At 38.2% G+C, this 72,089-nt stretch overlaps 5 protein-coding genes across 10 annotated transcripts in view; 4 read left to right on the top strand and 1 right to left on the bottom strand.

Annotated features, from left to right (window-relative positions):
- The window catches only part of LOC100342568 (olfactory receptor 4K13), a 99,711-nt gene extending 89,316 nt beyond the window's left edge, over positions 1–10,395 (bottom strand). For all 6 annotated transcript variants that reach the window (XR_007910461.2, XM_051822578.2, XM_051822576.2 and 3 more), the window contains exons 1-2: positions 10,325–10,395; positions 2,333–2,459 (exon numbers count right to left, since the gene is read on the bottom strand). The gene's annotated coding sequence lies outside the window, so the exon portion shown is untranslated. The remainder of the gene's footprint in view (positions 1–2,332; positions 2,460–10,324) is intronic.
- A 10,816-nt stretch (positions 10,396–21,211) lies between these two features.
- On the top strand, positions 21,212–22,159 carry LOC100346907 (olfactory receptor 4K17). Its single transcript, XM_002718025.2, has one exon. The coding sequence runs from the start codon at positions 21,212–21,214 to the stop codon at positions 22,157–22,159; it is 948 nt and encodes a 315-aa protein (XP_002718071.1).
- A 6,463-nt stretch (positions 22,160–28,622) lies between these two features.
- LOC100341550 (olfactory receptor 4K14-like) lies at positions 28,623–29,600 on the top strand. Its single transcript, XM_008269591.4, has one exon. It carries the CDS (start codon positions 28,626–28,628, stop codon positions 29,598–29,600), a length of 975 nt encoding a protein of 324 aa, XP_008267813.3. The 5' UTR covers positions 28,623–28,625.
- Positions 29,601–52,431: 22,831 nt separating this feature from the next.
- LOC100341290 (olfactory receptor 4N5) lies at positions 52,432–53,509 on the top strand. The gene has a single exon (XM_008269273.3). The coding sequence runs from the start codon at positions 52,432–52,434 to the stop codon at positions 53,356–53,358; it is 927 nt and encodes a 308-aa protein (XP_008267495.1). The 3' UTR covers positions 53,359–53,509.
- Positions 53,510–68,757: 15,248 nt separating this feature from the next.
- On the top strand, positions 68,758–69,693 carry LOC100341034 (olfactory receptor 4K13-like). The gene has a single exon (XM_002717833.5). It carries the CDS (start codon positions 68,758–68,760, stop codon positions 69,691–69,693), a length of 936 nt encoding a protein of 311 aa, XP_002717879.3.
- The last annotated feature ends 2,396 nt before the right edge of the window (positions 69,694–72,089 follow it).

A 72,089-nucleotide genomic window follows, 5' to 3' on the forward strand; every position in this document is an offset into this window, starting at 1 on the left:
ATAAATAAGAGTGTAAATTGTTAAATCAACAACGGGAGTCACTGGGTTCATGCTCCCCACGTAGGATCTCTGTCCTTAATGTGTTTAACTATGAAACTCAAAAACAACACTACTAGTCAAACAATACCCTATACCTGGTTCGGTTGTGTGAGTGCAGCCTGTTGAAATCCCTGCTTAGTATATACTAAGTTGATCTTCAGTATATGAAGGCAATTGAAAATGAAACGTGATGAAGGGCGGAATGGGAGAGGGAGTGGGAGAGGGGAGGGCCATGGGAGGGAGGGAGGTTGGGGGGGAAGCCACAACAATACAAAAGTTGCATTTTATATTCTACTTAAAACTATTGGTTGAACTCTGTAATTAATACACAATTACTCTTAGGTGCTTAATTAATGCTATAACTAGTACTCAAATAGTACTTTACACGTTTGTGTTTCTGTGTGGGAGCAAAATGTGGAAATCTTTACTTAATATACGCTAAATTGATCTTCTGTATATAAAGATAATTGAAAATTAATCTTGACATTGAAAGGAGCCAAGAGCCGCCATAAAAAATGGCCTTAATAAAACAGTCCTGGGAAATGGGGAGTAAACTAAGTTCACAGAGAAATCAGATAGCTACTACCCAGAGATAAGGGCGACAGAACATCCTGGTATGCACATAAGCCCCCTCCCCTGTGCTTGTTCAAGCTTAACAAAAAACCGCGAGGCACGTAGGGCACGTAGCCACCCCTTTCTGCTCTTCACTGACCCCCTCCCCATATCCAAGCTTAGACACGTAGGGCACGTAGCCCCCTGTTTCTCCTCCTCCTCGACGACCTCCTCCCCTTGTAGTTGCCCAATAAACTTACGCCACCCTATAGTATGTTAATTTTGTGGTTTTGCCCTTTAAAAACTGTGTAAAATGATTGTTCAGGGCTCCTCTCTCTTTCTCGCTGCTTGCGGCAGCAGAGGGCCCATTTGCACAAATGAAATAAAATTGCCTCCTGTTCTTTTGCATCATCTGGTCTGGAGTCTGTGTTTCTGGGGTCATCACAAAAGGACACCGCTTTTGGGGTCCTACAACATGAAGGGAAGGGGAGAGGGAGTGGGAAAGGAGAGGGTTGTGGGTGGGAGGGAAGTTACGGGGGGGAAGAAGCTATTGTAATCCATAAGCTGTACTTTGGAAATTTATGCTCATTAAATAAAAAAAAAGAGTTATTAATTATCAGGGACTTTTAAACTAGAGATTCAGGTTGAGGCAAAGCTAGTGGAATAGTTTGTTTCATTTTCTTGTCCTACAATTAGAATTTTTTTCATTTCTAAAGTTACTTTTTTATCTTCATGTACATTTAGCATGTCTATTAATAAATTTCAAGTTTGGGGAAGATTCTCAGTGGTGTTGGAAATTAGGATTTGTGAAATAAACTTTTTTTAACTCAGTAACCTCAATGGGCTAATCATCCTTAAATAGCACACATTTTATTTATAAAAATAAACATTCCAAATATTTACATTTCTTTGGATAGACAAAGTATGGTATATAGACACAACAGAATGCAATTCAGCTTAAGAGTGAATTCCTGGGGCCAGCTTGAAGCACAAAGGGTTAATCCACCTCCTGCAGCTCTGGCATCTCACAGGGCTGGATGCCTGTTCCTGTACCAGCCGCCCCACTTCAGATTCAGTTCCCTTTACAATGAGTCTTTTCTAAAAGCAGATACAAAACCAGAAATCACACTAAAATCTACCATGCCATTTCCTGCTATAATTCTTTTGATTTAAAGAATAACACACCTTGAAAAAGCAAACTTACACATGTTCCCTCCTTCTCCTCTTCTTCCTTCTTCAATACTATGATTCCATTAAATTTGGTTCTAGACCACGCCTTTTAAAAATGCTGGCTTTATTCTGGAAAATTCTGTGTACACCATGCTTATCAGTTGGCATGGAATTTCAAATATGAGTTCCAATTTGTGAAATACTTATTTAATTTCTTTTTAATTTAAGAAACTTTTCTTTCTCACAAACACCTCCTCATAATAATGGCACATTCTGTGGCATAAGTATCTTATGCAAAAAAATGTTTAAAGACTGCTTTTCATGGTAATTCTGATTGATTGCTAATGGCTGATTAGAGCCATTAGACAAATTTGCAAAACAAAACACTTAGATACTGAGAAACATGTATGTAAAGCCAGAAAATTCTAATGAGTGGATGGCAATATGAATACATAACAGACTCCAGCTGGCCAGTTTATACCTTCAGGAACAAATAAAATCACTAGTCTAACTTTTGAGAATGAAAAGGAGGAAAATATAGTAGAACTTATAGGCTAAATCTGCCACTCACATGTGAGGTCTGGGTTGTTTCTGGCTCTCTGTGTTAACTTGTCCCAGTCTCAGCCATTGCAAACTTTTGTGGAGGGAATCAGCAGATGGGAGGTTTTGCGCTCTCTCTCTCTCCCCTCTCTCCTTCCCTAATAAATAAATAAACAGAAAATATAGTCATATTTATCTATGTTTTATGTGTTGGATTTTATATATATATATGTAATACATCTCTTATGAAAAGCTATTTTGTTTTCTATTGTTTTATAACCTCAAATACTTTTCCTTTCTCAGATTTATTTACTCCAAATAGAAATTTAATTTCTTATTGGCATACAATAGGAATCTAACTTATTTTTAATATGCATGTAAGCACTCAAATATTTATTAAATAGCTTTTCCCCTCCTGCCTAGTCCACACAGACTCCTGAACATTTTTCAAGTAAAGGTTCAATATCATCTTGATAGAAATGTTCCCTCACCATCGAAATTTGATGGGATTCCTTTGTATTATAATTCCACAGAAGTCTACCCTAAATTGTGTAGTATCTGTCATGTTTAATTCAGATAATTAATTATTTATATCTGCCTGTATTTCCTGCTAAAACATAAAAATTCTTGAATTTTAGAATTATGTCTATCTTAATTTCTAAAATATTCCCCATTCATGTCTAATATAATGTGTGTACACAATAAAAACTACTTGATAGACTGGTTAGATTGTGACATCACTAGCTTGTCTAATCAGGTAAAGCTTATTCCATTATGGAAATTTTAGGAGAAAGTCTTGACCAACTATTGGGAAACACACTGATTAATTACTGGACTTAACCTAATTACTTGCGTCTTTATGCTATACTACAAGGAAAAGATTTAGAACACCATGTGGGTTCCACAAGTCTTTTCCTGTCTTGCCTTTTTTAGTGTAACACATATGAAGTTGAGATAAAAATGAGTGATACCTCAGTTTATTTTATATTATTTTCATATTTTTCCTAAATTATTCCTCATTCCAGTACTCTTTACATTGTCATTCATTCTAAATTCATTCTAGTATTTTTCCTTAAATATAAAATTTCTAATCATTTTATTGATGTCTGATATAATCAGCATAAATACCATTCTGTTTTCTTTTTCTTTGTATGCCATCAATAATTTTTTTTTTTTTTTTTGGCAGGCAGGCAGAGTTAGTGAGAGAGAGACAGAGAGAGAGAGAGAATTATAGACAGTGAGAGAGAGTCAGAGAGAAAGGTCTTCCTTCTGTTGGTTCACTCCCCTAATGGCAGCCACGGCTGGCGCTGTGCTGCCCAAAGCCAGGAGCCAGGTGCTTCCTCCTGGTCTCCCAGTGGGTGCAGGGACCCAAGCACTTGGGCATCCTCCACTGCACTCCCGGGCCACAGCAGAGAGCTGGACTGGAAGAGGAGCAACCGGGACTAGAACCCGGGGTGCCAGCGCTGCAGGTGGAGGATTAGCCAAGTGAGCCACAGCGCTGACCCAATCAATGCTATTTTATAGAGAGTTCAGTGCTTCAAAATATTCCTATTAATTCTACAGAATCCCAAGATGTCAATACTAGGGAGCTGTTATCAGGAACAGAGTAGAGCCAGCACTCAACTATGTGGGCATCCCAAGCAGTAACTAGTGTTATTTTGGAAAATAAATTGGCTGGCACCGTGGCTCAATAGGCTAATCCTCTGCCCGTTCTAGTCCTGGTCAGGCACCGGATTCTGTCCCGGTTGCCCCTCTTCCAGGCCAGCTCTCTGGTGTGGCCCGGGAAGGCAGTGGAGGATGGCCCAAGTGTTTGGGCCCTGCACCCACATGGGAGACCAGGAGAAGCACCTGGCTCCTGCCTTCGGATCAGCGCAGTGTGCTGGCCACGGTGGCCATTGGAGGGTGAACCAAGGGCAAAGGAAGACCTTTCTCTCTGTCTCTCTCTCTCACTGTCCACTCTGCCTTCCAAAAAAAAAAAAAAAGAAAGAAAGAAAGAAAGAAAAAAGAAAATAAGTTTTTGTGTATGTGTGTGTGCATATGCACACACACACCAAATATATGCATATTTGGTCCAAGATCAGAGTTGTATTTAATTGTCAGATGTCTTTAATCATCAAAAAAGTGTTTCCTTAACACTCATGACCTTGAATATAGTTCATTGGTAGAAACCACAGTGTTCACAGAATGTGTCATTTTGACTTTATCTAATGTTTCTCACGATTTGACCTTATAATACCACAGAAATGATGCAAATGATGATGTGCAACTTCAGAAACTCATATGAGGTGGTGAATAATGGTAATTGGTTCTATTTCTGGTAATAATAAGTTTAATAGCTTCAGTAAGGTGTTTTCTGCTTGACATATCCTTAAAATTATTATTTTTGTAACCCTAATGTTTTCTATGTGCTTTATAACTTTATGTATTACTGTTGAAAGTTTGACTACAATGTGTCATTGTGAAGATCTTTTCTGGTCAGGTCTATTAGGAGTTCTATGTGCTTCTTGTCCTTGGATGTCCATTTCTTTCTCCAAATTAGGGAAGTTTTCTGTTATTATTTCACTGAGTAGATCTTCCAATCCATGCTCTCTTTCCACACCTCCAGGAAATCCTAAAACCTGTATGAGGGTTGTTTTATAGTATCCCATAAATCTCCAACACTATTTCAAACTTTTCTAATTTATTTTTCTTCTTTGTTTTTTCTTGGTCTGAGAAAAGTTCCAAAGGTTTTTTTTCTTCTAGCTTGGATATTCTTTGTTCTGCCTCACCTAGTCTGGTGCTAAGACTTTCCACAGTATTTTTTATTTGACATATTGAATTCTCCATTTATAGTATTTCAATTTGATTTCTCTTCAAAATCTCAATCTCATGGGAAAAATTTTCATCTATGTCATTTATGGATTTCTTTACTTATGAATTTGCCTCTCATTACTTCTGAGTAATCCTATGACCATTCTTTTTGAATTTGTTTTCAGGTATTACATCAATCTCTTCATCTTCACATTCTTTTTTTTAAAGATTTATTTATTTATTTGAAAGGCAGAGCTACAGAGAGGCAGAGGCAGAGAGAGAGAGAGAAAAAAAATAGAGAGAGAGAGAGGGGTCTTTCATCTACTGGTTCACTCCCCAGATGGCTGCAATGGTCGGAGCTGAGCTGATCTGAAGCCGGGAGCCAGGAGCTTCCTCCAGGCCTCTTATGTGGGTGCAGGAGCCCAAGGACTCAGGCCATCTTCTACTGTTTTCCCATACCATAGCAAAGAGCTGGATCAGAAGTAGAGCACCCAGGACACGAAGCAGTGCCCATATGGGATGCTGCACTGCATTTGGTGGTTTACATGCTATGCCACAGTGCCAGCCCCCATCTTCACATTCTAACAGTGAAGTATTGTTGTGTTATTTTTGGGAGTCATATTGTCTTCCTTGTTCTTGTTTCTTGTATTTCATTTATTTTTAGACACTTGTTAAAAGACTTGTTGGTTTCTTCCAGTGACTGGTTTTATCTTTGAACTATACCTCTGTGGCTTAGTGGATTAGCTGTTCCTTCAGTGAATACCTAGAGGTGTGTGCTAGGAAGGGCTAAGGAACTCTGGTCGCTGTTCATGGGTGGGTGAGAATCCAAGGTGACATCCAAGTTGGTCATGGTATTGTCACCAAAAAGGAGGATATAATTGCATTTGCTTGTGTGATCACAACCTCACCTCCTTTCTTCCAAAGTGATCAGTGCCATCAGTTAGCCCACAGTGAGCACAACCTTCACACATGCTGTTGCATGAACCACACGAAGAATCTGTGCAGGCTTGTGTGAGCACAGAACCTTTAGCAATGACCCCCAACAAGCCGTCAGGGATCTCTGAACCTCTGACACCAGACACAGTGATTGTTCAGAGACCCAGTTACATCCCGCACCATAGCGTGCAATCACAGGATTCCCACCATCACAGCACTCACTTCTCCCACAGTCACAGTGTCCAGAGGATCCCCGCTCTGCCCCACAAGTTTGAATGGTCCATGGAGAGTACATAGCCTTTTCAGAGCCAACTGCCTGTGGGTACTCCGCCTTGGCACTTTGAGCCCTGGAGCCTGAGTTAGGTTGAGAGGATGGCGGCACCTCACAATCTCATGTGGGCACCCAGCCACCTGTCACCTCTTCCATCCAGAGTCAAAGACATTGGGAAGCTCAGATTTCTCCCTCTGCTAAAATCCCCTGGTGGCACCTGCAAGAGCCAAGGCAGGCTCTACTTGTGTCAATCTGGCTCCTCTCCCCTCTGCTTGCTGGGTGTCCTTGTAGGAGGATGGAGGGAAAGATGTTTTTCCCTCCCTGGATTACGGGGGACACTGCCCCCTGCTGGAGTCTGGGCTGAACTCACAGACTGTGGTCGACAAGGCTGTCCCTCATGCAACATCACCAGTGGCACCTGCAGCTGCGGTCGGCTCTCCTAGCATGCTCACTGCTGCATATCCTCATTTTCCACACTGCTCCACAGCATCATTTCATCTGATTCCTCATGTTAATGTGAAGAAACTCCAGGAAAGAAGGGCTTTGAGGATTCCACCGCTCATGAATCAGAGACTTCCACAGCAGCCATTCCCATTGCCTGGGAATTTACAGCTTTCATATGACTTATAATTGAGTTTATAGAAATACTTCTAGGTTGTATAATATTTTACTCCTTATTAAAATTTTATTCACTAATTTTAGTTGAAACTGATGATTCTTCTGAATCATTTATAAAATTATGATTTCCAAATGGCTGTTTTCTTTTTAACTTTTATTTAATGAATATAGATTTCCAAAGTACAGCTTATGGATTACATTGGCTTCTCCCCCCCCATGACTTCCCTACCACCCGCAACCCTCCCCTTTCCCGCTCTCTCTCCCCTTCCATTCTTATCAGGATTCATTTTCAATTTTCTTTATATACAGAAGATCAGTTTAGTATACATTAAGTAAAGATTTCAACAGTTTGCACCCACATAGAAACACAAAGTGAAAAATACTGTCTTGAGTACTCGTTATAGCATTAAATCTCAATGTACACAGCAGACCCATGGAAGGCAGATGTCCTAAACAGCACTCTGGCCTCAGAATCAGCCCAGGCATGCGGATCTGGCTGAAAAGCCCATGAGAGTATTACAGGCATGGAAAGCCAAAACACTCTGGCAAAAAAACAAAAACAAAAACAAAAACAAAAACAAAAACAAAACAAAACAAAACAAAACAAAAACCCTACATGAAAGATCTCGGTGAGTGAGATCCCAGTAGAAAGAACGGGTCATCAAAGAAGGAGGTACCTTTCTCTGAAGGGAGGAGAGAACTTCCACTTTGACTATGACCTTGTCTAAATATGATCAGAGTCGGTGAACTCAAAAGGCTTCCATAGCCTTGGCAACTCATGACAAGAGGCTAGGGTGATTACTGATGCCATAAACAAGAGTGTCAATTTGTTAACTCAACAGCAGGAGTCACTGTGCACTTACTCCCCATGTAGGATCTCTGTCCTTAGTGTGCTGTACATTGTGATTTAATGCTATAAACTAGTACTCAAACAGCATTTTTCACTTTGTGTTTCTGTGCGGGTGCAAACTGTTGAAATCTTTACTTAATATATGCTAAACTGATCTTCCGTATATAAAGAGAATTGAAAATGAATCTTGAGGCCGGCACCGCGGCTCACTAGGCTAATCCTCCACCTTGCAGCGCCAGCACACCAGGTTCTAGTCCTGGTTGGGGCACTGGATTCTGAACCGGTTGCTCCTCTTCCAGTCCAGCTCTCTGCTGTGGCCCGGGAGTGCAGTGGAGGATGGCCCAAGTGCTTGGGCCCTGCACCCCATGGGAGACCAGGATAAGTACCTGGTTCCTGCCATCAGATCAGTGCAGTGCGCCGGCCGCAGCACGCCAGCCGTAGCGGCCATTGGAGGGCGAACTAAAAGGCAAAGGAAGACCTTTCTCTCTGTCTCTCTCTCTCTCTCACTGTCCACTCTGCCTGTCAAAAATAAAAATAAATAAATTAATTAATTAAAAAAAAATCTCAATGTACAGCACATTAAGGACAAAAAACCTACATGAGGAGTAAGTGCACAGTGACTCCTGTTGTTGACTTTACAAATTGACAATCCTGTTTATGGTGTCAGTAATCTCCCTATGCTCCAGTCATGAGTTTCCAAGGCTATGGAAGCCTTTTGAGTTCACAAATAGTTGTTTTCTAATTCCGTTGTTTGATCTATATTTACCAACTGTTATTCTACAGAGGAAAGAGATTTAATTCCCATCCCTCTTTATCTTTTCACTCATATGCTCATCAGAATAGACTTCTTCCCATTTCTAAATTAGTTTAAAATCGCCATAATTAGTAAAGTGTTCAATTTTCCTATGTTTGGATAGTGTGCACCTTTCAGTTTAGCATGTCAAAATGAAGAACCAAAGTGACTCCATTTTTAAACAAACAAAAAAACAGCCTCCCTTTCCCATAGTAGACTCAAGTCCTCGTAAAAGCAGGCATTCAGGCATTCGGGTGATATCAAAGCTTACCAGGCACAGCTAGCTCAGTAGACCAAGGACAGCACAGTAGAGATTTCTGAACAAAGTAACTCCCTGTGCCCAAAGCTTCCATGCTGTATGTAACTCCTTTTTCCTGCTGATGTAGCCCGTTTTTTCCTTTAAAAACTCTCCCAAACAAAGACCGGGGCCTCACTCCTTCCTCTGCTGTGCCGGTTGGTTGGATGGGGTCCCTGTCGCGGCTTGTACTCCCAAATAAACCTTGCTTTTGCAGTTTGGTGTGATCGACTCTCTGGGGGTCTCTGCGGGGATCTAACGATCTGGGCACAACATACTTTTTGGTGCCCAACAAAAAGTCTCCTTATTTTTTTAAAAAAGATTTTATCTATTTATTTGAAAGACAGAGTTACAGAGAGAGGTAGAGTCAGAGAAGAGGTCTTCCATCCACTGGTTCACTCCCCAATTGCCCACAACGACCAGAGCTGAGCCAATCCAAAGCCGGGAGCCAGGAGTTTCTTCCAGGTCTCCCACACAGATGCAGGGGCCCAAGCACGTGGGCCATCTTGTACTGCTTTCCCAGGCCATAGCAGAGAGCTGGATCAGAACTGGATAAGCTGGGTCTCAAGCCGGCGCCTATATGGGATGCTGGCACTGCAGGCAGTGGCTTTACCCACTATGCCACAGCGGTGGCCTCAAAAGTCTCATTTTAATTCAGAAATTTACTTTCTTACATAAAAAGAAGTTGTAGACTCATTTTTAATTCATTAATTCTAGCTCTGAGTTCAGCCATTTCTCCAAAGATTACTGGTTCTTGGCTGTAGATAAAGTTTATTTGATACCAAGACTCCAGAACTAGTTGAGGTTATTGTTACTGTGATGTCATTTGGTTTTAAATCCTTGTAGCGTACAGAGAAAAGAGAGAGGAGTGTAGTTTGTATGTGTATATCCATGAGAGTGCTTCAGAAACACGTGGAATATATTTTTATATTGAATTTATTCATAGACAAAAACAGTGAAACAAAAAGACACACAAAGATATAAAAACAGACTATGAGAGAGTAGGTTCCCATCCACCTATGTACTTGCAAATATTCACAATGGCTATGAGTTCAAAGTCGGAAGTTGAAAACTCAATGCAATATCCCACATGGATGACAAGCCCTCTGTCTCTCAGGGTTTGAATGAACAGAAAGTTAGAATTTGGAGCTTTGGCAGGCATTGAACAAAGGGATCCCATATAGAACAGGAGCATCCTAACTTAGTTTCATCACTAGGTCAAATGCTCATTTTTTTTAATTTTTACCTGACACTAAAATTGTAAATAATTATGAGGCATCCAGTGATATTTTGATACATATATTCATGTGTAATGTCCCAATCAGGGTAAACATATCTGTTTCCTCAAACATTTAGCATTCATTTACAGCCAAAATATTTTAAATCTTTTTTTCTCTTTGTTTTAGAGAAATATACATAACTTAGTACCCATTAATTCACCCCTCCCCAGCCCTCCCTTCCCCTACTCACCCCAGCCTCTCCTGACATTATACTCTTAATTTCTATGAGATCAACTGTTTTGAATTCCGCATTTGAGTGAGATCATGCGGTACTTGTCTTTCTGCACTTACTTATTCGATGTAACAATGACTTCAAGTTCCACCCATATTGTTGCAAAATACTCCATGTTCCATGAACTTTTTGAAGTACTCTAGTCCATATAGTTTAAATAAAACCAACCATTTCTGCCAACATTTCCATTTCCAATCCAAAGCCCCGGGGTTTATTGCAGACCCCCTGTGTCATATTTGTAATTCCTTCTTCCTACTGAGAATCATGCAACTCCTCATTCACAATACCCTTTCCTGTTTTCTCAGCTCTCCAATACATAAAAGGTACTTTTGGAATTGGTAACCTTATTTTCACAAAAACAAAACTGACTAGAGCTCAAAATGTTTATATTATTAATATTTTTCTATATTATTTTGGTATGCATTCAACATGTTTTGATCAGAGTTACTCTGGTTAATTCTCCATTATCCTCTTTCACTGTGATTATATTGGTTATTTGAAATAGAGTTTTTAAATCCTCATTTTACATATTATGGTATTTTCTCCTTTTTTGAATATATATTAAGAGTGTGTGTGTGTGTGGTCAAAGTGGTAGCAAAGTGTGTGCTCTAGCAAAATGTGTGCTCAATCCCACTCTCCTCCCACCCCTTTCCAGCCCATTCCTCTCCCATCCTTTTCATCCCACGGCTCCCTGCTACTGGAAAGTAACAATCTCATTATTTTGTGTTTTGTTTTATAAGTTTTATTTTGCACAAATGTGAAGGTATGTTGAATTTCCTCCTCTTTTCATTTATAGTAAGCTACCAAAGACAGCTACTGTAAACATTATGTGACTCTATTCATTTAACACTGTTTATTGGAATATCAGGTCAAACGATATCTAAAAAGAGATCTTAGCCTTTTTCATCACAGCTGCATGTCTTGGGTATTATATTAAATATTATGAAAGATAAACAGAAAGGCACAGAGTCAGAATGCTGTCTGGAACCTTATCACACAACGTTGGAAGCCCTCCTATACTTAGAATTAAAATCCCTTTCTCACGTCAGATCTATGCTGCCATCTGCTTCAATAACATAATCTCACATTTTATTCTGTTTTGTGTATATGTGATATATTTTTATAACAGGAAAGAGCATCAATAATGTATTTAATTGTTTTTAGAATTCATATAGAGACAGTATAAAATAGAGACTAAAAGACACTGTTTTTTGTTTATTTTTAAAAATGTTTTTAGAACTTTCTAGTGGCCGGTGCCGTGGCTCACTAGGCTAGTCCTCTGCATAGTGGCACCGGCACACCGGGTTCTAGTCCCAGTCGGGGTGCCGGATTCTGTCCTGGTTGCCCTTCTTCCAGGCCAGCTCTCTGCTGTGGCCCGGGAGTGCAGTGGAGGATGGCCCAAGTGCTTGGGCCCTGCACCCCGTGGGAGACCAGGAGAAGCACCTGGCTCCTGCCTTCAGATCAGCACGGTGCACTGGCTGCGGCGGCCATTGGAGAGTGAACCAACGGCAAAGGAGGACCTTTCTCTCTCTCTCTCTCTCTCTCACTGTCCATTCTGCCTGTCCAAAAAAAAAAAAAAAAAAAAACCAAACCAAAAATAAAAAACAAAAAACCAACTTTCTATTTATTTATTAGGAAGATATTATTTATTACTTATTAGGCATAGAGGTGGATGGAAAAAACTCCCACCATCTTGGTTCACCCCCTAACTGCCCATGTAGCTGGTGATGTGCTGGAGCTAAAACCAGGACCTGGGAACTCAGTACAGCCCTCACTGGTGGGTGTCATGAGCCTTCACAGCTGCCTTCCCGGATTCATATTAGCAGGAAGCTGGTTTGGGAGCAGAGCAGAACTCAAACACAAGCACTCCAATGTGGGATGCAAGTGAATTAACTGCTAGGCCAAAGTGCCCTCCTGACACTGTCTTTTATAACAAAATAATGCAGGACTTAGTCCATGGCTATGTATTGCCTCTGAGACAAAGAAAGTTACTGAAGAATTCTAATCCTTGTGTTCCTCATTTTACGATAGTTAAAAATGCAATATTGATAGCGATTTAACTATTAATAAATGTAAGTCAACATACTGATAAGTATTATAATAGGTACATTAATATTTATTCTATGTAAGGAGATAAGAAGGAAATCATAGTAAAAATTAAACTCCATACCTTGTATATCAAAAGCTATCCATGAACCAACTGTTCATATTTCCAGTAGACTGTAAGTTTCTGGAGGACTAGAAGTGTGGTTTTCTATTTGAATCTATGACCCACAATGATTGCTTTTGGACAACCTAATGATAAAAGTGACATTTATAACAGTAGAAGATAATCCTAAGGGCCTACGTAGCATCTTCTTATCTTCGTATGCTTCCTTACTCAACATAATTCCATTATTCCATAACCAATAATACAAAATCAAATGGTCCTATAGTCAACTGACACAAGAGAAAAAAAAAAAAAAACTCATGAGCTGTGAGAAATTCTATAAACTCCCTAGTGGGAGTAACAGCATTTGTCATATTTAAAACTATCACTGATGCAGGATGATCAGACCAACAGTGAGTGGCCCTGAAGTTTTATTCTCCCAGCAAACAGAATTCCCATGGCAGTCACTTATGGAGGATTTCCAGAGTTTCCTGGCATTTATTGGACACTACCTAACTCTAAAAGAGACTATATTAGAAAGTCCCCAGGTTAGAGTTCACTTACTTTACGGCTTGTTCTTCATTACAGAACTATGAATTCAGAAGACTCATGCATATATAGGTATTTTCTCATCAGAACTCATTACTTTTGCTGCTTCTATACAGGTAAGAAGACATTGTTAACCTAACAGATTCACTGCATTTGTAACAGATCACACAACGTAGCAGTTCTTTTTATTTTTTATTAATATAAATAGAGCAGATTTCAAGCATTTCATAGGTACAATTCTAAGAAGATAATTTTATCTCCTCCGTTCTTTTTCCCTCGCTCAATCCCCTCTTCCTTCCCTTCTCTTTTTTCTTCAATTTTTGCAAAAACATAATTAAAATCCATTTCATAATCATAGGCTTAATGCACCACTAACCATAATATTCAACAAGTAAAAAAGTAGAAAGATTGTCATCAGCCATTTAAGAGTGTTGTGGTCTGATGCTTAGAAAATATTACGTGGAACTGTGCCCCCCTAACAAAAGATTTAACTCAGAATTTTGAAAATTAAGTTAATTATTTACATGAATTTACTATGACACAGCTGATAAACATCAGAGTCTCAATAAATGATTGAATTCAAAATTAAAGAGAACTTTGACCCCGTTCTATGCCAGGCACTGCGCTGGATGCTTAGATGACAATAATAAATAAATTAGTCACAGTCTTGGAAGGAAGACAGACATATATAGAAATAACTGTACCATATGTTATAACTGCAGTTCTGTAAGAACACAGAAGAGGCCATCTTCAATTCTGTTAGGAAAGGATCCACAGAGGATGTATTTATATGGGCATCGAAGATAAATTCAAGGAAGATGACTCATTGATCTGAACACCTAAAATTATCCTTAATAGAGATTTATATTTTCTGAAACCGCACTTTCTAGAGTTTTTCTGGGGAGAGCTAAACTTTTGCTAAATAAAGTAATTAAACAGGCATCTTGTTTTGGTGCGCACTATCCAAACTCCCTCCACCACCCTTTTTCCACCCTTCCCTGCCTCTAGTCATCACTATTCCAATTCAGGTCTACTTTTTTTGAACTTCCACATGTGGAAGAGAACATTTGGTATTTGTCCTTCTGTGTCTGGCTTATTTCACCCAGCGAGCGATCTACAGTTCTACCCACTCTGCTACTAATATCAGGATTTTATTCTTCCTAAGCCTGAAGAATATTCCTTTGTATATCTACACCACAGTTTCAGGAGCTCCTAGGTTCCATCCAAATGAGAAGATAAGAAAGCGGAAAGGTTATTTCCTTGGTTTGATAGATTTATACTATATGTGTTGAAATATTGCACTGTGGGTAATAAAAATATACTAGTTTTCCATGTTAATCAAACATTTTAAAACTAAAAATGATCTACTTATTACTTCTTGAATTCTCTATTTAGTGGAGGGTTAAGCCTTTGATTATAAAGAAAATTGGAAGCATTTCACTGCAAAAATTTGAAGAAAAGAAGTATATACTGTATAAGCAAAGAGAATAAAGAATCTCCAAGCATCTAACCACAAAGTAATTCCAAAGGAGAGGAAATGCTGATTACCCTGCTTTTTTTCTTTTTATATATTTATTTATTTATCAAAACACATTGAATACATGAATTGAAATGGTCACACACTTGCCCAAAATATGTACAATTATTGTTAATAAAAATTATTTGAAATTCAGCTTTGGACTGTAATAGAAACTTATTTCAATGTCTGCTCAAATTATCATTTTAATTCTAACTTGTGTTATACAAGTTAGAGATTTAATTGGCATGAGATAATAGCAACTGATGCTTATCAGGAAATAAATTTCAGATATTAAAAAGTGATTATGAATGGTCTTTTAAAAATTTCATTGCAAACAGGACTTTAAATAAATTCACTTCGTTCCAAAAACTTTGAAAGCTACACAGTTTTTTTTCATAATAAGTATCTTCCATGAACTACACGAAATGCACTTCTATTTCTGCTGTGGTATTGCAGGAGAATGTAGGTGACTTCCTTGTTCTGGCATGAGAAATATGTGAGAAGTGTAAGCAACATCCTAACTCTGAGAGTTCCCCTGAATTTTAAATGATTTCAGATAGAATAAAAATGTATGCAAATTTCTAAAATCATGGCAAAAATATGAGTCCCATAAAAGAATGATGAAAATATTATTAAGTTTCCATTATGCAAAAGTTCCCTAGACATGATATGTGTTCTCAATGTTACTCTGGTAAACCATCAAATTAATTGAATGTTAAAAATTGAGTTTTTGATTCAGTTGGCCATAGTGATGGCCACACCACTGTACCTCAGAGTAGAGTATAACTTGTTGTGAGTAGAGGGGACAGGAATATAGCATGATACTAATCTCATGTCAAAGAAAGATCACTTGTCAACTAAGTCATCTAAGAACTGGTTAGGATAGCAAGCAGTTCCTCAGAAACAGTGCCAAAGGGTGACTCAGGGTGTGAGTGTGACAACAGTGCAACTTAGTCAGCTACTCAATCTCTGTCGTAAGAGGTATTTACCTATTCATTCTAGTAATCTGATTATCAAAACTAATAGGATTTAAAAACTTATAGTGGTGTGCAGGACCATGCTGAAGGTAAGGCTTAACCCCAGGTTGATGAGCACTTAGCCACGCAACACAGGTATCTCAAAGTCCTGAGCGTGAATGTCAGTGCTTCACCTGTATGTACTTTAGCAAGACAGCAGTAAGGTCATTACTAACTAAATTTACCATGTGCCTACCTTATGCTGAATGCTGTGTTAAGTATTTTTACACAATATTGCAATTAAAATACTCAGTCTGGTCATAATCCTTAATTGTTAATTTTTATAGTATAACTATAAGTAATTATAATAGTTATACTTAGTAAATAATTATCAGTACAAAAAACCTGGGTCCAGCTCCCTTCTTATTGTCTAACATTAAATCCTCCAGATAGCATGAACTTAAAAGATTAGGATATCATGGCTTTCCTGTAATTCCTTTATTCTTTATGTTTCTGCACTAATTGTTATTGAATAGTAATTTATGGCCAATTGTAGAGCAGAAAAAGGAAAATATTGTAGAAATATTTTTCATAGCTGATAGAGAATTCTCTATTTACAAACAACTTAGATATGTAAATATAATTCCCTAAGCCCATTTGTGCACAAATACATGTGTTCAAACTTGCTTAACAAGCACATAAGTACACTAGAAGCATCATTTAGAAGTTATAAATCCTGAACTTGAAAACTTTCAGACTTGGTGCAGTTTGGGTCTAACAGCACTGCATCTGTTGCAATAAACTACTGTAAAGTGAATGGCTAGTCTACAAATGACACATAGTTTTGATAGGTATTATAAAAAATTGGTAGTCTCAGGTTAGAGGCAGGGAAAGACTTTAGGTCTCTCTCAGTCTGATAATATAGTAGAAATGAAAGAAGAATGCAGACAATTACATATTATGTCTTTTTTTCCCCATGGATTATGCTTTTGGAGTTGTGTATGAAAAGTACTCACCTACCCCAAATTCAAGCTGATTTTTCCATGATTTTTCACTAGAAAATTTAGTTTCACTAGAAAATTTATGATCATGATCAGGTTGTAGATAATTATTTAGAAGTTATAAGATATAGACTGAACTTTTTTTCACATTTTGAAATTTTTCATCATGACTTATTGAAAAGAACTGTTTCATTTTAATATTTTCTGATATTGTGGCTACTTTACATCAACATATTCATGTGCTTACATCTTCATTTTCAGAAGATTCTTAGTCCTATTCCTGCTGTGTCCACCGTGTTATCTTTTTTCTCCTTTTGTCCTGAAGCTTCTTAAAATGATTGTCTCAATCACTGTCTTAATTTCTCTCTCACACATTGATTTGGTTTCCTAACTTCTCATTCAGTGAAGTGATGCATTAGAACAAAGTGGGAGTTAATGGTAACCAAGGGATCATACCGACTGACCACAGACAGAGCCAGTTCCAGTTTACACCTGTCACAACTTTAAGTACCATATTTCATAACTGTCTGTTTTAAAACATCATTCTAAGAGGCCAACATTGTGGCATGGCGGGTAAAACCACAGCTTGCCACACTGGCATCACATATGGGCTCCAGTTCAAATCCAACTGCTCCACTTCCAATTCAGCTCCTTCTAATGTGCCAGGGAAAATAGCAGAGGATAGAAAAAGTCCTGAGGCTCCTGAACCCATGAGGGAAACCTGTAAGAACTGCCTGGCTCCTGGCTTCAGCCTGGCCCAGCTCAGGCCATTGCAGCCATTTGGAGAGTTAACGAGCAGTTGGATGATCTCTTTCTCCCTCTCTCTCTCTCTCTCTCTCTCTGTGTCTCTCCATTTCTATTGCTCTCACTCTAGCTGTCACTCTGCCTCTGCCTTTTCCTTGTTGTAATTCTGACTTTCAAATAAATACATCTTTAAAATTTATTCCTAATTATAATTTCTATGTTTGCATTACAGGATGCTTGGCTTTAGAGATACAATAGGAAAGGGGTAATGAAAATTATATATATATATATATATAATGAATATATATATAGTGAATATAGTGAATTTTATATATATGTATATATAGTGAATCTTCCTAAACAATCCACAATCATGCTAAGAGATTCTGATGCTCCAAACTACCATTTTTTAATTAATTAATTAGTTCATGTACATAGATTCTCAGTTGCAAAAGCTGTTACTGGTTCATTTTTTTATTTCTTTTTTAAAATAAAAGTGAATAGTAAAACAAAATGGTTTTCAGAAAGGTTCATGTAGCAAACCTAAATGTGTATTATATTTAAGAGACACATATACCCAATCAAAAATATTTGGAAAGTTAAAAAATTAAATATACACAAATATAAAAACAAAAAATTTATGTGGATATATGTATATCACATAAATTGGAATTCAAAGCAAAGATCATAAGTGTGGAAAGGAGAGTACATTATAATTATGATAGTATATGACTGTTCACTGAACTTACTTGCATGCTGTTGGTCAGATATTCCCCAAATAATGAGAAACTATAACAACTTGAAACTAAACTAGGTGAAGAAATGTTTAAAAAAACCAAAGTTGTCTTTTTGGCTTATTAGCTCTCACTTCTAGGCATCTTCTGTATACTCTACTATACCAAAAATATAAATATATAAATATGATCATGACTATTTTCAGGTTGTGGGAATCCCTGAAGGGATATATATTTTCAGTTTGAAGTCCTTTAGTTACCATTCATATCACATTGACCTAATGCTTTGTCTAATATTTTTAAAAATCTGTGAATTTTATATGTGCATATTTATATATGTAGTTATTGTGTACAAAATGGGATCATTGCACAGGCAGCGTCATAATCTTCTTCTTCCATTCAAAAATAACGTGAATATTTTGTTATTTTCTTTTATATTTACTTATTTATTTATTGAAAGAATTAGAGTTAGAAAGAGAGGTTTTCCCTCTGCTGGTTCACTCCCCAAATGGCCACAATGGCCAGAGTTAGGCAAGGCCTTCCTCAGGAGACTAGAACTCCCTCCAGGTCTTCTAAGTGGGTAGCAGGGGTACAAACACTTGGGCCACCCCTCACTGCCTACCCAGACACCGTAATGGAAAGCTCTATCAGAAGTGGAGTAGCTGAGACTCCAGCTGGCTCTGATATGGGATGCTGGCATGCAGGCAGTAGGTTAACCCCACTGCCCTCTCCTCTCCATATTCTTTTTTTTTTTTTTTTTTTTTTTTTGACAGGCAGAGTGAACAGTGAGAGAGAGAAAGGTCTTCCTTTGCCGTTGGTTCACCCTCCAATGGCCGCCACGGCTGGTGCGCTGTGGCCGGCGCACCGCGCTGATCCGATGGCAGGAGCCAGGTACTTATCCTGGTCTCCCATGGGGTGCAGGGCCCAAGCACTAGGGCCATCCTCCACTGCACTCCCTGGCCACAGCAGAGAGCTGGCCTGGAAGAAGGGCAACCGGGACAGAATCCGGCGCCCCAACCGGGACTAGAACCCGGTATGCGGGCGCCGCAAGGCAGAGGATTAGCCTAGTGAGCCACGGCGCCGGCCTCTCTATATTCTTAAACACCATTTCTCAAACATTATGTCATGGAAGGTGCAATATTATACTCTATGATTTTCTATTATGTGTTTGAGAAAGTAAGTCTCAATTGTACAACACTTAGATTCATTTCAAGTTTCTATATACACAGTACTATTACTATGATTATTTTACAGTATATATATAGTCCTGTTCTTAGGATAAATTCTCAAAAATGGAAGATCTGTCTCAAAGGTTCTACATATTTTAAAATTTTGGAAGCACAGACAATGGGTAAACATATTAGAGCCCAAGATAACTTTAGGAAAGGATCAGTACAGGTGGACAACCAAATATTATGAGCATTGGAAGCAAAACAGTATCACAGGGGCCTAGAGCAAAGACACTGTCACAAAAAGAAGGAAAATATTGCCTAAGATAAGTTACAGGGAATCTTTTAAGATAGCAATTTATCAGCAATTTGTATCTGATAATTTGTATTTGAATCAAAGGTTAAAACCAAAGTAGAAAATAAGTAATACAATCTTGAAATAGGGCTATAATAACGTAGTTAGGAGGATAATAACACATTAATATTTAGTATGCACAGGAAGTTTGGAGCTTGGAAAGGAACTTAGGATATGGAGTCTCACCACGTTGTCTTACCAACCAAGAACATGAGAGCCAGAGGGGAAGATAAGCCCATTGTTGTCAGCAAGACTGATTCTTATTTTCAGGCTCCCATCTTTATTTCAATGGTGTTTCCAAACATCATGCTCACTCTTCTCACCTCTTACTATTAACAGAAGCACAAAACTCATGGTTTCCAACCTGACTGGTTTTTCTTGTGAATGATTCAGAGTTTTTGAATGCTCTCTCTGTCTCTCTCTCCCTCTCTCTCTCTCTCTAACACACACACACACACACACACACACACACTGCATTATTCCCCTGAATATATCATAATGGTCTACTATTTTGTATGTAATTAGAATGACATCCTCAGCTTGGAAGATCCTGTGTGTGGGCTGACCTGTATCAAACACAGGCCTGTGTGCTTTGAAGGGATGTGAATGGAGGTCCAGTGAAGACTATAACCAACATTATGAACTGTAAAATATGGTATATTCATCGCATATAATTCTATAAATGCAGATAATACAAGCAGTGTCACTCAAGTTCATAATATCTTTTTCCCTCTACAACATGTGCCACCAAGAATATCCCTTCCTGCTATTTAACCTTGGCTGATCTAGAGTTTTTATAGTTTCAAAAATGTATTTATTTTCATTTATTTGAAAAGCAGAGAGAGAATTTCCACCGAAATAGCCTGCAATAGCCAGGGCTGAGCCAGGCTTAAACCAAGAACCCAGTATTCAATCTTGGTCTCCCATGTGGTAGCTAGGACCCAAGTACTTCAGCCGTCCTCTACTGTCTTCTAGTGTGCTCATTAGCAGAAAGCTGGAATCAGAAACAAAGGCAGGACTCAAACTCAGACACTAGTACAGGATGCAGGTGCTCCATGTGGCCCATCACATCTCCACTGACTACATCTCAAAGACCTCGTGAGACTTCTGTAGTAATGTGGCCTCAGCCACAGAAGGCAATTGGTATCGACAGTCACATCTGGAAAAGTAATCTCTGCCAGAATGGCTTTCCGAGACAGGAAAGAGGTGAGATACCCACTCTGGGGCGAGCGGAGCAGTTTATTCACTCTAATGCTCACTCACTCACTTATTAAAGTGCAGCTCTGTATCTGCACTTCTAGATTCAAATTTAAAGAGTTTATGCCAACATCTTTTAACTCCAAGGAATGCAAACTAAGTCACCTTGAAGTCCATAAAAACAGACCTCCTAAAGCTGGCTATGTCTCCTTTGACCTGTGAAGATGAAGCAAATGCCTCTTCTGAGCTCATGTATTGCTTAGGAGAACCTAGTGACATGAATAGGCCCTTACTTATAAACTAGGGTTAGAAGTAAACTCTAAACTCCTTCTTAGAGGTAATGGGGAATAACACTAAATTTCAAAGCCAAGGAAAATTATTGAAAGTCCCAAAGGGATGGAAAATCTTGCCAATATCTGTGCTGTGAACGGTCTCTTTATTCTTTCTACAGGGATCTGAAAACAGACATCTGATGGAGTCCACAGAAGTATTAAATCAGTCTCAAGTATCAGAATTTATTTTGCTGGGATTGACCAACTCCCGAGATACTCAGTTTTTACTCTTTGCACTCTTCTTAGTTATCTATGTGGCCACAATTTTTGGTAACCTTCTCATTGTGGTCACAGTGGCTTGTACCCAAAGTCTGAACACTCCCATGTATTTTCTCCTTGGAAATCTCTCCTTTGTGGATATGACCCTTGCTTCCTTTGCCACTCCCAAGATGATTGTGAACCTGATCAAAAACCACAAGGCCATTTCTTTTGCTGGCTGCTTTACTCAGATATTTCTTCTTCACCTACTGGGTGGGGTTGAAATGATACTGTTGGTTTCCATGGCTTACGACAGATATGTGGCTATTTGTAAGCCTCTACACTACACAACCATCATGAACAAGAAGGTGTGTGTGTTGCTTGTACTGGTTTCATGGCTCTTAGGTTTCCTTCACTCAGGCCTTCAGATACCTTTTGTTGTGCACTTGCCCTTCTGTGGTCCCAATGTGGTGGACAGCATTTTCTGTGATCTCCCTCTTGTTTCTAAGCTTGCCTGCATAGACACCTATATTGTACAGATAGTCATTGTTGCAAATAGTGGAGTGATATCCCTGAGCTGTTTCTTTCTTTTGCTTATTTCTTATAGTCTAATCTTCATAACCATTAGGAATCACTCTTCTACTGGACAATCAAAAGCCCGTTCAACTTTGACTGCTCATATCACAGTAGTTATTCTCTTCTTTGGCCCATGCATCACCATTTATATCTGGCCTTCCAGCAACCACTCTGTAGATAAATTCCTTGCTATATTTTATACTATCATCACCCCTATCTTGAATCCTATTATTTACACTCTGCGAAACAAAGAAATGAAGACAGCCATGAGGAAACTATGGGGAGCCTTTGTGAATTCTAGAAGCAATACTTAGGTTTAAAATGTAACTGCAGAGAAACAGGATAATTTTCAAAATAGTTATTGTATCAACACAAATGAAGTCGAGTAAAATCCATCAAGATTATGGAGGCCTAATATTAAAGAACTTCTTAGGGGCCAGCACTGTGGTGTAGTGGGCTAAGCCTCTGTCTATAGCACTTGAATTCCACATGAGCACTGGTTCATGTCCCAGCTGCTCTTCTTCTGATCCAGCTCTCTGCCAGGCCTGGGAAAGCAGTGGAAGATGGCCCATGTCCTTTGACCCTTGCACTCATGGGGAGACCTGGAAGAAGCTCCTAGCTCCTGGCTTTGGAGCGACCCAGCTCCAGCTGCTGTGGTCATTTGGGGAGTGAACCAGCAGATGGAAGACCTTTCTCTCTGTCTCTTCCTCTCTCTGTCTGTAACTCTACCTCTCAAATAAATAAATAAAATCTTTTTAAAAAATCTTAAATAATTCAAAATAAAATGCCTTTAAACAAAAACTTGTAAAACTGAGCTATAAAAAGTATTAATAAAAGATTTTCTTGTACTTCAAAGGAGTTTAGTAGATGTATATTTATTTTATCAAGGTATTACAATTGCTCTGGAAGAAAGGGAAATAAAGTGAATCCTCAGAACAGCTGTCACATTTTTATGTATAGATTGAATGATTCAACACTATTGTGGGTCCAAAACTGATTCTCTGTCTTCTCAATAATATTAATGTCTGAGTAGGACTCATATTTAGTGGTTCCTAAGAAACCAGTAATTCTAAGTATCTATCTGCGCAATCAAAGTAAAGTCATTTTTTGTTGGCTCAAAAATAAAAATAGGTACCTGTAAGACTAATAATATTATTAGATATACATACATATTCTTCCTACCAAATATTTCAGCTTCAAAGAACTGTGCATCCAACTCCAAAATAAGTTTTCAGAAATACAAATGCTGTGTTGGGAGACAAGATCTTTCTGTGTGTGCCCATGGGCCAAACATCATTTCAGCCACCACAAACAGCAAGTCCCTGTCTTGACTGCAGAGCCATTGTAGCTCAGCATTTAACTATGCTCCCATCTCTGGCTCCCTGGGTGCTGCATCTCACTTATCATTACCAATTGGACAGCAAGGTGTCCTGAACCAAGGTACCACTCCGGTTACTGTCCTAGATCACAAATATGTATTACTTGCACTTGATTCTTATGTCAGCAGCATTCTTCCTCCAAGGGCACCATTCAGAAAACACTCACGGCACTATCATGAGCAGTTTGTCAATCAGACCCAGTTCCAAGAAGGATTATCTCAGTCACAACGTATCCAACGGGAGCAACAGGGACCGGAAGCATCTTTGCAGGCATCACCATTGAAGACTCCAACAACCTTCTACACCACCGAAAACATTCATACCACTAACACCGAAGATCCCTAAAATCTTCTTCCCACACCACTCGGAGCTGCAGGGAGTCTACATACAGCATCCTCACAGTAACCAGAACAGGCTGCTTCCCACTCAGCAAAGGCCTTAATACACCCAAATGGGGTCTTTTCCTGCTGAAACCAGCCTGGAGAGTCTGGAAGAGTTGACCACGGTAACAAAACCTAGGAATCTATTTAAGACAACAAAGAATATGAAAAAAAGATTTGCCGTCACCAAAAGAACACAATAATTCCCCGGCAACTGACTCCACAGAAAGAGGAAATCACAAACTAAAAGTATTCATAATTGTCTCAAGGAAGCTCAGCAAACTTCAGCATATACAGAAATAACTCAATGAAAATAAAGTGATAACCAGAATGACAAATTTAAAGGACACCTGGAAGAAGCTCCTGGCTCTTGGCTTTGGATTGGCTCAGCTCTGGCCACTGTGACCATCTGGGGAATGAACTAGTGGATGGAAGAATTCTCTTTCTCTGTGCCTCTCTGTAACTCTGCCTTTCAAATAAAATAAATCTTTAAAAAAAAGGATAGGATACCAAATTTGCTTCATAGTAAATTGGGTGCTCAGGATGGAATCATCACTCCCTTGCTATTCTCATGGTAATATTGGACATTCCTAAGGAATGGGGCAGGCATTCTTCCAAAGGTAACTTTTGGGGGGAGCAAGCACCCCACACCCTCAGCTTCCACCAGGACCACCCTCCTGCCTATGAACCCATCTGACTCCTCACATTCCCTCCCCAGAAGAATGGACTCTAACTTCAGTTAGGGATACGGGACTACCATCCCTCTGGCTTCTTTAGCAGGGAAAAGCAGTTCACATGGGTTTTCAGCAGGAGGTGGCCTCTCAGGGGGACACAGTACCAGCTTGAAGAAATTGCTTCCATCCAAGGTTTCACATGCATGGCCATCTAGAATTTCACTGTTTCAAGTCTGAAAAAAACAAATCTAACAAGTAGATTAAACTCACAGGGTCTAAAACAAGGCAGAGAGTCATTGTTACAGGGCCTAAGGAAGGTGCTGTCTAAACCAGGAGGACGTTTTCCCATTGAGAGGCAAACAGAAACCGACAAAAGGAGGCTTGATCATCACCAGGTGGGCATTAGGGCCTGGCCAGGTAAGAGGCCTGCCCTTCACACGGAGTATCAGAAGAGACATCCTGAGGGAGCTGTGAACCTCCTTAGGGAAGGCACCCTACTGATTTTCATTACCTAGCTGGCCTGGGAGGAGAAAACATTACAAAGTTCTAATGTTGTACTGGTTTATATACGTTTCACTCTTCTTCCTGTTCTTTTTAGCACGACTTGGTATCACTGCTAACAAAGAAGTCCCCAAGAGATGTCCGTGGCAAATTGTCTCTGTGGTTCTTGTTCCATTTAGACAAGAGAACAGGAAAAGTTCACCCCAGGGACAATGTTAGGCAGTGAATATAACCCAGAATGAGGGAAAACATTTCTAAAGATATTTTCCCCACCCAACCATTGATGTCATCTCAAGCACACTACAGCCGACTCACAGATCTTAGAGATCACTTTTGTTTGGTAAGTCAGCTCTCCTCTCTGGTTCTCTTCCTTAGTTCTTAAATATTTCCATGTTTGTTACAAGGTTGCTCTCTATGCTTAGAGCTGAGAATGACTTCTTTATCTTCCAACATAGAAGACAATCCATGGGTTTTCCTCTCCTCTCTTATTTGTCTCTTTGCCTACACACTTAAGCCATCATCCCTGGCTTGCAAGATGTGTATTAGCAGGAACTTAGATGGGAAGCAGGAGAGCTGGGACTTGGACAAGGCACTCCAAATGAGATGCTAGTGTCCCAGGCAGTAACTTACAGGCTGAATGCCCACCCCATTTGTACGTCACATTTTCTTATCTAATGAGTTCTTTCACAATGTTGCAATCACAGTTCTTTATCGGCTACTCCATAAGAGCAGCTTCCAACTATCTTTGTTCAAGTGGTCCTTGTTTTAAGAGAATAAAAACTAAACCAGAGTGTCAAGTATGAGGATATTATTAAAAAGTTCATGGAAATGCATATTATGACAAAAAAGGTATGGATTTGAAACTTCTTTGGCAACAAAATAAACTTATTTTGCTATTCCATTTTACCATGAAATTGTTGAAGAGTCCTCATATACTAAGATAACCACAAACATAGATGTAGAAGAAAAACAGTTTAATATCCAATGAGAAATGATATGAAACGTAGTTATTGCAGAAAGATTAACATTCACACAGCATGACAACAAGAAGGCATCGTGAGCTAGGAAAGGAAACAGAACCCTTCCCTTGTGTACCCATCAGTGTATATACCTCAGGAAATTTATTCAATTCTCTGAGTTCTACACGCTCTTTGAAGAGATACAAATAATGAAAATATCACAGAGTTTTAAAGTACTTTATAATAAATCTAGTAAGGAATGAGTGCTTTGTTGCTGTATGATAAGAGTAGCTCAAGTTGTCTTTTTTCTAACTTTTTCAGTTCGAGAGTTATCATTAACCTCTCCCCTTTTTAATGAGAAGCCTCTCTGAGTTAAAGGTAATAATTAGAAACATGCTTTAATAGAATGTCCCATTAAGCCCCAGACCCTCTAAAAGATTAATGACCCACCATGAGCAAGAGAAGGGGAAGGTGTAAAAGTTGTTACATCCTAAGTTAGCAGCATGTTAAAACATACTTTGCAGCTGCACATGTTACAGTTATTGAGTAAGTATATGTTAACATGGAGAAAATGTAACAGATATTTTGAAAAAATGGGTTTTTATACATGTTACTGACAGACATTGTTCAGTTGAACCACAAAATTGTTGACCCTGGAAAGAATCCAATTTCAAGATCCAACATGAAAACTGGAGAAAAGAAATTACTAAAATTTATTAAAATGCTTAAGGTACAAGAAAAGTTTAAGTGTTTCCAGTGTATTTTCATTTGAGTCTTCACAACATGTATGTTAGGTTGAGTCTCCTCAATTTACAGATGAGGAAACAGAAACAAAAATGGATTTAGTTCAAGGCCACAAGATGGGGTGGGCATTTGGCCTAGCAGTTAATAGGCTGCTGGGGATGCCCTCATCACACATTAGAGCGCCTGCCCTGAAGACCCAGCTATGTCCCCATTCCAGTACCCTGGGAGGCAGCAGATGAGGGCTCAAGTAGCTGAGTCCCTGCCATGTATGTGGGAGATCCAGAGTGAGTTCCCAGTGCTGTTGGAAGCGTTTGAGGAGTGAACCACCAGGTGGTGGGACATTCTCTCTCTCTCTCTCTCTCTCTCTCTCTCTCTCTGTAATAAATAGATAAGTTTAAGGGCTAGAAGGTCAACAAATCATGGACTGAGATTTCAATCATTCTAATTTGAAAATCTATAGTCTACTAATTCTCCTAAATATTGTTTAATATTTATAGAAAAGCACAGTTAATTCACCAATATTTTGAATATTAACACTTATAAAACTGATTTTTTTTTTGACAGGCAGAGTGGATAGTGAGAGAGAGAGAGACAGAGAGAAAGGTCTTCCTTTGCCGTTGGTTCACCCTCCAATGGCCTCTGCAGCCAGTGCACTGCGGCCCGCACACCGCGCTGATCCGAAGGCAGGAGCCAGGTGCTTCTCCTGGTCTCCCATTGGGTGCAGGGCCAAGCACTTGGGCCATCCTCCACTGCACTCCCTGGCCACAGCAGAGAGCTGGCCTGGAAGAGGGGCAACCGGGACAGAATCCGGCGCCCCGACTGGGACTAGAACCCTGTGTGCTGGCGCCGCTAGGCGGAAGATTAGCCTGTTGAGCCACGGCACCAGCCTAAAACTGATTTTTAAATGTTACATGGTTACTTGTTGGTCCATTGTGTACTAGGAAAATACGTAGTCATCTTTTAACAAAACTATATCTCAAACACATCTGAAATCCTGATTTTACCATCAACTGTCATCTCTGTTACTTAATTCAGCAAGAACTACATTTTCAAAATGTATCCTGAAAAAGTTTGTGTCAATGAGAAATTACATTGCAAAAAAAAGTTTAAGTTGTTAAGCTTTGCAGGACACATAAATCTGTCAGGTATATTATTAGAGGTTTTTTTTAGAAGTTGAATACTTACTGGTTTTTCAGCACCAGACATTTCTCTATTACAGAAGATATACTTAAAGTTATGAGACTAATGCCATATATCATTCATAATGAAATATTTGTGTTATCTACTCTGTTTAGGAGAATTTTCTTTCTATCCATCTGTGATCTATGATTCCGAGTCCTTAGTAAAAGAGAAGGGGAAAATACTGCTCCTCATGAGGTAATGGTTTCCATGGTTAATTTGTTCACCGTGACCCCAAGGAAACTTTGGAGATTTTGAGAGGCAAAAGATGAGACACATAAATTGTATAAATGCCAAGACAGAATTAATGAAGGGGGAAAGTAAATGGGCAATTATGTTTCCTCCATCCAGTCTGAGATGCATTGTCGATTTACTTAGGGACCCAGTTATTTACAGGTGAATCACTGGCTATTACTGAATCTCTTTTTTTAGAAAAAAGATTCATTTATTTTATGTGAAAGGCAGAATTACAGAGAGGCAGAGAGAGAGAAAAAGGTCTTCCATCCATTAGTTCACTCCCTAGATGGACAAAACAGCCGGCGATGCGATGATCAGAAGCCAGGAGCCAGGAGCTTCTTTCAGCTTTCCCATGTGGGTAAAAGGACCAAAGGACTTGGACCATCTTCTACTGCTTTCCCAGGCCATAGCAGAGAGCTGCATTGGAAGTGGAGCAGCCGGGATTTGAACCTGCGCCCATATGGGATGCTGGCACTGCAGGCGGTGGTTTTATCTGCTACACCACAGCACCAGCCCCTATATTGGATCATTAACTTCATGGTTACTCGGAATCAATAGTCAAGGATATACTTTGCAGATATATGTTATTTACTTTAATCTTATATAATACTTAGATACAAAATTTGAATATGAACACTAAATTCTAAAACTTAAGTACGCTTTCTCATACCACTAACTGATACTACATTCTTCTATCTAGGTTATTTTACAGAACACACTGACTAAAATGGATGGAGGAAATCAGTCCATAGTGTCAGAATTTGTGCTTCTGGGGCTTTGCCAATCATGGAATGTTCAGGTCTTACTCTTCATGATATTTTTGATGGTTTACCTAATCATTGTATCTGGAAACACTGTTATCGTGGTCTTAATCATCACTGACTCACATCTCCATTCCCCCATGTACTTCTTGTTGGCCAATCTGTCCTTTGTGGACATGTGGCTTTCCTCAGTCACCACTCCTAAGATGATCACAGACTTCCTCAGGGAGAGCAAGACGATTTCCTTTGGAGGCTGCATGTGCCAGATCCTCTTTGTCCACTTCATTGCAGGAGGTGAGATGGTGCTACTTGTGGTAATGGCCTATGATCGCTATGTGGCCATCTGCAAGCCACTCCACTACTCCTCTATTATGAGTCTGCAAAAGTGCACTGGGCTGGTGCTGGCTTCCTGGATTGCTGGCTTTGTTCATGCTGTGAGTCAGATGGCTGTGATTGTGCAGCTGCCTTTCTGTGGCCCCAGGGAGATAGACAGCTTCTTCTGTGACATACCGCTGGTGGTCAGGCTGGCCTGCATGGAGTCCTCTAACTTGGAAATATTAATGAATGCTGACAGTGGGGTTGTTGCTGTAACATGTTTTATTCTACTGCTGATATCCTACACATATATTCTTCTCACTGTCCGCCAAAATTCTAAAACTGGAGCATCGAAGGCCCTCTCTACCTGCACTGCCCACATCACAGTAGTGGTGCTCTTCTTTGGGCCGTGCATCTTCATCTATGTGTGGCCACTCAGCATCACCTGGGTGGACAAGTTTCTCTCTGTGTTTTACTCAGTTATTACACCTCTCCTAAATCCAGCCATCTATACCCTGAGAAATAAAGAGATGAAAAGTGCTATGAAGAGATTTAGAAACTATGATTCCAAAGGAAATAATGTTCAGAAATTCCATGAGCGATTTATCAATACATGGACCTTGTAAAAAGGGGTAAGTTTCAGAGTGTTTAGATTAGATTAGATATTCCTGTATCTAGATACAAGAATAAGTTTAACATAATACCATGCTAATCTGAAGCCAGGAGCCAGGAGCTTCTTTACTTATTAATTAGTTAGTAGAATATTATAAAATGTTTCTCTAAGCTCCAAATCCAGTGATATGTGTTTATAATAAATCGATACAATCTCTTTTCCTTAGTCTGTAACTGTGTTAAAGAAAATCTAAATTTTTTTCAACAACCATCCTGGTGTGTGGTATCATAAAGAATTTCTCTTGAATTTTCTCCAAATTTCATTTGGAAAAAGTTATGATAATGCAATCTAAATTGTAAACAACATAAATGCATGACTCACAAAGATAGTATTGAAAAACTATTAATCAATAATTGGTTGTCCTACCTTAGTCTGTAGACTCATTTCATCCTTCTGTGCAACCCATTCAACCACTTTATTGCAATCATAATGTGTGTTAAGTAATATTTTTCTACTCAGGATTCTGAATATCTTTATAAATCTATGTATATATTGAGAAGGTAAATCTGTGTTGAATACTATTTACACAGATATCCTGGATATTTTGTAAAAAGGGCATAAGAATAAAAACCACCATTTACATTGTCCTATAGTTGAACTTTCACAACAATCTCTAAGTAGTAAATATTCTCATCTCAAGCATTTTAGTCACTTATTGTTGTGCTATCCAAGTTCAGTATCTATGTATCAATCTCAGAGGCAGATTCGCCTTGATTTTCACTGGTTGCAATAGAATCATCTTTACAGACACTAATCCAGAGGACTCATATTCACATTCCATAGACAAAATCCTATTGTCCAACAGCCAGTCTTAATTTAAATTCAATACAAATATTATTTTAGGAACCAAAATTTCCAATCCAACAAATACTCAAAGATGAGGAAATGGGAAGCAAAAATTTTGTACATGTATAATTAAGTGTAATAGTGGAAGAGGCTATTCTCTCTCTCATATCTCCATTCTCAAATATCCAAAAAGAAGGTCTTGTCTTCCATGCAAGACATAAAAAAGTATTCTCTATGCTACTACTTCATCAAATTAGGACATATATCGATGGGTGATCATGTACGTGTTCAGATTGGTGACTTCCATTTTCTTTTTCTTTTTTTAAATTTATTTTTTATTTAGTAAATATAAATTTCCAAAGTACAGTTAATGGATTACAATGGCTTGCCCCCCCCCATAATTTCCCTCCCACTCACACCCCTCCCATCTCCCGCTCCCTCTCCCATTCCATTCACATCAAGATTCATTTTGAATTATCTTTATATACAGAAGATCGATTCAGTACATATTAAGTAAAGATTTCATCAGTTTGCACCCACACAGAAACACAAAGTGTAAAATACTGTTTCAGTACTAGTTATAGCATTACTTCACATTGGACAACACACTAAGGACAGATCCCACATGAGAAGTAAGTACACAGTGACTCCTGTTGTTGACTTAACAATTTGACACTCTTGTTTATGGCATCAGTAATCACCTAAGTTCTTTTTTTTTTTTTTTTTGACAGGCAGAGTGGACAGAGAGAGAGAGAGAGGGACAGAGAGAAAGGTCTTTCTTTGCCGTTGTTTCACCCTCCAATGGCTGCTGTGATTCTAACTCCACCATAAGGGGCAAGTCCGATTGAGCATGTCCCAAATTGTACATCTCCTTCCTCTCTTATTCCCACTCTTACATTTAACAGGGATCACTTTTCAGTTAAAATTTAAAAACCTAAGAATAAGTGTGTGTTAGTCACAGAGTTCAACCAATAGTACTAGAACAAAACAAAGAGAAAATACTAAAATGGATAAAGTATTACATTGTACCTCAACAGTCAGGACAAGAGCTGATCAAGGCACTGTTTCTAATAGTGCCCATTTCACTTCAACAGGTTACCCCTTTGGTGCTCAGTTAGTTGTCACCGATCAGGGAGAACATATGATATTTGTCCCTTTGGGACTCGCTTAGTTCACTCAGCATGATGTTTTCCAGATTCCTCCATCTTGTTGCAAATGACCGGGTTTCGTTGTTTTTGACTGCTGTATAGTATTCCCTAGAGTACATGTCCCATAATTTCTTTATCCAGTCTACTGTTGATGGGCATTTGGGTTGGTTCCAGGTTTTAACTATTGTGAATTGAGCTGCAATAAACATTAAGGTGCAGACAGCAGGTTTGTTTGCCAATTTAATTTCCTTTGAGTAAATTCCAAGGAGTGGGATGGCTGGGTTGAACGGTAGGGTTATATTCAGGTTTCTGAGGAATCTCCAGACTGACTTCCATAGTGGCTTAACCAGTTTGCATTCCCAGCAACAGTGGGTTAGTGTCCCTTTTCCCCACATCCTTACCAGCATCTATTGTTGGTAGATTTCTGAATGTGAGCCATTCTAACTGGGATGAGGTAAAACCTATTGTGGTTTTGATTTGCATTTCCCTGATTGCTAGTGATCTTGAACATTTTTTCATGTGTTTGTTGGTCTTTTGGATTTCCTCTTTTGAAAAATGTCTATTGAAGTCCTTGGCCCATCTCTTAAGTGGGTTGTTTGTTTTGATGTTGTGGAATTTCTTGATTTCTTTGTAGATTCTGGTTATTAACCCTTTATCAGTTGCATAGTTTGCGAATATTTTTTCCCATTCTGTTGGTTGCCTCTTCACTTTCCCGACCGTTTCTTTTGAAGTATAGAAACTTCTCAATTTAATGCAATCCCAAATGTTAATTTTGGCTTTGAATGCCTGTGCTTCTGGGGCATTTTCCAAGAAGTATTTACCAGTACCTATATCTTGCAGAGTTTCTCCAATGCTCTCTAATAATTTGATGGTGTCGGGTCGTAGATTTAAGTCTTCATACATGTTGAGTGGATTTTTGTGTAAGGTGAAATGTAGGGGTCTTGCTTCACGATTCTGCACATGGAAATCCAATTTCCCCAGCACCATTTATTGAATAGACTGTCCTTTCTCCAGGAATTGGTTTTAACTCTTTGATCAAATATAAGTTTGCTGTAGAAGTTTGGATTGACTTCTGGTTTTTCTATTCTGTTCCATTGGTCTATCCATCTGTTTCTGTACCAGTTCCATGCTGTTTTGATAACAACTGCCCTGTAGTATGTCCTGAAATCTGGCATTGTGATGCCTCCGGCTTTTTTTTTTGTTGTACAAGATTGCTTTAGCTATTCGAGGTCTCCTGTGTCTCCATATGAATTTCAGCATCATTTTTTCCAGATCTGAGAAGAAGGTCTTCAGTATCTTGATTGGTATTGCATTGAATCTGTAAATTGCTTTTGGGAGAATGAACATTTTGATGATATTGATTCTTCCAATCCATGAGCATGGAAGATTTTTCCATTTTTTGTTATCCTCTTCTATTTCTTTCTTTAAGGTTTTGTAATTTTCATTGTAGAGATTCTTAACGTCTTTGGTTAAGTTTATTCCCAGGAATTTGATTGTTTTTGTAGCTATTGTGAATGGGATTGATCTTAGAAGTTCTTCCTCAGTCGTGGCATTGCTTGTGTATACAAAGGCTGTTGATTTTTGTGCGTTGATTTTATATCCTGCCACTTTGCCAAACTCCTCTATGAGTTCCATTAGTCTCTTAGTAGAGTTCTTTTGATCCCCTAAATAAAGAATCATATCATCTGCAAAGAGGGATAGTTTGATTTCTTCCTTCTCAATTTGTATCCCTATAATTTCTTTTTCTTGCCTAATAGCTCTGGCTAAAACTTCCAGAACTATATTGAATAGCAGTGGTGAGAGTGGGCATCCCTGTCTGGTACCAGATCTCAGCGGAAATGCTTTCAACTTTTCCCCCATTCAATAGGATGTTGGCCGTGGGTTTTTCATAAATTGCTTTCATTGTATTGTTCCTTCCATACCCAGTTTGCTTAGAGTTTTCATCATGAAAGGGTGTTGTATTTTATTGAATGCTTTCTCTGCATATATTGAGATAATCATATGGCTTTTCTTCTGCAGTCTATTAATGTGGTGTATCACATTGATTGTTTTGTGCACATTGAACCATCCCTGCATACCAGGGATAAATCCCACTTGGTCTGGGTGGATGATCTTTCTGATGTGTTGTTACATTCTATTGGCAAGAATTTTATTGAGGATTTTTGCATCTATGTTCATCAGGGATATTGGTCTGTAATTCTCTTTCAGTGCTGCATGTTTTTCCGGCTTAGGAATTAAGGTGATGCTGGCTTCATAGAAAAAATTTGGGAGGATTCCCTCTTTTTCAATTGTTGTGAATAGTTTGAGAAGAAATGGAATTAGTTCTTCTTTAAATGTCAGGTAGAATTCAGCAGTGAATCCATCTGGTCCTGGGCATTTCTTTGTTGAGAGGGCCTTTATTACTGTTTCAATTTCTGTCTCAGTTATGGGTCTGTTTAGGTTTTCGATGTCTTCCTGGTTCAATTTAGGTAGGTTGCATGTGTCCAGGAATCTATCCGTTTCTGATAGGTTTCCCTGTTTGCTGGCATACAAGTCCTTGTAGTAATTTGATGATTCCTTTTATTTCTGTGGTGTCTGTTGTTACGCTTCCTTTTTTATCTCTGATTTTACTGATTTGGGTCTTTTCTTTTTTTAGTTAGTTGGGCCAATGGGGTGTCCATTTTGTTTATTTTTCAAAAAAACCAGCCCCTGTTTGACTGATTTTTTGTAATGTTTTTTTGGAATCAATCCTGTTGATTTCTTCTCTGATTTTAATTATTTCTCTTCTTCTACTAGATTTGAGCTGGTTTGCTGCAGATTTTCTAGATCCTTGAGATGCACTGAAAGCTCATGTATTTGGTGCCTTTCCAATTTCTTGATGTAGGCACCTTTGATATAAACTTTCCTCTTAACACTGCTTTGGCTGCATCCCATAAGTTTTGGTATGTTGTGTTATTATCCTCATTTACTTCCAGAAAATTTTTGATTTCTCTTTTAATTTCTTCTATGACCCATTGTGCATTCAGGAGCATGTTATCCAATCTCCATGTGTTTGCGTATGCTCTAGGGATTCCTGAGTTGCTAATTTCCAACTTCATTTCTTTATGGTCTGAGAAGCTGCATGGTATGATTCTAATTCTTTTGAATTTGTTGAGACTTGCTTTATGGTCAATCCTAGAGAAGGTTCCATGTAGTGCTGAGAAGAATGTAAATGCTTTATGTGTAGGATGAAAAGTTCTGTAGATATCTGTTAGATCCATTTGAGCTACAGTGTTGTTTAAATCTACTGTCTCCTTGTTGATCTTCTGTCCTGTTGCTCTATTTCCGAGAGTGGAATATTGAAGTCTCCCAGTACTATTGTATTGGGGTCTAAGTCTCCCTTTAAGTCCCTTAATAAATCCTTTAAATAAACCGGTGCCCTGTAATTAGGTGCGTATACATTGATAATTGTTATATCTTCCTGTTGAATTGAACCCATAATCATTATATAGTGCCCCTCTTTGTCTCTCTTAACAGTTTTTGTGGTAAAGTTTATGTTGTCCGATATTAAGATGGTCACGCCCGCTCTTTTTTCATTTCTGTTGGCATGGTATATCATTTTTCAGCCTTTTACTTTCAGTCTGTATGCATCTTTGTTGGAAAGATGTGTTTCTTGTAAGCAGCAAATAGATGGGTTTTGTTCCTTAAGCCAATCAGCCAATCTGTGTCTTTTAACTGGACAGTTCAGGCCATTAACGTTCAATGTGACTATTGATAGATGGTAGCTTTGCCTTGCCATTTTCCAAAGACATTTTCTAATATATGTTTTGAATTTCCTGTGATCTTTTGCTGTGAGGTTTCCTTCCTTTACCTTCTTTCATATTGATGACCATGTTTCTGTGTTTCTGTGTGCAACACCTCTGTAAGCATCTTTTGCAGGGCTGGATGAGTGGTGACAAATTCTTTCAATTTCTGTTTGCTATGAAAGGTCTTTATTTCACCTTCATTCACAAATGATAGCGTTGCAGGATATAATATTCTGGGCTGGCAGTTTTTCTCTCTTAGTACCTGGGCTATGTCTCACCATTCCCTTCTAGCTTGTAGGGTTTCTGATGAGAAGTCAGCTGTGAGTCTAATTGGAGATCCTCTGAGAGTAATCTGACGTTTCTCTCTTGCACATTTTAGGATCTTTTCTTTCTGTTTCACTGTGGTGAGTTTGATTGCAATGTGTCGTGGAGAGGATCTCTTTTGGTCATATTCACTAGGGGTTCTATGAGCTTCCTCTACTAGGATGTCTCTGTCCTTCTCCAAACCCGGGAAGTTTTCTGCTATTATCTCACTAAAAAGGCATTCTAATCCTTTCTCCCTCTCCATGCCTTCAGGAACTCCTAGAACCCGAATGTTGGTTTTTTTAATAGTATCCTGTAGATTCCCAACAATATTTTTTAGATTTTTAATTTCCTCTTCTTTTCTTTGGTTTGACTGTATCCTTTCCTGTTCTCTCTCTTCTAAGTCTGATATACTCTCTTCTGCTTCACCCATTCTGTTTTTAAGGCTCTCTAATGTGTTCGTCATTTGATCTATTGAATTCTTCATTTCATTATGATTTCTAATCACTATCACAGTTTCATGTTCTACTAGTTGTTTCATTTAATTTTGATTTCTCCTTAATATTTCATTTTCACAAGAGAGATTTTCTATCTTGTCCATTAAGGATTTCTGTAGTTCAAGAATTTGTTTTTGAGAACTTCTTAATGTTCTTTTCAAGTTTTTCAGATCCTCTTCTTGCATTTCTTCTATCTTGTCATCTTCATAACCTTGAATTGGGGTGTCTTTTTCATTTGGGATCATCATAGTGTCTTCCTTGTTCTTATTACTCGGTTTTTCATTTGTTGTTTGGCATATTGGAGATATTCTTTGGTTTCTTCACTATGTTGTTTTTTCTTGTTATATTTTGACTCCAGATCAAGTGTGCTGTCTGTATTTGATGGAGCCTTAGAGGCTTGAGATGGCTGTGGCCTGAGAGCTCTGTTTGGTTCCTCAGGGTTAATGGTGTGCCAAAGGTGACACTCCCAGGTTTGGCGTGGTAAATCTCTCTCTCTTTCTGTCTTTATTTTTTTGATTCAAAAGGGAAATAATTCTGCACAGCTGAACGGAATTGGAGGTAGTTAGCAGGCAAATGATATACCCACAGGAGCCAGAGATCAGAAGCTCTTTCCCAAGGACCACACAGGGAATCTGTCCTGCCCTCAGTGTGGGCTCAAATTCTCCTTCAGTCTCCCACTGGGTTGCCAAGCTTACCAAATTGTAGCATCTCTGGAGAGTACGCACGTGAATTATGTGAGTTCTCTCCCCCACCGTCTCTTTTTTAACAGTCTCAGTTCAGTAGCACTACACATTCACTAGGTCCTAATCTCCTGTTAATTCACCCCACCCCACCCCCACCAGAGTTAGGTTTTTCTGCTAGGCTCAGGGCTGGTGCAGACCTGAGGTTGCCATGCTTATGACATATGTCCAAGATGGCGCCTGCTCTTTGTCTTGCTCACCTTTGAGAGGTGAGCAGAGAGAGAGAAACTCATGTCTGTATTGGTCACTTTTTTTTTTTTTATCTCTCTCTCTTCTAGTTAGCCTAGTGAACTTTTCCCCACCGGGTTGTTCCCTCTAGTCTCCTCTTTCTGCTTGCATGCCGGTGTCTCGGGCTATTGAGGTTCCGCTCACCTTGCGTTCCAGCACTGGTGTGTTGAGTCTGCTGCTGGTGTCCCGAACTGTGGGCTCCCACGCTCTCCATGCAGGTCCACTGTGAATCACTAGTTCCGGAAGAGTTTCCTCTGTTTTTTCTTCCCCTACTCTTCCTTGAACCTGCAGAATTTCCACAGACTATCAGTGTGCTCCCTTCCTATTCCGCCATCTTGCTGCTCCCTCATGACTTCCATTTTCATCAATTCATTGCCTCATTTGTTTTGTCATGCAATAAATTCCTCTAAATAATCAGTTTTGGACAGAACATCATAAAAATGAACAAAGTATTGTTTAAATTCATAGAGATCTGTATAAACTGGAGATATGGTAAGGAAAAATATGTCCAGAATACATGTCCATTCCCATGGTTTTTTTTTTTTTTTTTTTTTTTTTTTTTTTTTGCGTTCTGCATAATGGAAGGATTCTATTATATTCAACCTGCTACTAAGAAGCTAAGAGACTCACACAGGACACTGAGTCGTATCAGTGGATTGGAATTAAAGAGGTTTATCAGTACCAACAGCCAAAATTAAGCTTTGTAAAGAATTCCACAATGTTTAGCAACACATGACTGCCAACTCTAGTCATTTTGTATAGTACTCCATTGATGAAATAGTTGGGTGTCTGGGAATAGAGACCAACATAACATAGCTTGTCCTTTCTCTACTTGATTATTAGAGCAGCCTCTGCAGTGATGACTCTGGTGGGTGTTCAAATGAGAAGCCTATATTTCCACAATCGGTGATCTTTCTAAGAGGTCTATCAAAAGCATTCTTCTGTCTCCTGATTGTCATCAGTCCTACAATGCTACTTGTTTTAAATTCTGACCATGTAACCACAATATTAGAAACTGTTCAAGAATCAGCATGGGTCCAGTTTTTCTTCTAGCCAAGGTGAATAATCAAATGTACTGCTTCCCTTGTTTCCCAGTGACAGAATATCTTTGAACTTCAAGATATTCTGCACTTCAAGACCACACCATAAAATAATAACCTTAACTAATACTAGACCATGAAATTTCTCTTAATTGGTACTGTTACATTGCAAACTTTTGCTTCTAGTTGATTCTAATTGCTACCCCTAATTTACTAGCAAGAGAATTTACTTGCATATTCAAGTACGGGCTTTTAATTATTACTTCATTCATACTAAAGACCCCCATCATGTAGTCATAGGTAAACACTGAAGGACAAAAGGCAATTCAACAGGGATATTTATAGAAAGAGTGCGTCATAAGCTAAGGCAATTTCATTATCCCTCTGGACCTGCAAAATTTGATCTCTCACATAGTATTTCCACCAGGTAAGCTCTTATACTAAACATTTAACTACTTTTTAGCAATCGTTTACTTATTATTGTTTCCACAGAGGAAGTTGTTACAAATGAGATAAAAGCAGACAACCCCATTATAGAAATTGTAGGAATTGTTCTTCCTCTTATCATTCAAATGCCTGAATCACTCACCTTGATGATGTTCTCATCCAACAGTTTATTTTCCCAGAAAACCACCAGTGAGGTTTTTAGCAGTTGGGCACTTATTTCGTGCTGTGTCCCATCTACCACTCAGAATTTTCCCACTCAGCCACAAATCCTCGTGTCACCTGTTTTTTCAGACTGCTCTAAGTATAGTTTGTGTTAGGTTGAGTCATCTGAGAACTAGGCATCAGAAAGGGGGGGGGATGCATTTAAACAGTGATAAAACTAATATTTAATGATAGAAATGAGAATAATTATTATCTGTGATGGTAGTTACTGCAAAGGAGTTCAATAAATTTTATTATTTGAGAGAAGATATTTTGTACTTTAAGTGTAATGATGTCACAGATGCATGCATAGGAAAACAAAGTAACTTTAACCTACACATTTAAGATTTGTGTATTTTACAATCTGCAAATTATTTCTCACTTTATAAAAAGAGTTAAAATCAGCTTGGTAAAAAGTAAGAAAAACAAATATACCAATGTAAAATAATATTAAGAGCAGTATAATTTCAACAATTCTGGCAATAAAAGAAGAATAATCAGCACTTTGTTGAAGTGATACTAGTTAGTAAACAGCAGAATCTCTGTTTCTTTACCCAACATCTCTTCTGTTATTCTCAAGGGGAGTTTCATATCAGCTAGAAATTCTTATAGCCACTGTTTAATTATATTCTCCAAGATCAAAGAAGGCAAGGGGGAAAGAATTCTAGGTTGGTTGGGCTTAATTAATATCTTGTTATTTATTTCTTTGTTTTTAGTACTCTTCTCTGTTTTAAATTTTTATGTACTTTATCTTTAATTTTGAATATTTTAAAATTAAACTAAAATGCACTGTAATTATGGTGTTTTGCATTTACTGTTTTTAACAAAATAAATCATAATCCACCAATAAATTACCTATCACCTAATCCTTTTTTCTTTCCTGTCACTAAGATTTCAATAAATGACCATTTTATAATTTAGAACATGGTGTAAACACTTGTCTTTATCTATCTATATGTATCAACTTTCCCAAACTAAGGAATGTATTCATCAAAGAGAGAATTGCTCTCATAGGACTATATAGAGCTATAGTCTTTTTTGACAAGGCAGTATGTCTAACTTTTGCAGAAAACCAATTTTTCTACAACATCATTACAAATAAAGATGAAGAGAAAACTGAAAGATTCAGCTTCGAATCATCCAACGATATCCTAAATATTAAAGCTTTATACATCATACGTAAACTAATTTCACCAATGTGAAATGGTGGTAGACATGGTTCTGTTTTTATATTGAACAATGTACTGATATTCTGCTCCCTCCCTTGATAAAAAGGTGTTTCTGTTTTAAGAACTTGAAGGCTGAATCTGAGTTATGATTACTGGATCGTTAACACAGTTGTTTTTACCTAAAAATTATTAAACAAAAGATTTCCCTGTATAATCAAACATTCATCTACAAGAACAAGAAAACCTGAAACAAAGTTAGAGAAAGATGCATATACATACAGCTAATAAATGAAGGATGCTATTTTGCAGATTATACTTTGCTACCTCAAAATCATATTTGTTATTTTTCACCCTATGTTTCATGTAACTAGGATTTAAATCACTACGAAAGATATGGCCTAAAATGATCTTCAAACAACCACGTAATGCTACTTCAGATTTATTTTCTTTTTTAGAAATTTATTTATTTATTTATTTATTTATTTGAAAGGCAGAGTGACAGAAATAAAGAAGGAGAGAAAATGAGAGAGAAATCTTCCATCCACTGGTTTACTCCCCGAATAGCCACAACCAGGCCTGGGCCAGGCTGAAGCCATGATCATGAAACTACATCCCGGTATCCCACATAGGGGATATGGACCCAAGAACTTGGACCATATTCTGCTGCCTTTACAGGTACATTAGCAGGAAGGTGGATCAGAAGCAGAGCAGCCAGGACTCAAACTCATACTCCGACATGGGATGCCTGCATTATAGGCAGCACCTTACTCCCTGAAGGGTATTTTATTTAAAATGTTCAGCTTGGTCTAAAGAAACAGATCATTTTACAAAAAAAAAATATTAATTTATTTGAAAGGTAGAGTTATAGACAGAGAGGGAGAGAAACAGGTGTGGGGGGGGACAGAGAGAGAGAGAGAGAGGGAGAGAGAGATCTTCTATCCTATGATTCACTTTCCAAATGGCTCCAACAGCAAGAGCTGGGCCATTCCAAAGACAAGAACTCAATCTGGGTCTCCCATAATGGCGGCAGGGGACCAAGTACTTGGGACATTCTCTGTTACCATCATAGACACATTAGCAGGGAGCTGGGTGAAAAGTGGAGCAGCTGGGACTCAAACTGATGCTCATATAGGATGCTGGCATGACAGTTGGCAGCTTAATCTACTGTATCCCATTGCAAGGCCCAATTTTATTTTTTAAAGCTTTATTTTATTTGAAAGACAGAGTGACATAGAACACACAGAGAAAGACATCTTCCATGTGTTGGTTCACCCGTAATGGTCTAGGCTGAACCTTGCCAAAGCCAGGAGCCTGGAACTCCATCTACTCTCCCAAATGAGCAGCAAGGCCCCAAATATGTAGTCCATCTGTTGCTGCTTTCCCAGGTTCATTAGCAGGGAGGTGTATGAGAAGCAGAGAAGCTGGGACTCAAACTAGCAATTTTTTTTTTTTTTTTGACAGGCAGAGTGGACAGTGAGAGAGAGAGACAGAGAGAAAGGTCTTCCTTTTGCTGTTGGTTCACCTTCCAATGGCTGCCGTGGCCGGCACGCTGTGACCGGCACACCGCGCCTATCCGAAGGCAGGAGTCAGATATTTATCCTGGTCTCCCATGGGGTGCAGGGCCCAAGCACTTGGGCCATCCTCCACTGCACTCCCGGGCCACAACAGATAGCTGGCCTGGAAGAGGGGCAACCAGACAGAATCCGGCGCCCCAACCGGGACTAGAACCCAGTGTGCCGGCGCCACAAGGCAGAGGATTGGCCTAGTGAGCCACGGCGCCAGCCCCAGCAATTTTCATATGGGATATCAGCGTCACAGGCTGTGGTTTAACTGACTGCACCACAGCATTGGACTCAGATAATTTTAAAGTCATGAAGTATGGCTACGTTCAAATTAACACAGAAAATGAAAAAATAAAATTGAAGAAATTGAACTGTGCCATTTTTCCTTTCAATTTGTCATGGGACTTTAAGACTTTCTAGTTTATTCTTTTTTTCCTTTTTTTAAAAAAGATTTATTTAATTTATTTGAAAGACTGAATTACAGAGAGAGGTAGAGACAGAGAGAGAGCCTTCCATCTGATGGTTCACTCCCCAGATGGCCACAACGGCCGGAGCTACACTAATCCAAAGCCAGGAGCCAGGAGCTTCTTCCTGGTCTCCCATGAGGGTACAGAGGCCCAAGCGCTTGGGCCATCCTCCACTGTCATCCCAGGCCACAGCAGAGAGCTGGATCGGAAGAGGAGCAACCAGGACTAGAACCAGCACCCATATGGGACGCTGATGCTTCAGGCCAGGTCATTAACCTGCTGTGCCACAGCACCGGCCCCAGTTTCTTCTTTTTTCTTCCAAAGTGCTGATTATCATCTGGTTTTAATATCAGCAATTTACTGTTAAACAAAATAAGGTTTTGTGTCGAACTCTCTGTTGCACCACCAAGAGCTCTCTGACTTGCATAAGATGTTAGAATCTGTGCTACCTATTCATGCCTTATTTGCTGTGCTGAGCAAGACAAACTGTTTGTTATTGTATAATACAGACATGGAGATAATTTATTTTTAAAATGAACTAGAAATACTGTTTCTTAAACCAAAATAGTTTCTCTTATACATATTAAAAATATGTGCTTGGGCCCTGCACCCGCATGGGAGACCAGGAGGAAGAACCTGGCTCCTGGCTTCAGATTGGCGCAGAGCGCCGGCCTTAGCGGCCATTTAGGGGACGAACCAACAGAAGGAAGACCTTTCTCTCTATCTCTCTCTCTCACTGTCTAACTCTGCCTGTCCAAAAAAAAAAAAAAAATGATTTGAGCTTTGAAATCATACACAGCAGTTTAGGGAAATGTATTGAGAAATAGGATACATTCGAAGAGCATATGGAAAGGAAAAACCCAAACCAACCAAAACATGCAGAGGTGGGTACAGCAATATGTTATCAGCTATACAAGGCTGATGAGCATGCGGTGAAACCAAAAAGAGCTGTTTCTAGAGATGATTTTTATGAAGCCGGGTGCCCATCTAACTGCAGAGAAAATTTATATTGATGGTATTAACAAACATACAGAAGAATATAATTTGAAAAAATGCAGCAAGATTGAAATCATAGAATATATGGAAGACAGGAAGAGTGGAAAAGGGAGAGGATTTACCCTCATAACTTTTGGTGATCTTGATACAGTCGACAAAATTATTATTTAGAGATACTGTTAATGTGCATAATTATATATTGAAAAATGTCCTTTGTAAATGAGATGCAGGTCACTGGATCAAAGGAGCCTGGAGGTAGATTAGTCAGCTTTGTGGGCCATGAAAGAAACTCCAGAGGTGGCTTAGGTAATTTTGGCCATGGTAAAAACTTTGGTGAAAGCCGAGAGTATGGTGATGGAGATGGTGGTGGCAACGATGGCAGTGGTCCTGGAAGCTCTGTCTCTCTCTCTGTCTCTTCCTCTCTCTCTGTAATTTTGACTCTCATTTACATAAATAAAGCTGAAAAATACACTGGGGAAGGAACAGGGTACAAAATCCAAGGTGGTCAATGAGATTATGGCAGTTACGACAAAGAAGATAATTTGGTTGTGAGAATTATTGTGGTAATGGTAATTATACAATTTATGGGATTACAATGGATGGCAGCAATAAAATTGTGGACCCATGAAAATAGTCAGCTTTGGTGGAAGAAGCTCAGGCAGTCCCTGTTGTCTTGGCTACAGATCTGGTGGTGGAAATTGTAGCAAAATACTATGAAAGATTACGGCTCTGAACAAGAGAGAGAATCAGGGCTAACTGTGACTTCCCAGTCACAGCCACAGCTTTCTTTGAGACAGCCATCTCAAGTGCATCAGAGGTACTGTAAGGAGTAGTTTGGAAAATGGGTACAAAATCAGAGTTAGGTTGAAGAAATACGTTCCTTGTGCTAAACAGCACAATAAGGTGACAACAGCACATAGTAACCTATGATGCATTTTATGAACACTTTAAAGAAAATAGCTCCAGGGCTCCAATCATGAAGTAATGTCAAGGGAAATACTGATCACCCTGGCTTCCTTTTTTAAAAGATTTATTTATTTATTTATTTATTTGAAAGTCAGAGTTACACAGAGTGGAGAGGCAGAGAGAGAGAGAGGGGCAGAGAGAGAGAGAGAGATCTTCCATCCAATGGCTCACTCCCCAGTTGGCCACAACGGCCGGAGCTGTGGCGATCAGAAGCCAGGAGCCAGGAGATTCTTCTGGTTCTCTCATGTGGGTGGAGGGGCCCAAGCACTTGGGCCATCCTATACTGCTTTCCCAGGCCACAGCAGAGAGCTGGATCGGAAGTGGAGCAGCCAGTGCATATATGGGATGTGCTCAGGCCAGGGCGTTAACCCACTGCGCCACAGCGCCAGCCCCAGATCACCCTGTTTTGATCAGCATATGCCTATACATGTTTTCAAACGTCCCACTATTACCCATAAATTTGAAAAATCATTGTTAATAGATAGCTTTAAAATCTGCACAAGTGGCCCGGGAGTGAAGTGGAGGTTGGCCCAAGTCCTTGGGCCCTGCACTCGCATGGGAGACCAGGAGAAGCACCTGGCTCCTGCCTTCGGATCAGCGCAGTGAAATAAATGAAAAAAAAAAAACAAAAAACTGCCAGAGACAGAGCACTCATCATAGTTGGCAAAGGCACTTCAGCTTTAATAGGGAGCAATTCTTGTTAGGAATGTCAGAGTCACAATTTGTAAAGCTCACAAACGTTGATAAACACTGGTGGTGTCAACTGTATGTACATTCTTGAGGTCATTTATCTGTTGCTTTTTCTCTTTCTTCTCATTATCTCAGGAATAATGTCCTTTTATTGTGGTAGTGCTGCCATAATTTTGAAAATTAAAAGAAATTTAAAATCTCTAGCATTTGTATAATTTGGTTTTTACGTTTGAGTGCAGAAATTTTTAAAATGCAATTTTGAAGGTTTTCCTTATCATAACCATTTTGATTGAATTTTTGCAAAATTAAATATAAAGAAAGAACTACTGAGTTACACTTTAAGGGGACCCTCTTCTTCCCATTTCTAAACCATGATATGATGGGTTGTTCTCATGTGGAGAGATCAGAACAGTGATTATTTCTAGAGATGTAATTGGCTGAAAGAGTTTCCAGAGAATGTTATGATGAGATGTAAACATTATATATTCTGATATTATATATTCTGATATTCACATGCTTTAAAAAGATTAGTTTGGTATTTACTTGAGGTTTGTAAATTTTATTGTATACAAATGATAAATCAGTAAAGGTTAGGAGAAATACCATGTACATGCTGGCCTACACACTAACATGGACCGTTTGCTTACTTTCTGGTAATGTACCCTTCATACAAACTTGCAGATTTTTAGGTTTAATTATTATAGAACAGGTTGAAATATCAAAAAATTATAGAATGTAATGTAGTCCCGGTCAGGGCACCGGATTCTGTCCCGGTTGCCCCTCTTCCAGGCCAGCCCTCTGCTGTGGCCAGGGAGTGCAGTGGAGGATGGCCCAAGTGCTTGGGCCCTGCACCCACATGGGAGACCAGGAGAAGTACCTGGCTCCTGGCTCCTGCCATCGAATCAGCGCGGTGCACCGGCCACAGCACGCCGGCCGCGGCGGCTATTGGAGGGTGTACCAACGGCAAAAGGAAGACCTTTCTCTCTGTCTCTCTCTCTCACTGTCCACTCTGCCTGTCAAAAAAAAAATAAAATAAAAAAGAATGTAATGTTCCTCATTTGGATAATATTTTTAACTCTGATGCTTTCATAAATCAAATAGTAAACATGAATATAAGGAGGCAGAAATGTTTTAAATGCTAATATGAAAAATTTTTCAGTATACATTGTAAGTAAAAAAGTAATGTGTAGTATGTTACTTAAGATAGACTTCAAGTGTGTGTTTTAAAGTGGAAAAAATATTTTTTCTGGAACTACTGCAATGACCCTATGGTTTTTATCCTTCTTTCTTTAATTGATGCATCTACTAGAGGAAAATACGGAGGAAACATTTCATAATATTTAATTGGGCAAGAATTTTGGGGGTAAGACTTCAAAAGCACAAACAACAAAAGCAAAAATGGACAAATGGCATATCAAACAAAAAAATTTATACACAGCAAAAGTAAGATAGTGAAGAGATAGCCTACAGATTTGGAGGAAATATTTGAAAATCACACTTTTTATAAAATTTATTTATTTGTAAGGCTGAGTGACAGAAAGAGTGGGAGGAGAAAGAGAAAGAAAGACATTTTCCATTTGCTAATTCACTCTGACTATGGCTGCGACAGCCAGGTCTGAAGCAGGTTGAATCTAGAAGTAAGGAATGCCACTTTGGCCAAAGTATTTCTTCTCCTATTGTCCCACAAACATTAGCAAGAAACTGGGTAGGAACAAGGAGCTAGGACTTGAACACACATACCAATATCGGAAGGCAATGCAGCAAATGGTGGCTGGATGTACTGTGCCACAATGACAGCCCCTGTCACTCCCAACCCCCAAGAAATCTTATACAGAAGGTGAATACAGTTGATGATGTCACATTGAATGCTGTAAAAACTCTAAAGACAGTGGATGTTATTTTCCCTAACTTCAAAATTGATAACTATGTGAGGTAATGTATGTGTTAATTAGCTAGATTTAAACATTCCACAATGTGTATATACTTCAAAACTAATGTACACAATAACAACATATGATGTTATCTTTCATTTGAAATAAATGAAGAAGAAAAGATGAATGTGGGGCTGGCGCTGTGGCGCAGCAGGTTAACACCCTGGCCTGAAGTGCCAGCATCCCATATGAGCGCCGGTTCGAGATCCAGCTGCTCCACTTCCGATCCAGCTCTCTGCTAAGGCCTGGGAAAGCAGTGGAAGATGGCCCAAGTCCCTGGGCCTCTTGATCTGTGTGGGAGACCCAGAAGAGGCTCCTGGCTCCTGGCTTCGGATCGGCGCAGCTCTGGCCTTTGTGGCCATTTGGGGAGTGAACCAGCAGATGGAAGATCTCTCTCTCTCTCTCTCTCCTTTCTCTCTCTCTCTCTTTTTCTCTATAAACTATAAACTAAGCTCGCAACAGAGTACTTCATCTCTTTTGGGAGGACAAACATCTAATGTAATTAGTCTATAAGATATCATGCCTGTGAATATGGAGGGATTAAAAGTATGTCTTGGTGGGGCAGGCATTGTGGGGTAGTAGGCTAAGCCTCTGCCTGTGGCTCCAGAATCTCATATGGGGGCCAGTTCATGTCCTGGTTGCTCCTCTTCCGATCCAGCTCTCTGCTTACGGCCTGGGAAAGCAGTAGAAGATGGCTCCAGTGCTTGGGCCCCTGCACCCATATGGGAGACCAGGAAGAAGCACCTGGCTCCTCGCTTCGGATCGGCCCATGGGACTATACCTATGGAATGCATGATATCTGTTCTCTTTATACTAATAAAATAAATAGATAAAAAGTTTCAAAAGATATTATGAAGTTCTTTAATTAATGAAGACTTCCAAGAAAAATCTGAGAATACCATATTCCCTATATATATGCCAACATATCCAGTACTACTATACTTACTACTGACTTAGTCACACTATTTAATGTCCTATTAAATATCAATAACTCCTCTTCATTTGTATTAATAATCTAACAGGATATAAAATAACCTCCCCACACTTTCCACTTTCATTATGCCCAGTAAACCTAAATTCCACTCAAATGTCACTGATAACTTGTCAAATAACAACTCTAATATGACTCAGTGTGACCTTGGCTCATATATGTTGATAATTTAACCTCTAAGCCATTCTTGTCTTTTTCTTTGTCTAAGGCACATTGTACTAATTCCCACTGGTATTACTAAAAAGTTTTAATGTGCTTGCAGAATCCCAAAGCACATTCACTATTGAATCACTAATTAATAGATATTTCATAATACATGATGTTTCAACTTGAGACCATATATTTGAGGTGCAATTCTAGAATGACTGGCTATTGTCATCAGACAGAAGTAAATAGCCACTTGCTTAAAAGTAGCATTGGACTTTTGAGGAGGTGAAATTTTTGGTCATTCTTCATATTCAAAAGAAATATAGAGAAAGAAGAGACAAAATAGAAATCACAATATTCATTGGGACATCTGGTGCCTCAAACTTTATGAGAACAGTTAATGATGTTTCAGAGAAAGAAGGAAGGTGAGTTCTGCATCCAGATGTAGTGCATAGCACTTTCAATCCTGTCCCTCAAATAAATCCCCTACCAGGTCTGATGCCTAGCATTGTGTTTTTAATGCTAAAACTTTAATTCCGCTATTAGTTTTAAAGTGAAAACACTATTTGTTTCAGGAGATCGATCGTCTGGATTTTAATTTGAGCCTTATACAGATGACCGATTTTTCTCCCAATCCTAAGCCAATGACAAAAGGGAGGAAGAAATCAGAAATTATGAGTCAGAAAGTGAGGGCTGGGTTTCAGACAAAGTCTACTGACTGCTCAGGCTTGCAGATCTGAATTGCACACTCAACTGGCATGAGTGTCTTCTCTTGCAGGTGATCCTTGCATGCAGCAATGTAAGATCCAGAGTTAGTAATCCTGAAATATGGAAAAATTTATCCTCAAACTCTGTCTGAATTATGTATATATATAAATCTTTGCACAGAGTCTTCCAAAAATTTCTACAAGTCCTTTCCTCCAAACCTAAACAGTTTCATCTCCCCTAGGATAGACAACCAAGCAGTGAGTCAGTGTCCATATACCATTTTTGAGTAAATGCTCAGTTTAGATTGGCGTGGATTAGTTATTAATCATAGCATTTGATTTTCATATTACCTCAATAACATGAATTATCAACAGTAGATGTGTTGTTTCTCTTCAATAGATGAAAAATACATATTTTAAGTGATTGAATTATTTGTTTAAGTTTATGTAGTGATTTAACTGCAGATATAATACAGTAATTTAAAAAGGTATAATAATTACCAAATCAGAGTACAAAGACAAGTCACTTCATTTTATCAAGATGAGTTGGAAATAAACAAAGTATGCAACAGAATGTGAAGTAATTAATGAATGGTTCAGAGAGTAAATTTTTAAATAATATTCAGGAAGGAATGCTTAACAATGCATGTTGAGGAAAGCATTTTCAATATATAAGAATACACATGGGAAGAGAACAGCTGGTAAGTACCCACTGCTCTCACTCTGCCTTGAAATGAGTCAGTTGATTCATTCTCTCAGAATTACTAGGAAGACAGTACTGAGTGTAATGAAATACTTTATATGAATTCAGCAAGGTAAAAAATACTTAAACTGCCAGAATGTTGGCAAATGAGAGGAAGAGGAAAGAGAACAATAATATAACAAAAGGGTGGGGCAAAGAATTAGGAAGAGAAACTGCAAGAAAAAAATTAAAGACTATTAATGAGAAACAAAGACCTTTTTTAAAAAAGAAAACACAAAGAATAATTAAGGAAATAAATGCATGAATATAGAATTAGCAGAAAGAGAATTCAAGATTAGAAACAAAAAGAAACCAAAGAAAATGAGTAGGGAAAGATGAGCAAGTGAGCTGCTAGGATAGCCAAATCTGCAGGACACAGGCTTCCAGAGTGTCTGATAGTACCCTGGACTCTACACACGCACACTGACTGCAGGAGCTTATAAACGCTTCTCAGGTGCCGAGAAATAGGAGGGATAGGGGTACCCTTGGCATCTTCAGTGCCACATCAGACTTGTATCACTTTAAAAAGTAAGGAAAGTTAGAAATGGAAAGCATCTGGGCTTCTAGCTTGGCCTACACAAATAATATTTCTTTGTCTTATCTGATGGGTCAACCTCTTCTCCTTGTAATAGCTACAGTGATATCCACAGTAGGGGGCTTTCTGTTTTCACAGGAGCTTATTTGTGCAGGGGAATGCCCATCTGATGCCACCTGTCTTTAATCTATGCTGAACACAATGTGAGCACCACTGTTCAGAAAATGCAGAATAGGAGAGAAAAGAAAGAGGATGAGACTGAAACTGGAATGGGACTCCATCTGTTGGACAACAGAGAATAGAGATGGACAGCAGAAAATGAAAGGAAAGGAGAGTGAAAGGGATTGTAGTTCTCAGGTGCTCCCTGTGTCTTGAAATTGCTAACCTAAAGACCATCAGATAATTAACTGCAGGTGAGTACCCAGAATACACAACACAGGAGTCTGACTTCCCTAAGAGCAAGTTCCCATAGCCAGAACAGAATGCTTTAAAATGCAGATACAGTTTAGATGTAGATATAGATGGAATCACTGTATAATAGAACTCACCACTTAACGTGGACCATTCAAGGGACTTACAGGTACCTACAGAGGTTGTAACAATCGACATGATATAAGTAGAGATTTTCATCAAGTTAAAATGAATCTCATACACATACCAACCTCCAGCCCACTTGTAGCCCTAGACAATCACTACTGTTCTTTCCATCTCTGAATATTAGCCTTCTCTGGACATTTCACACAAATTTAATCATGCTGCATGTAGTGTTTTGTGACTGGCCTCTTTCACATATCAAAGTGTTTTTGAGTTTCATTCCTGTTATCGCAGGTATCAATACTTCGTTATTTTATACTGCCAAATTGAACTTCACTGTATACAACACTTGAAAAATAAGTAAGAAATTAATGTGACCAAAAAAACAAGGGTAATATTTGTGTAATCACATTTTAATAACTTATTCTAGTTAGAAGTCCCTCATCTTTTAAATTATCCACTCCAACACTGAAACAAACACGATCTTACAATATGAGTATGTATTTGGAAAACTTTTGTAAAATTATATTAGCATAAAATTTGACAACAAAAATAATTTTAAAAACATTGTTCATAATCATATACAGAAGAACAACTATTTTTAGGCATCTTAATAGATTATCCACATGTGCATTCCCTCGGGTGAGCTTGGAGTAAGCACAGCCTACTTTGGAGACTAGTATACAGACTAACCCTTAATTCTAGTTTTCTTCAACATGGAAATAACTCTTACATAAAAAAGTGCTATCCAGAAGAAGGTAAATATTTGGATAAAAGTCATCATGAGTAGTTATTAGAGTGCCTAAATAACTCCAATTGATAAGACACTAATTAATAATTTCCTAACTGTCTTAAATGGAGAAATACATACCTCCTTTCTCTATCACTAGCTATTAAGAACCAAGAAGAACACTCATTACAAATTTAAAAGTTACCTATAACCATCTTACTTTTCTCACTTCTCAAATGAATATAGCAGAACATATGTTCTATTCATCCAATGTGAGCTCTACCATGCTTTATTTTGGAGTATAGACAGTCAAAATTTTTTATATGTTCTGGTAGGTTTTATCTTACACAAAATTATTAGTGGAAACAGTAACATTTGGCTAAAATTCTGTGATCTGGGGAACAAGTAGGTTAAGGATTTATGATGAGAAATGATCCTGGGTATTAATTTGAATTTTAGAACAGGGCACAGAGTAGATATAATATTGTGACTCAGCCAGGGATGTAACTTGGGGAACAGCTGTAAGTCAAATGTGATGTGTAGATCTTGCTTAAGATTTTAGTGCCTGGGTTGGAGTGAAAAGGCACAAGGGCAGCAACGCAGAAGAATGTGATGGTAACTGACAATGGGCACATTAACAAACAGGTAACAGCCAGGAACTAGGGATTACAAAAGAACCAAAGGAGAGAGGCCACTGTAGAAGCTATTTATTTCTGTAAAGATGAAGAGCTGGAACAAAAACACAACCAGGAATCAAACAATTGGAAAGAGTGAACCATGACTCACAGGAACAAAAATAAAAAAAAAAATCAATCTCAATAATGGTTAAGGTTTGAATAATCAGAAAATGTCTAATAGATCGCAAGTAAAGTAGTCTAAAGTCCTACAGAAACTATAAAATTTACATAGTTATAGAGAAGCATATAGTTAAATTAAAATGTGGCTAGAGGAACAGGGCCTTGGTGAGGAAAAAAGAGAATGACAGAAGCGTTAAATCAGCATACAGAAGAGTTGGATTACAAGTTATTTGTGATTAGTGAATGCTGGTTGCAGCAAATACTCCTTTTATATGAGGTGGTATTGCTGGGAATTCATTCTGAGAGGAGGAGCACAGTGGGGGCAAGAGGCGCAGAGTCACAGCACAGACACCAGGAGTCCAGTGAAAGCATGCTAGAGGCAAGCAGCTCGCAGACTCCATTATTTCAGTTGGTATAGCAGCTTATATAACCGAGGCAGCCAATCTGGTCAAGGGGAAGTTTATGCTGTAACCAATCACTGCCTGTTGCCAGGCAGGCTTCTTTGCCAGGTGGGTTGCGAAGCCATTCCTGAGTAACTGACGCTTGCTTGCCAGCGCCATCTTGGCAATTCATTCTCATTTCACCACAAGGTGGAGCTAAGGAAAAGGTGAAAAGGTCATTATAAAACACAAGCTTTTGTTTTTTTTATCTATAAATAGAAAAGTGATGGAGACTGACAACAGCACAATGGTGACAGAGTTCATCCTCCTTGGTCTGACCCAATCTCACACTGCTCAACTCCTGGTCTTTGTGTTAGTCTTAATTTTCTACCTCATCATCCTTCCTGGAAATTTCCTCATCATCCTCACCATCAGATCAGACCCCGGGCTCTCAGCCCCCCTCTACTTCTTCCTGGGCAACCTGGCCTTCATGGATGCCTCCTACTCCTTCATCGTGGCTCCCAGGATGCTGGTGGACTTCTTCTCTGAGAAGAAGCTCATCTCCTATGGATGTTGTATCACCCAGCTCTTCTTCTTGCACTTCCTTGGAGCAGGAGAGATGTTTCTTCTTGTTGTGATGGCCTTTGACCGCTACATTGCCATATGCCGACCTTTACACTATGCAACTCTCATGAAGCCTAAAGTTTGCTATGCACTGTTATTGGCTCTTTGGCTTGGGGGCTTTGCACATTCCATTGTACAAGTGGCTCTTATCCTTCATTTGCCCTTCTGTGGCCCAAACCAGTTGGATAACTTCTTCTGTGATGTACCTCAGGTCATCAAGCTGGCTTGCACGGATACTTTTATAGTGGAGCTACTGATGGTATCCAACAGTGGCATGCTCAGCCTCCTATGCTTCTTGGGGCTTCTGGCTTCCTATGCAGTCATCCTATGCCATGTGAGGAACCATTCTTCTGAAGGGAAAAACAAGGCTATCTCCATCTGTACCACACATATCATCATCGTGTTTCTCATGTTTGGACCTGCCATTTTTATCTACACTCGCCCCTTCCAGGCTTTGGCAGCTGACAAAGTGGTGTCTCTCTTCCACACAGTCATCTTTCCTTTGATGAACCCTTTAATTTATACACTTCGTAATCATGAAGTGAAAGCGTCCATGAGAAAGTTGCTGAGTCAGCACATAATTTTCTGAAAGTACAAAGCAAATCAGTAAAGCAAGGGAAAGGAACGCCTTGTTGCAATTCATTAAATCAGTTTTTCATTCATACTGAATCAGACATTTGACAATCACGCACTGTATTTATTAAGCCTTTCTCATGTTCAGGCACTATTATAAGCATATGAAGGAGATGGTAAGACTCTCTCTCTCCTAGGATTACACTCAAGTGAGTAAAAACAAGTTAATTATTAAATTTTAAACATCCAAGTATTCTAAAACCAGTCAAAAAATAGTCATATGCTAGATAGCAACTGGTCATCAAGTGAAGTCATGTTGAGGGATGTTCAGCAGATGCCAAGATGATTGGAAAGACCCGTGCAATTACAAGGACAAAAATCCAGGCAGACAGGCTGATTTGAACAAGGACCCAAAGGTATTATATGCTGGTACATGGGAAGACCATAAGGAAGAACAGAGTCTCTGTGTTGGAGTTAATGAATGTGTGACAGAAACTGAAGGTGGAGAGGTTGGCAAGGGAAAAGTCTATTTTTGACAATGGCAAGCAGTTCAGTGTATTCAAGTTTCAAAAAGACAACACTGAAAGACATTAGGCAAGAGAATAACTGGTGTCTTCGATCTGACTTAAAAAGCAATTCTCCAGATTCTGAATGAAGGACTTATGGGTATCATTACTGAAGGCTATGAATAACATTAAGTGGAAAATATCAGGGCCAGCACTGTGGCGTAGTGGCTAAAGCTGCCACTTGAAGTGCCAGCATCCCATATGGGCGCTGGTTCAAGTCCCAGCTGCTCCACTTCTGATCCAGCTCTCTGCTGTGGCCTGGGAAAGCAACAGAAGATGGCCAAAGTCCTTGGGCCACTGCAGCCACGCGAGTGACCACGAAGAAGCTCCTTGCTCCTGGCTTCAAATAGGCATAGCTCCGGCTGCTGCAGCCACCTGGAGATTGAACCAGCTGATGGACCACCTTTCTCTTTCTCCAACTCTATCTCTTTCTCTCACTCTCTCTGACTCCTGTTACTCTGCCTTTCAAATAAAAAATAGCTATTTTTTAAAAAGTGGAAACTACCATGTTGTGAACTGTTTTTTGAACACTTAAAGAGATGTTAATTATATAGGCTCCAGTTAATGTTACTTTCTCCAGGGAAGGTTCATCCATCTCACTCCAAGATCAATGTAGTAGAAGTAAATCTCTTTAACTCTGTTTCTCACTGGTGAAACGTTCCCCTTCAGGATGCATTTGTACTGTATGGAGACATTTTTCATTGTTACAACTGAAGAGATGCTATGGGCTAAATAATCTACAATTCACAGGCAATAGCAGTATCATACTGTTCTTATTACTGTATCTTTTAATAAGCTTTTATTTAATAAATATAAATTTCAAAAGTACAACTTTTGGATTATAGAGGTTTTTCCCCCATAATCACCCTCCCACCTGCAAACCATCCCATCTCCTACTCCCTCTCCCATCTGATTCTTCATTAAGATTCATTTTTAATTATCTTTATACATAGAAGATCAACTTAGTATAACCTAAGTAAAGATTTCAACCATTTGCATCCTCACAGACACACAAAGTATTAAGTACTGTTTGAATACTACTTTTACTGTTAATTTGCATACCACAACACATTACAGACAGAGATCCTTCATGGGGAGTAAGTGCACAGTGACTCCTGTTGTTGATTTAACAATTGACACTCTTACTTATGATGTCAGTAATCACCCGGGGCTCTTGTCATGAGCTGCCAAGGCTATGGAGGCCTCTTGAGTTCTCAAACTATGACCTTATTTAGACAAGGCCATAATCAAAGTGGAAGTTCTCTCCTCCCTTCAGAGAAAGCTACCTCCTTCTTTGATGGTCCATTCTTTCCACTGGGATCTCACTCACAGAGATCTTTCATTGAGGTCATTTTTTTGCCACAGTGTCTTGGTGTTCTATGCCCGAGAGACTCTCATAGGCTTTTTAGCCAGATCTGAATGTCTTAAGGGCTGATTCTGAGGCCAGAGTGCTGTTTAGGGCATCTGACATTCTATGAGTCTGCTATGTATCCCACTTCCCATGTTGCCAGACACTCATCTTGCTTCTGTGATCCCTTTGAAAAGTAATCCTATCTTTATAATCAATTATGCATTTAAACTGATCACTTTAACTAGTAAGATGGCATTGGTACATGCCAACTTAATGGGATTTGGAATCCCATGAAAAGTTTCTAGCTCTACCATTACAGGTAAGTCTGAGTGAGTGTGTGCTGAACTGTACATCTCCTCCCTCTCTTATTCCACTCTTATTTTTAAAAGGGATCAATTTTCTGTTAAATATAAACATGTAAGAATAATTGTGTTTTAATTAAAGAGTTCAAACAATGCAACTAAGTAGAACAAGAAAATACTAAAAATAATAAAATAGTAAGCTATTCCTCAACACTCAGGACAAAGGCTGATCAAGTCATTGTTTCTCTTAGTGTCAGTTTCACTTCTACAGGTTTCCTTTTAGGTGCTCAGTTAGTTACACCAATCAGGGAGAACGTATGATATTTGTCCCTTTGGGACTGGCTTATTTCAATCAGCATGTTGTTTTCCAGATTCCTCCATTTTGCTTCAAATGACCAGATTTCATTTTTTTTACCACTGTATTCTATATAGTACATATCCCATAATTTCTTTATCCAGTCTACTGTTGATAGCCATTTGGGTTGATTCCACGTCTTAGCTATTGTGAATTGAGCTGCAATAAACATTGAAGTGCAGACAGATTTTTTTTTTTTTTTGCCAATTAAATTTCCTTTGGGTAAGTTCCAAGGAGTGGGATGGCTTGGTTTTATGGTAGAGCTATATTCAGGTTTCTGAGGAATCTACAGACTGACTTCCATAGTGGCTTTACCAGTTTGCATTCCCACCAACAGTGGGTTAGTGTCCCTTTTTCCCCACATCCTTACCAGCATCTGCTGTTGGTAGATTTCTGTATGTGAGCCATTCTAACTGGGGTGAGGTGAAACCTCATTGTGGTTTTGATTTGCATTTCCCTGATGGCTAGAGATCCTGAACATTTTTTCATGTGTCTGTTGGCCGTTTGGATTTCCTCTTTTGAAAAATGTCTATTGAAGTCCTTGGCCCACCTCTTAAGTGGGTTGTTTGTTTTGATGTTGTGGAGTTTCTTGATCTCTTTGTAGACCCTGGTTGTTAATCCTTTATCTGTTGCACAGTTTGCAAATATTTTTCCCCGTTCTGTCGGTTGCCTCTTCACTTTCCTGTTTGTTTTGGAGAACAGAAACTTCCTAATTTTATGTAATCCCAATTGTTAATTCTGGCTTTGACTGCCTGTGCCTCCAGGGTCTTTTCCAAGAAGTCTTTGCCAGTGCCTGGTTTTTCTTCTGCACTTTCTTAATCCGGTGTATCACATTGATTGCTTTGAGAACGTTTAACCATCCCTGCATAACAAGCATAAATCCCACTTGGTCTGGATGGATTATCTTTCTGATGTGTTTTTGCATTCTATTGGCCAGAATTTTATTGAGGATTTTTGTGTCTATGTTCATCAGGGAAACTAGTATGTAATTTTCTTTCCATGCTGCATCTTTTTCAGGTTTAGCGATTAAGGTGATGCTGGGTTCATAGAAAGAATTTGGGAGGATTCCCTCTCTTTCAATTGTTGTGAATAGTTTGAGAAGAATTGGAGTTAGTTCTTCTTGAATTGTCTGGTAGAATTCAGCAGTGAATCCATCTGGTCCTGTGCTTTTCTTTGTTTTGAGGGCCTTTAATACTGATTCAATTTCTGTCTCAATTATGCGTCTGTTTTGGTAGTTAAACGGAGGTTAACTGTACAAGCAATAATAAGATATCTTGTAACATTTTAATAAATAGAAAACATGCTAAATGGTATTCAACAAATTAATGAAGATGATAAAACTTTGTGTTGGGGTTGTAAAGAAGATTTAAAGATACATAAAATCATTCTGGATGAAAATTTCTGAATTTTGTCTGTAGGTACATGAATTAATTTCTATTTGTCTTCTCTGATCAATGTTTTTTATTATAGCAATTTATTATTAAATGGTGAATTCTTAAATTAAAAGCTATTAATTATATAGGCTCCAGTTAATGTTACTTTCTCCAGGGAAGATTCATCCATCTCACTTCAAGATCAATGTAGTAGAAGTAAATCTCTTTAACTCTGTTTCTCACTGGTGAAAAATTCTCCTTCAGGCTGCATTTGTACTGTATGGAGACATTTTTCATTGTTGCAATTGAGGAGATGCTACAGGCTAAATAATCTACAATTCACAGGCAATAGCAGTATCATGCTCTTCTTAATACTGTATTTTGGTAGTATGCTTTGAATTCAGGTAACGTGATTCCTCAAACTTGATGGTTTTTTCTCCACCTCAGGTTTGTTTTCACTATTCTGGGTCTTTAGTGAGTCCATATGAATATTAGGATTTTTTTCCAATTCTGTTGAGAATTTCATTAGTATTTTGATAGGGATTGTGTTGAATCTGTATATTGCTTTAAGTAGTATAACTATTTCAAATTAATTCTTCCAATGCATATGCATAACCAAGGAATATCTTTCCTTTTTATGACCTTTAGGATTTCTTTCATCAATGTTTTGTATTTCACTTTTTCAAATTTATTTTTGTAGAGATCTTTCACTTCTTTGAGTACATTTATTCCTAAATATTTGATTTTTTTGGCTGTTGTGTATTGGATTTCACTCCTGATTTCTCTTTTCATGAGTTCAATATTGGTACATAAAAAAGTTACTGTTTGGCGAATCCAAGATGGCAGAATAGGGAGGGCGTGCACAGATAGTCTGGGAAAAGATAGTTTAATAAAAGTGAAGATACTGTAGTTTTAGGGAAGAGTTAGGAGAAAAACTGCAAAGGAAACTCTTCCGGAACTAGTGGGACACCCTGGACCTACATGGAGGGCATTGGTGCCCACATCTCAGGAGCCCAGCCACCAAGTCTATACACCAGTGCTGGAAAGGGAGGTGAGACGAAACCTCAGTAGCCCGAGACACTGGCGGGGAAGTGGCAGGAAAAGCCTAGAGGGAACAAGGCTTGAAGCCCTGTGGGGGAAAGTTCACCAGGCTAACTAGAGAAAACACATAAATAAAAGGGACAGTACGGACATGATTCTCTCTCTTCACTCACCTCACAAAGGCGAAAAAGAAAAAGAGCAGGAGCCATTTTGGACATACGTAACAGCTGTGCCACATCAGGGCTGCACCTGCCCTCAGCCAAAAAGAAAAACCTGACTCTGGTGGGGAGAAATAACAGGAGGTTAAGACCTAGTGAATGTGAGGAGCTTATGAACTGGGACTTTGAAAAAAAAAAAAAAAAACTGAGGGTGTGTGAGAGAACACATGGAGTGCCTGAGATGTGAGTACTCAGTGGGAGACACCAGAAACTCGGTAACCTTGGCAACCCAGTGGGAGATTGCAGGGGATTCTGAGCTTACATGGAGGACTGCACAGATCCTTTGTGTGGTCCTTGAGACAGAGCAGATGAATATTATACTCACAGGGGCCAGTGCTCAGGCACTGATTACCATCAAGGAGAAGAGCTCAGCTGTGCGGAATTACTTCCCATCTGAATAAAAGAGAGAGAGACAGAGAGAAAGAGAGAGAGAAAGGATTTACCACACCAAAACTGGGTGTGTCACCTTTGGCACACCCTTAACCCTGAAGAACTGAATAGAGCTCTCTGGCCACACTCACAAAAAGCCTCTAGAGATTCACCAAAAGCAGACAGTCCACTTAATCTAGAATCATAGTATAATGAGAAAAGTCACCACAGTGAGGAAAAAAAAGAAGAAACTAAAGAATATCTCAACAATGCAAAGCAACAAACTGAAACTGAGGAAACAAGAACAACGAAGACATCATGATGCCCCCAAATGAATATGACACTCCAATACAAGATTATGAAGATGATGACATAGAAGACATGCAAGATACAGATTTCAAAAAATTTATGATAAGAATTTTAGAAGTTCTCAAAAACAAATTCATGAACCACAGAAATCCTTACTGGACAGGAAAGAAAATCTCTTGCATGAAAATGAAATCTTAAGGAGGAATCAAAATGAAATAAGGAATCTAATAGAACATGAAATTCTGATATTGAAGAGAAATCAAAATGAAATGAAGAATTCAATAGATCAAATGACAAACACATTTGATAGCCTTAAAAACAGATTCAGTGAGACAGAAGAGAGAATATCAGACATAGAAGACAGAGCACCAGAAAGTATACAATCAAACAAAAGAAAAGAAGAGGAAATTAAAAATCTAAAAAATATTGTTGGAAATCTACAGGACAGTAAATCTCTCAGTAAAAGATCACAGGAAGTACAAAGCATATATTAGAAATATCTTTGGGAAAATGGCAGGGCAAAGTTACTACTTATCAATAGTCACATTGAATATTCATGGCCTCAACTCTGCAGTTAAAAGGCACAGACTGGCTGAATGGATTAAAAAACAAAACCCATCTATTTGCTGCTTACAAGAAACACATCTTTCCAACAAAGATGCATGCAGACTGAAAGTGAAAGGTTGGAAAAAGATATTCCATGCCAACAGAAACCAAAAAGGAGCTGGTGTTGCCATCTTAATATCAGACAAAATAAAGTTTAACACAAAAGCTGTTCAGACAAAGAGGGGCACTATATAATGATGAAAGGATCAATTCAACAGGAAGATGTAACGATTACAAATGTATATGCACCTAATTACAGGGCACCAGTTTATTTAAAAGATGTATGTTCAGGAACTTAAAGGGAGACTTAGACTCCAATACAATAGTATTGGGGGACTTCAATACTCCACTCTCAGCAATAGACAGATCAACCAGACAGAGATCAACAAGGAAACAGCAGATTTAATCAACACTATAGACCAAATGGATCTAACAGATATCTACAGAACTTTTCATCCTACACTTGAAGAATAAACAATCTTCTCAGCAGTGCATGGAACTTTCCCTAGGACTGACCACACACTAGGCCATAAAGCAAGTCTCAGCAAATTCAAAAGAATTGAAATCATACCATGCATCTTCTCAGACCACAGTGGAATGAAGCTGGAAATTAGCAACTCAGGAATCTCTAGAGCATATGCAAACACGTGGAGAATGAACAACATGCTCCTGAATGATCACTGGGTCATAGAAGAAATCAAAAGAGAAATCAAGAACTAACTCCAATTCTTCTCAAACTATTCACAACAATTGAAAGAGAGGGAATCCTCCCAAATTCTTTCTATGAAGCCAGCATCACCTTAACCCCTAAGCCAGAGAAAGATGCAGCATTGAAAGAAAATTGCAGACCAATACCCCTGATGAACATAGACACAAAAATCCTCAATAAAATTCTTCTAATAGAATGCAGCAACACATCAGAAAGATCATCCACCCAGACCAAGTGGGATTTATCCCTGGTATGCAGGGATGGTTCAATGTGCGCAAAGCAATCAATGTGATACACCACATTAACAGACTGCAGAGGAAAAACCGTATGATTATCTCAATAGATGCAGAGAAAGCATTCAATAAAATACAATACCCTTTCATGATTAAAACTCTAAGCAAACTGGGTATGGAAGGAACATTCCTCAATACAATCAAAGCAATTTATGAAAACCCACAGCCAGCATCTTATTGAATGGGGAAAAGTTGGAAGCATTTCCACTGAGATCTGCTACCAGACAGGGATGCCCACTCTCACCACTGCTATTCAATATAGTCCTGAAAGTTTTAGCCACAGCCATTAGGCAAGAAAAGAAATTAAAAGGATTCAAGTTGGTAAGGCAGAAATCAAACTATCCCTCTTTGCCGATGATATGATTCTTTATTTAGGGCATCCAAAGAACTCAACTAAGACACGATTGGAACTCATAGAAGAGTTTGGCAAAGTAGCAGGATATAAAATCAATGCACAAAAATCAACAGCCTTTGTATACACAGGCAATGCCACAGCTGAGAAAGAACTCCCAAGATCAATCCAATTCACAATAGCTACAAAGCAATGAAATACCTTGGAATACACTTAACCAACTTTCAAACTCTACAATGAGAATTATAAAACCTTAAAGAAAGAAATAGAAGAGGATACCAAAAAAATGGAAAATCTTCCATGCTCATGGATTGGAAGAATCAATATCATCAGAGTGTCCATTCTCCCAAAAGCAATTTATAGATTCAATGCAATACCAATCAATATACCAAATACATTCTTTCAGATCTAGAAAAAATGATGCTGAAATTCATATGGAGACACAGGAGACCTCAAATAGCTAAAGCAATCTTGTACAACTAAAACATAGTCGGAGGCATCACAATACCAGATTTCAAGACACACTATAGGGCAGTTGTAATCAAAACAGCTTGGCACTGGTACAGAAACTGATGGATAGAACAATGGAACAGAATAGAAAAACCAGATATCAATCTGAACATCTACAACCAGCTTATATTTGATCAAGGAGTTAAAACCAATTCCAGGAGCAAGGACAGTCTATTCAATAAATGGTGCTGGGAAAACTGGATTTTCACACGAGAAGCATGAAACAAGACCCCAACCTCTCACCTTACACAAAAATCCACTCAACATGGATTAAAGATCTCAATCTATGACCCAACACCATCAAATTATTAGAGAGCATTGGAGAAAACCTGCAAGATAATGGCACTGGCAAAGACTTGTTGGAAAAGACCCTGGAGGCACAGGCAGTCAAAGCCAGAATTAACAATTGGGATTACATAAAATTAGGAAGTTTCTGTTCTCCAAAACAAACAGGAAAGTGAAGAGGCAACCGACAGAACGGGGAAAAATATTTGCAAACTGTGCAACAGATAAAGGATTAACAACCAGGGTCTACAAAGAGATCAAGAAACTCCACAACATCAAAACAAACAACCCACTTAAGAGGTGGGCCAAGGACTTCAATAGACATTTTTCAAAAGAGGAAATCCAAACGGCCAACAGACACATGAAAAAATGTTCAGGATCTCTAGCCATCAGGGAAATGCAAATCAAAACCACAATGAGGTTTCACCTCACCCCAGTTAGAATGGCTCACATACAGAAATCTACCAACAGCAGATGCTGGTAAGGATGTGGGGAAAAAGGGACACTAACCCACTGTTGGTGGGAATGCAAACTGGTAAAGCCACTATGGAAGTCAGTCTGTAGATTCCTCAGAAACCTGAATATAGCTCTACCATAAAACCAAGCCATCCCACTCCTTGGAACTTACCCAAAGGAAATTTAATTGGCAAAAAAAAAAAAGTCTGTCTGCACTTCAATGTTTATTGCAGCTCAATTCACAATAGCTAAGACGTGGAATCAACCCAAATGGCTATCAACAGTAGACTGGATAAAGAAATTATGGGATATGTACTATATAGAATACAGTGGTAAAAAAAATGAAATCTGGTCATTTGAAGCAAAATGGAGGAATCTGGAAAACAACATGCTGATTGAAATAAGCCAGTCCCAAAGGGACAAATATCATACGTTCTCCCTGATTGGTGTAACTAACTGAGCACCTAAAAGGAAACCTGTAGAAGTGAAACTGACACTAAGAGAAACAATGACTTGATCAGCCTTTGTCCTGAGTGTTGAGGAATAGCTTACTATTTTATTATTTTTAGTATTTTCTTGTTCTACTTAGTTGCATTGTTTGAACTCTTTAATTAAAACACAATTTATACACTATGGAGTACTTCTCAGCTGTAAAAACAAAAAATGAAATCTTGCGTCTTTTTTTTTTTTTGGCAACAAGATGGACACAACTGGAAAACATTATACTTAGTGAAATAAGCAGTCCAAAAACTACATATTTCACATATTTTCCCTGATCCACATTAACTAATAGAATACCTGAAATGTAATGTATTGGAGCGAAATAGACATTTTGAGATTTGATGATTATTTATGGCTTTGTCTCTTCCATTCAGGAATAGTGTTTTTTTTTCTTTCAACAATTTGTTGAACTCTTTTACTTAGAGTGGGGTTAACTATGATCATTGAGTTAACTGAAAATAGATCTTTGTAAAAATTAAAAGTGGGAAAGTGAAAGGGAGGAGGAGGAAGAGTAGGGTACAGGTGGGGGGGAAGTGTCACCACATTCCTATATCTGTATATATGAAATGCATGAAACTTGTATAACTCAAATAAATTTTTTTAAATGGACAAAGTATTTCGATCAGCAGTTCTCAAAATAAGAAATACAAATACCCAGAAATACGAAAAAAATTCATCAACATCACTAGGAAACAGGGAAATGCAAATCAAACCTCCAAAGAGATATCACTTCATCTCAATCATAATGGCTATTTTGCAAAAGTCAAAGCAACAAATGCTGGTAAGCATTTAGAGAAAGGGAAACTTTTGTACACTATTTGAGGGAATGTAAATTTGTGCACAACTGTGGAAAACAGGAGATTTCTTTGAACTAGAAATAGACTGGCCATAAGATGCAACAATCCCACTGGGTATATATCCAAAAGACATGAACACATTGTATCAAAGAGATACCATGTTCATAGCAGCACTATTTACAATAACCAACATATGGAATCAACCAAGGTGTCCATGATCATATGAAAGGAAAAAGAAAATGTGATTGATAAACACACACATCCACATATAGTGAGAGGAATATTATTCAGCTTTTAAAATAATGCAATTCTACATTTGCAGCAAGCTGGTTGGAACTTTGGAACTGGAGGACAACATGTTGAACAAAATAAACCAGACACAAAAAGACAAATACTCCATGTTCCCCATTATATGTGGGAATTAAAATTATTTTAAAAATCAAAAAAAGAGTTAGTTAGAAATGTCCATGTGTATCAGTTTTGCTGCAAGTACAGTGTTTTGTCAAACTTCATTTGAAATCTTTGTCAGACAATTTGAAAGGAATTATATACCACTACAGTTTTAATGATTTTGTGATTACTATAAAATTTGCTTTATATGAGTGAAGTTGAACATTTTTTCATTTGATCATTGTTCAGAGCTTTTGCCTATCTTCCTGTGAAGCACTAAGCCTTTCACTATAATGTAAATTTAAAATGTCACCACAAATATAATAAATAATCATAAAGTTTAAAAACATTTTTAAAAACTGATTTATTTTCTATGAATTCTCTGATAAACTATTCTTAATGTAGAAAATATTTATTTTAACTTTACTTGAACAAAATAGTCAATAAGTGCAGCAGTTACAAGCATTCATATTCTTGAAATAAAATTAAGAAAAGTATAATTCCTCTTTCCACCATCTATGATATGTTTATTTCCTGTAAAAGGCCCATCAAGTAAACTCCTTCCAGCAGTGCTTTCCAGAGCAAGCACATTCTAGACAAAGTTCACATAGCTGATACACCCGGTGAATTCTTGATCCACTTAAATAATGAGAGAGTAGGTTCTTTTCCTGGACTCAAGGGAGAGCCAACATGTTTATTTTAATGATTCCCCTGGGGTGAACAACCAGTCTGCATTTTATGTATATGTTTTCTATCTTCCTCTTTTTTTCCTCCTACAAATGACCACCAGGTATTATCCTGGAGGTTAAAATAGATCACCATTATATATTCAGAATCTCACTGTGTCTACATGTCTTTGAAGAGACTACTCCTCAATCAAACCTGGTAGGTTCAATAGGAGTGCTTGCAACATAATATGATGGCTTATTTATTAATTAAAGATGAGATGTTTCATGTAAAACGTGCTACTGAATTAAAGCCATATTATTCTGAAGATGAGACAAGAGGTCAAGAATTTTGATTAGCTAGAATTTGGAGCTGAGTAACTAGTTACAATAACAAGCAGAATTTTTGTTAGCCATTGTTTGACTAACAAGTAAATACCATACACATTCTTGATCGAAAGAGGTAGTTTAATCGATAGGGAACCAATATATAAAATAATTTATAAGATGGCAAAATGAAGGGAATTTGAGTCAATCTTAGATAAGATAGCATCTGTGATTAGTCTGACATTTAATCTAATAAAAGATCAAGGGAAGGGGAAGAATTATTTATTTTTTAATATTAATTTTTGTATCTAAGTTTCCTCTCCTATACTGAGTAGTTTAATTCAGAAAACATTTATGGAATTATAGAGATAACTGATTAATTAAAATCTCCCTTTAACTCTATACTTATTTTCTTGATCAAAGTTCTGCAATATTTTAGTCAATACAATTGTCTAATTGTGCTAATATATTAATTTCTGATAACTGTTTAACTCAAGGACTAACCACTTCCTGTAAACTCAGTACTGTTCTACCCACATCAAAAACAATTACCTTCTAATTTTATTAATTTTATCAATATAGAGGAACAAAGCTTTATATACTTCTAGTGTCGACTCTCTTCTTTTTTTAAAAGATTTTATTTATTTATTTGAGAGGTAGAGTTACAGACAGTGAGAGGGAGAGACAAAGAGAAAGGACTTCTGTCCACTGGTTCACTCCCCAAGTGGCCGCAACAGCCGGAGTCTTGCTGATCTGAAGCCAGAAGCCAGGTGCTTCCTCCCGGTCTCCCATGAAGGTGCAGGGACCCAGGGACCTTGGCCATCTTCTACTGCTTTCCCAGGTCACAGCAGAGAGCTGGATTGGAAGTGGAGCAGCTGGGTCTAGAACCAGTGCCTACATGGGATGCTGGCGCCACAGGCAGAGTATTAACCTACTGTGAAACTGAGCCGGCCCTGACTCTTTTCTTTTAAATTTACAAGTGTATTATTTAAATTAGGAAAATATTTATAGTACTTATCTTGGAACCTATCAAAATTTCTTTGGTGATAAATAAACATTACTCCTGAATTGTCACGTTTATTTATGGCATAACACTTTCATAAAAAGGAAACACGATGAAAACCCACTCAACAGACACTGTGTAGTCCTTATCCTTATAAAAAGAACAGTTACACATTTCTACATACATGAACTATGCTAAGACTAGTGAAGTGTTTCTGTGGAAATGTATTGGTTATTGGATATAGATAACCAGTATTAGATATCTGACTTATTGTTTTCCCTAAGCAGCAACCACGATTGAAAGTATTGGAGTAATTTTTATCTTTAACCATACAAAAGGCCTTGAAAAACTGTGCATCCACCATCATAAACCATTTGTCCCATTTTTAGATGCATTGCTTGTTAGAGATAAGCCACAAACTATCTGATCCATGTTGAGTAAATGATATTTACTTCTTCTTAGTTTAGTGTTAATTATTTAGTATTTACTTCTCAAAATCCATTTGAAGTTTAACCACAGCCTGAGTTATAAAGAACTCATTTTCTTAACCTATTTTTAGCTCTGCCTGAGTAAGAAACTGCGTATTTAAAAATCTTATTTGTTTTGATCATACATACAAGTTGTCATAATGAATGACTATTATTATAACAGATTTGTATCCATCTATGTGTAGACTTAGGTATACATGCTTATAAGCTCTTACAAGGTGGTTTTTAAATAAGCTCTTACAATATGGTTTTTAAATATACCCACAAAATTTGATGAATTTATTTAAAAATAAGTATGCTCATATACTATCTTTAAAACATAAAAAAGGTATGCTGCCCCAATTTATTTTACCTGTTAAAGCATAAAAATTACTTTTGTGAGTCTGTTACAGATTTTCTTTTATTAGTATTTTAAGATTGAGTACAGCAGTCTTGAAAACCACTTTCCTAACCAGTATATAGACTCAGTTATTGTATATGATTGAGGTTACCATGATAATGACAATAATGATTTATAAAGTAGATAATGAGGCAGTGTGATGTATTATAATATATAAAGCAAAAATTTTAATCAATATAATCTTTACAAATCTTCCATAGTAAAATGTATATTCTGGTGTCTTTAGAATCACTAGGAAATGAGATTAATTCTAAAGAACAGAATTCTAAATAGTAGAATCTTGTTAATCCACATATATAACTCCTGTGTATAGTAAATGAAATGTATTAATATATTCAATATATATTAGTAAGCTTCTTAATAATCTGTGAGGTTAAGAAGTTGACATTTAATTTCCTAAAAAAAAAAACCCACAAATATATGTTCAACAGAGTTGAAAGCATATGTTCTTCATCAATGTGCAGGCCAGAATTAAAATTTTAACCTTGCTCTTCAGATTGTTATTGGGCTAAGCAATGTCATCTGATTACTTGCTAAAATATTAAGCCAAAATGTTAGGTCAGAGTAGATTTTCCACTCTCTGCAGTGGTGCTTCAACCCTAGAATATGGTGTTTGTGTGTGTCATCAGTAATAATTCTAAGGTTAAGAGAAGAAAAGGAACAGAAGGTTCAGAACAAAAGGTCCAAATCTAAAGTAGGAACTGACACTAGAGTGAACCAACAGTATTGATTCAACATGGCAACACACCTAGAGTACAACTGTCAAGGAAGGAAGACCCAGGGTACTGGTTCAGGGTCCGTCTCCACACTTAGGAAATGTGAGGAAAGCACTGGGTACAGAGAAGACCAGCATTTAGGAGTCAAGGAAATACACAACTGCTTGTTCAGAGACTTCCTGCATGCAATGTACAAAGAGACATGAACCCAAGAACTCTAACCAGAATTCCAGGAGGAGATTCAGGAAAGTCATAACATGACTAGACAACAGAAGTCAGGAGTTCTGTACCCAAAGTACGATACAGAGCACTGCACCTCCCCCAATAAACAGAAACAAACAGAAACCGGACACTGATAAACACTTGTGTTATCATCCATAAACTTCCTAGTAAGTTTATTTCGAAATCATTTTGGACAAAGACAGTAAGAATATATGACAAACTGTCATCAGTTTAAAATATCAGGAATAAGTGAAATTAGTGGATTGTCCTTAGGGAATGAAAATGGTGTTAAGAGTATAAGATAACTGATAGAAAGCTCCTTACTGTAATTTTCTTAGTTGAGTGTATAGTTTAATTCATACACATATATCACAATGCTTTAAATGAGGGAAATGGAAAATAATAAATATAAGGTAATACAATTGAAATGAGTATGCTTTTATCCACTTGAATGAAATCACTTCATGATGGTCATTTGACTCATTTTACTCTGATCAGGTTGAATCCATGGGTCATGAAAGAATGAACTCACAATAGGAAAAAACAATGCCTGTGAAGTCACAAACTAGGCCTGAACATTTTATGTGAAGAATTTTATAATAAATTTCCATATTTTGTGCTTTTCTGGCTGAAAAATTGTAGGAATGTCAGTGTTGCTTTATAAACCAGCTAAAACATGTTCTCTTCTTCTATAGGAATCAAATACTCACTTTCTGTATGTCCGTGTCCTCAAAATATCACAGGTTAAGTAATCACTTTGTCCAGACTATCTTCACTTTTAAAGCTTGCTGTGAACTCCTATTAGATAGGTATGAGCAATACCTCAATGATATCTGAGTTTGTTTTGTTAGGACTCACCAACACAAAGGAACTTGCAATTTTCTTTTTTTTCATATTTTTGTTGGCCTATGCATCAATCATGGCAGGAAACCTTCTCATTGTGGTCTGTATTACATTTGACTCTCAACTTCATTCAATACCCATGTACCTCCTTCTTGGAAACCTCTCCTTTCTTGATATGTGTTTGTCTACAATCACAACCCCTAAAATGATCACAGACTTTCTCAGGGAGCATAAAACGATCTCCTGGTGGGGATGTATGGCTCAAATGTTCTTCCTGCACTTATTAGGTGGCACTGAGATGACTCTTCTCGTAGCTATGGCTGTTGACCGGTACACTGCAATATGCAAACCTCTTCACTACACAACCATCATTAACCGCCGAGTGCTCCTGGGATCTGTCCTGTTGTCATGGGCTGTTGGCTTTGTGCACACCATGAGCCAGATGGTCTTCACTGTCACCTTGCCCTTCTGTGGCCCCAATGTGATAGATGATGTATTTTGTGACCTTCCTCTCGTACTGAAGCTTGCCTGCACTGAGACCTACGTACTGGAGTTGCTGGTGATTGCTGACAGTGGACTGTTGGCTTTTATCTGCTTCATCCTCTTGCTCATATCCTACACTATCATTCTGGTCACTGTGAGACGTCGATCCTCTGGGGGACTCTCCAAGGCTCTGTCCACACTGTCTGCTCATATCACGGTGGTCACTTTATTCTTTGGGCCATGCATCTTCATTTACGCTTGGCCTTTTAGTAGCTTGTCAGTTGATAAGTTTCTTTCTGTGTTTTATTCAGTTGTCACACCTTTATTGAATCCCATTATTTACACTCTGAGGAATCAGGAAATGAAAGCAGCCATGAGCCGACTGAGGAACCGACACATCAGTTCCAGGCAGATCTTTTGACAACAGTGAAGATGAAGGGTTTTATGCAAAACCCACAAATGTAACATGTCAGAATAAGTGGCATTAATTTGTCTGATTTGTTGATTTTTAAAAATAATCATGTTGTACATTAAAATTATAAAACATTGTGTTCCATCATTGTATTTCAATGACATGTGTAGTTTTTTTGAAGGATTAAACTTTTCTGTTCAAAATGTTTCCTTTACTGCTCTCCAAGAAATATGTATGCTATAACTAGAGTTGAAAGGTCCCTGAACCTGAAAGGTCCCTTGAAGATGTATTCCTTTCCATAGATGTATAGCATATTTTAGACTAAATTTATACTTCAGGGACTGGCACCATGGCACAGCAGATTAAGCTGGGATCTGCAATGCCGCATCCCATAGGAGCATTGGTTTGAGTTCCAGTTGCTCCACTTCCATTCAGCTCCCTGCTAATACACCTCGACAAGCAGCAGAAGATGAATCAAATATGTGGGCCCCTGCAACCCAACGGGGAGATCCAGATGGAGTTCCAGGCTCTTGCCTAATGCCTGGTCCAGCTCTTGCTGTTGAAGCCATTTGGGCATGAACCAGCAGACAGAACATCTCTCTCTCTCTCTCTCTCTCTCTCTCTTATTCTTATGAATGACCTCAATTACAGGGTTAAATGTAGATAGTGACAAACACATAACTTTATGAATTTCCCCACAGTTTGCTGCATTTATTTCACATTATCTTTTACTATACAAGTGGACTAATAGAAATAATAAAAAACCTAAGCAATTTTCTACACACAACTATTTTTCTCTTGGCAAAGATAATCACTATTATCTATTACACAACATACTTCTGCTTGATCTTGGCAATACAGGATTGTATGAGAATTTTTTTTGCTATTTGGATATAAAAATTTTCATCTTTTGATACAGCATTGCCTTAGTTCATAATAGATTTGCAATAATTCAAATTATATTAACCAATCTCTTTCTACTTTGGTAAAATTCCTGTTCTTATTTGTGCTGATTTCTCAATAGGATTGTTTCCTTTTTAAATCTAATTTAATAGCAGGTATCAAATTGTGTTACTATTATAATGAGAAACCTCTTTTGCACTACATTTTAGTAGATTAATCCTCGTGTAGAAAACCTTACAGGTTTTTGTATGTTTATTGTATATGTGGCAAATTGTTTAAAACTACATATCGTTTCTTTCATGACTTGAATACCCCAATTGTTCTACAGAGAATTGACAAGGTGTCCTTTGTTCTCTTTCAATTCATGATCCCTTTCAAACCAATTCCCTTGTTCCCTTAATTATTCTCTTATTGCTTTAGATGTAATCATCAGTATAATGCTGAAAGGAAAATACTTTATTTTTCCAGAATTTATACTCTTTCTGAAATATTAGCAAAGAGTTTTCAAGTCAAAATACTTTCACTCCACTCACAGTCTTACAATACTTTAAATTATTGTTGACTTTCTAGAAATATTTTATGCATGCTTTAACATAATCAACTTCTTTTCTTTTAATCTGTAACTATAGTGTATAATACCAAAATTCTGATGTTGACCTAATGTAATCAACATTTGTTTGACATTTTAATTTGAACCAAACTTGTAAAAATATTATATTTTTCCTTTTTTGGATTATCTAGTGTCACTGCAATTTTGTTACAGAAGTGTTCATTGTGTAGCGTTCTCTTTCTATTATCTGAAACTACTCAAAATAAAAAAAGAGCTTCTTTTAGAAAGCTTTCCACCTCCCATTTTCTCTACACTGACTCCAGGCATTTTTCAAATAAAACTTCAAAACTATCTTCTCAGATATTTCTTCTCCGGCCTTCCAACATGACTGCTGTATGCAACATTTTTATGAGCCCCCAAAATAACAGGAAAGAAAAGTGTACTTACTTTACTTTTTTTTTCCTATGTATCATGTTTTTGCAGTTATGTCTGGAAAGGGGTTGCCTTGCCCAAATCGATGAATATTTTTTTGTTTCTTTCCAGAAAATTTAATTTTGCCTATTATCATTCAAGTTTATAAATCAGCTTAATAGTTAAATTATCTGAAACTTGTGTTTTGATACTGACATATCTAGTTCTTCCATCATGATTTGTTGAAGAGATCATGTTGCATTTTAATGTATTCTTCTATTTTGGGAATTTTATATCAAGATATTAATATATTTAAATTTTATCACCTTAGAAGGCCATCCTGAATTCTATGTCTCCTATACCTTGTGTACTCTTCCCATTAATCCTCAGACTTCTAAACAAGGGTTTCATCCATCCATTGTCTCAATTTTCTGGTCCCTCATTCAATCAGTTTCCCAAGTCTTCATTCACTGAAGTGAGTTGTCCAAGAGCAGAGTGTGAGTTCATGGTTAACACAACACTCAAAACTCTTACAACTATT

This window comes from Oryctolagus cuniculus, chromosome 12 (genome assembly GCF_964237555.1).
Source record: "Oryctolagus cuniculus chromosome 12, mOryCun1.1, whole genome shotgun sequence".
Lineage (NCBI taxonomy): Eukaryota > Metazoa > Chordata > Mammalia > Lagomorpha > Leporidae > Oryctolagus > Oryctolagus cuniculus.

Bases quoted from the DNA above. Each gene is read 5' to 3' on its own strand.
- LOC100341290 (XM_008269273.3), top strand. From the start codon at position 52,432: ATGGAGACTGACAACAGCACAATGGTGACAGAGTTCATCCTCCTTGGT.
- LOC100341034 (XM_002717833.5), top strand. From the start codon at position 68,758: ATGAGCAATACCTCAATGATATCTGAGTTTGTTTTGTTAGGACTCACC.
- LOC100346907 (XM_002718025.2), top strand. From the start codon at position 21,212: ATGGAGTCCACAGAAGTATTAAATCAGTCTCAAGTATCAGAATTTATT.
- LOC100341550 (XM_008269591.4), top strand. From the start codon at position 28,626: ATGGATGGAGGAAATCAGTCCATAGTGTCAGAATTTGTGCTTCTGGGG.